General features: G+C 33.2%; 3 protein-coding genes across 52 annotated transcripts; all 3 read left to right on the forward strand.

The window, feature by feature from the left end:
* The first annotated feature begins 7,474 nt into the window (after window positions 1-7,474).
* Window positions 7,475-11,098, forward strand: LOC132627687 (E3 ubiquitin-protein ligase RSL1-like). The gene is made up of 2 exons (XM_060343168.1): window positions 7,475-7,889; window positions 10,105-11,098. The coding sequence occupies exons 1-2, from the start codon at window positions 7,601-7,603 to the stop codon at window positions 10,899-10,901; spliced, it is 1,086 nt and encodes a 361-aa protein (XP_060199151.1). The 5' UTR covers window positions 7,475-7,600; the 3' UTR covers window positions 10,902-11,098.
* A 22,842-nt stretch (window positions 11,099-33,940) lies between these two features.
* Window positions 33,941-37,782, forward strand: LOC132627688 (receptor protein-tyrosine kinase CEPR1-like). Its single transcript, XM_060343169.1, has 2 exons — window positions 33,941-36,608; window positions 37,091-37,782. Exons 1-2 carry the CDS (start codon window positions 34,130-34,132, stop codon window positions 37,489-37,491), a joined length of 2,880 nt encoding a protein of 959 aa, XP_060199152.1. The 5' UTR covers window positions 33,941-34,129; the 3' UTR covers window positions 37,492-37,782.
* Window positions 37,783-49,984: 12,202 nt separating this feature from the next.
* Window positions 49,985-58,077, forward strand: LOC132627689 (septin and tuftelin-interacting protein 1 homolog 1-like). Of its 50 annotated transcripts, none has more exons than XM_060343179.1 (7): window positions 49,985-50,263; window positions 51,230-53,832; window positions 53,892-54,006; window positions 54,356-56,399; window positions 56,475-56,568; window positions 56,661-56,753; window positions 57,739-58,077. In XM_060343179.1, exon 2 carries the CDS (start codon window positions 51,239-51,241, stop codon window positions 53,825-53,827), a length of 2,589 nt encoding a protein of 862 aa, XP_060199162.1. In that variant the 5' UTR covers window positions 49,985-50,263; window positions 51,230-51,238; the 3' UTR covers window positions 53,828-53,832; window positions 53,892-54,006; window positions 54,356-56,399; window positions 56,475-56,568; window positions 56,661-56,753; window positions 57,739-58,077. The 50 variants fall into 50 exon arrangements, with proteins under 50 accessions (XP_060199162.1, XP_060199178.1, XP_060199199.1 ...); XM_060343195.1 differs by having other exon boundaries at window positions 55,120-56,399; XM_060343216.1 differs by having other exon boundaries at window positions 56,192-56,399.
* The last annotated feature ends 10,465 nt before the right edge of the window (window positions 58,078-68,542 follow it).

Raw genomic sequence — 68,542 nt, forward strand, 5'->3', positions numbered from 1 at the left:
AGTATTGGATATTTACTATTTGAGAACGTCGTGAGGGTGAATATCACTTAATTTTAAAAAAAAAACACACATAGCGGAATTGTACATTTTCACTTGTCATTGGTCATGAGTCCTATGTATCAGAATTATGATATAATTTTATTTTTTGTTCATGAAGAAGTTATGTTTTAATTGTAATATTGATAAATTTTATTGATTATTTGCTTATAGGAAGATAAAATGAATAGTATGATAGTAATAGTGTTTTAAGAAACTGTGTTTTTTTTCGTGTTTGAAAGTTAAAATGTTAGAATTGTTTTGCATTTCATAAAAGCTTTTATTTCATTGTATTGTTTATACTTGTAAAATTATGTTATATATAATTACAAGTTATAAGCGGTGTATAATGGATTGCTTTGATCATTTTTTTGTGAGGATCAAGCGCGCGCGTGCGCTCATACACACACACACACACACACACATATATATATATATATATTTAATTTAATTACAGTTTTCTTTTATTTTTTTATGTAATTTTACCTATTTAAAAATATTTATTATAATTATATTATTTTAAGAAATACTAAAATTAAATACCCATGGGGCTTACGTCCCGTGACTCGAGACGTATGTAAAACGGCCCGCCTTTCACCTTCGCCTTTTAAAACACTGCTCCTCATTGATCGCTTGTCTGACTTTGGATTTGAAAGCACTGTAGTATTTTTTTTTCCCATAAATAAAGCAAGTGTACTTTTTCTTTGCAAGCAACTGCATTCTGTTTTTAATTATGAAAGCAACTGTATTCAATAGTACTACTTGTACCTCTTAATTGCTCCTTTTCTTGTCCAAATTTTTTCCTTTTCAACTAATTTATTAAAAAAAAGTCAAATTTTCAGATGCCTCTCTAGCCCGGCTCTTGTACTATGAATAAAATTGCACATTATTACCACCGCCATCGTGGCAAGTTTCAAAAGTTAATTCTTAGACCATTCACATATGTCATCACATTAAAAGTAAAATTAAAAAAAAATCTTATTAAATATAAAATGTGGGAGTTTTTTACGAAAAAAAAAGAATGTCACATAAATTAAGATAAATTACTATCCTGTTTAGCCAGGCTTATTTTTTTCCCTAAAATATTTATTTTTTCCAATAGGTGCTTCTTTTAAAAAAGTGAGATTTTTTACCAAGCTTTTACGAGAAAATAAGTAGAGTAGCAGAAGCTAAAGGTAGTTGTATTTGATCAATTAATTTTAAAAACACTTTTGAGAAAAATATACTTAGAAACACTTTTTAAAAGTTTGGTCAAATATTAATTGTTGCTCAAAAGTGTTTTTAAAATTAATTGGTCAGACATAACTATTTTTTGCCAAAAGTACTTTTCAAAATGAGCTGATTTTAGAAACTTGGCCAAAATAGACTATAATACTCCCTCCGTCCCTTTTTACTTGTCTTGTATACTAAAGATAGTTGTCTATATTTACTTGTTCATTTTGAAAAATCAAGAGATAATTTTCCATTTCATACTTATTTTACCCTCATTATTAATTATTGGATTGACAAGTTCAACAAATCCTTAAAGTATTATTGATTTCATTTGAGACTAATTAGGGGTAATATAGAAAAGGGAAAAGGGTAAAAAATGTCCCCCTGCTTTGTGAAAAAGGGTTAAAAATATCTTCCATTACAAATTTGGATCAAAAATACCCCTTTCAACATTAAAGTTTTCAAGTATACCCCGTCTTAATGGAAATTCCCAACATAACCCAATTTTATTTTTAAGCCCGTTTCATTTAAACCCGACCAAACTAAATAAAAAATTCATATGTGTTACCCGCTCCTGTGCCTGGTGGCTTCAAATGTAGGACTCGAAAACAAGTAGGTAGCATATGAGGTTTTTATATAATTGAGTCGATTTTAAATGGAGCGGGTTTAAAAATGAAATCGGGTTATATTGCGGATTTCATTAAGACAGGGGTATATTTAAAAACTTTAAGGACGAAAGGGGTATTTTTAAACTAAATTTGCAATGCAAGATATTTTTAGCCCTTTTCCCAAAGCATAGGAGCATTTTTCACCCAAACTGTCCTTCTATTTTTTGATCTTTAATAGGTATGTCAAAGTCAATACACATAAAAATGAACGAAAGAGTACAAAATATAGAAAAATTGTTATAAAATATTAAAGCAAGTAAGAACAATATTGTAGACAAAGAAGAGAGGAATTCTTTTATTTCTCTTGTTAGGGATGATATACAATGAAGAGAACATCTCTATTTATAGGAGTAAATTAACTTGGTGCCAAAGTCACAAACCCTAAAGTTTCTCCTAAAGATAGACATCCATAATTAATTAATATTTATAACACTCCCTCATGAATGTCTATTTGATAGATAATGTGTCTCGTTAAAACCTTACTAGAAAAACCTAATGAGAAAAATCTAGTGAAGGAAAAAGAGTACACGTTTTTAATAATACGCTATTTTGTTGCCTCGTTAAAAATCTTACAAGAAAAAACTCAGTGGGACAAAAATCTTGAAAGGGAAAAAGAGTACAACGCGTATTAACTCCCCCTGATGAGAACTTCAATCGAAAAACTTGAATGTTCACATCTTCACTCGAAAGTTGCAGTTGTTATAAACTTGGTGAATAAATCAACCATATTATCACTCGAACAATTTGTTGCACATTGATATCACCATTCTTTTGGAGCTCGTTTGTGAAGAACAACTTTGGTGAAATGAACTTTGTCCTTTTATGAATCCACTCTTTAGTTGGACTATGTATGTTGTTTCATCTTCAGTCTTTGGATAGAGTTGCATCAGCATATAATATTGTTGAAATCACTCCAAGTGCATTCCTGACTTGCTTTATAAACAAATTTTATCTTTATATGATTTGACTGTCATGTAAAAATAACATCGTATGACCATAATCCCTCATAGTCATAGCAAAATATATAAATGCATCAATTGCATAAAGATATGCACTTCAGGACCAAAAAATTCTGCAATTTTCTCATTTCAAGTTCTTTCAGCAGATAATATATTGCTTGTAGAAACTCTTCAAGAGTTCGAATAATATTCAAGCAATCAATTTACACTCATAAAGACATAAGGATAGTAGAGTCATGTCTACCCTTAGTAAGTGAATACTGATTATGATAAAACCGCATACACCTTGCATGATTTAATCCACATAAGAATTATAAACAGATTTTAGAACCTGTATATGCTTCGGACATTTAAAATTCTTCAAGAATTTTCATATGAATTTTGTCAAGTAATTCATATAGGTTGTGACAACATTCATTTCTATTTAAATGATATGACATCTTCTGGTGTCTGGACAGCAGGTCCAATAAGATTTACGCTTACCAATATGTGTCATTTCACTTGATAGTAATTTCTATGTTAGCATGTTTTAATAGACGTATAATTTAGATCCTCACAATCTTTTACAATATTGTGCGCTATATTGTACCAAAGATATCGTCGATAATATTTTATCTTGTACCGGTTTGCAATAGGACATAACTTATTGAGATCTCATCACTTCCATTATTTTTAGATACCTAAACCTCTCATGAGGTTTCATGAAGTGTTATGTCGAAGGCTCTTCAAGAGCACATTACCTCCTCATTATAACCATTTTGGTCATTTGCTCCTCTCCCTTTTCAAGGATTATTCTATTTGGAACTGATTGGTCTATCATGCTTCATGCATGTTGTATACTTTGTCCTTCAGGGACATTAATATTAATAGGAGCATTTTGCAGCTGAAATATAAAACCAGTTTTGGGTCAGCAAATGCCTCTAGCATTTGACTTGAATTACTTTTTTAATGAGGATCAGACTAATGATAATTCACAACATATTTCCTAGCTACGTATTCTCTCCCCCTTTTGTTAGAAAAACTAACATATATCCCATCCATTGTTGTGCATCATGGTAGATTAATTAATTATATACCACACATAAAAAACTGTTAGATGGAAATATCGGGTTCTTAACCCTGAACCGATTGTGAGGGGAGAATTTATCATAATTTATTGGTATAAAGCATACAAGTCTTGTTGTAGTAGTATATCATAATTCAGATAAAAACATGAAGCTTTGCTCTCATAAGCACATTAACAAGATAAATAATCTTGATTATATGATCTGAAAATTGTACTCTTAACTCAATTATTATGAGCAAGTAATTTGTAAATGTCAAACTGCAGAATGACAATAAACGAACATGTGACAATCTTATCGGTGCATCTATTTAAGACATCAGATAACAAGTGAACGAGCCTATATTCACCTTTTATTTTTACAAAACTAAGGGGATTCAATCCCAACATTAGCTAGTATAAAAAGAAAACTTATCATGAGAGCAAGCAACACAAAAATTATCGTGAAAACAAACAACACAAATAAATTCTTGAAGAATCTTCTAGTTCTTCAATATATGTTGAATACTTAATAAGCACATTTTCGGGATGGTAAAATTATTTATGTCAACTAATAAAATTATTTGTACTAGTAAACTTTAAGTTTACCATGCCATGTGCCATTTGTTTTAGTAAACATCTGATTTACTATGACATGAATTGTTTTTGTAATCATTAAACTTCTAGTTTACTGTGACATGTGATTTCATCATGCTTATATTTGTGTAGTGCAATTTGGAGAATAAAGAGGGTAACCTTTCACATACATATTTCCTAGCTATTATGATTTTGAAGAGATTTAATCCTTCAATCATTTATAGTTACAATATGACAGCCATTTACTTTAGTAAACTTCGGGTTTACTATAACTTGTGTTTCGATCATAACAACTTTGTATATTACAATCTAGAACGAATGACATAATAGCAGCTCTTCAGGAGCCTTTAATTTATTCTCCATAATCAAATATTGTTTAGACACTACTGGTGCCATGATCTTTTAGATAAATAATTAGCTCTTCTGGAGCCCTTAATTGATTATGTACTATCAAATATTACTCTGACATCGCTGGTGTCATGGCAAAAAAAAAAAAAATTGCTACTAAATGAATATCATTTTGCCTTAGTCATCATTGCATCATTAATATAGTGCGTAGGGACTTGAACCCAATGTCTTACCCATAAGAAGGAGTGTTAGGTCATAAATCGATGGGACTTGAACTCAATATCTTATATTGCCATCATAGTGCACCGGGACTCAAACTCAATATCTTACCCTCTTGGTGCGATGGAACTTGAATCCATCGTTTTACCTTTAACCAATGGCATAATAGGTCAAAATGTACCAGGACTCGCCCTCGAGCCTTTGAAATATTATCACTTTACAATTATATGCATATGTAAATTTATGCTTTGCATAAAAATTAAAGATTCTTCCAAACAAATAAATAAGTTTATGTGCTAAACATGGAAAGTCCTAAGGCCTCATTTATTCACTAGAAGATGATATATTAGATGAGGTCATGAACTTTTGATGCAACAAAGTAGACAGAGATTTCAGGAGTACTTAAAAATAAAACCGAATCAAGCCATATGATATATCTTACTTGGAGTGGCTATTATCTGAAAATTGACAAGAAATTTACGATATTCTAGCATCACGTTACATATACTTTCTACTAGAATTCTATCTTTCAATTTGCAATTCCATTTAATTGTGCAGGAAAAATTAATGAGTATCATGTATCTCATGAATTCCTATCAACCCACAATTAAAATAATTTTGATTTTAAAGGAAGAACTCTAATAAGAGGCACCACACATCAAATCGATCAAGATCGCAGCAATAAGAATTAAGAAATTACCCTGTTCTATATCAAAAATTAGAATGACTGTTTTTAATATATTTACGATTTACTAGTCAGAACTCAGAACCCAAGTACTTACCTTTGTGGGGGAAGTTGATATTCCCACAAAAAGATCAATATAGAAGACCGATTCATCTGGTCGTGGACCCAGAATCTCAACAGATCAAGAAATATATAAAATTCAACCTTAAGAGACCAGTGATGAAACATGTACATTCACAAATGTAAATTCATTTTCTAAGTATCATCAAAACAAAGGCACGTGTACTTTATGCTGGTTATACCATGAATCTCAAATCCTTCATCTATTACTTTGACAGAGAGTAAAAGTTAGTCAGTCAAAATCGCTAAGTAGAAATATAATCATAGTTTTAAAAACCGAGAGGGTGACATACCCCAACAGAGAAGGGAATAAAAATCAGCTCGCAAATGGTTAGACTAAATTTCGGGGTTCTACTACTTCGGGAGTAAATTTCAAAGTTAACCTCTTCGGGAATAATTTTCAAAGTTTATCTAGAATATTTCTTCTCAATTATTCTATCTCTTCCGGAGGTGAGTCGTGATAACTTCACAACCAAGTCCACATATGTATTTATAAGCTGTACTAAGTATTATCACATTCACTTCAGAAAATGAATCTGTATTTATAAAATATTATATTCACTTCAGGGAATAGAATAAATCAGTTGAACATGCTTCAACCACATCAAATTATAATAACTTATAACCTTTTTCAAGATGTTGCTAGTTCAGAGCTCTAATATATCTTCAATCATAATCATGGCAAACTTATGAAATTATTATCACTATAGGTGGATTTTTGTGACACGTGTCAAAACACAATAAAGAAATAATTTATTTACAATAACTAAAACACATGACTTGCAATACCAGATAAAACTCGTTTTGTTTTAAGAGGCTTTCCATTAGGTCATTTATTAAGAATGCTTCACAGAATAATTAGTAAGAAAACAACTAAGTAGAATCATGTCCAAATGGGGATAAGATACCACTTACCAGATGTATTTAGGCACAAAGTAGCAACAAATGAGACATGACTTTACCACCGGCCCATCAGCTTGACGTATTGTGATGCTTTTCATTCATTTCACTCGGAAATCGTAAGCGACGGGGTTTGATTTTTGTGAAGAGAAAAATTAAATTCTAAAACTTGCGCTGATAACGTGTTATAAATTAATAAAGCAAGTAAGAATAATATTATGAACAAAGAAGAGAGGAATTCTTTTACTCTTTCTGTTTCAATTTGTTTGAACATATTTGCTTTTTAGTCAATGTCAAAATGAATAACCTCTTTCCTAATTTGAAAACAAATTCACTTTACGAATGATTTACAACCACACAAATTTTTAAGGCTTATTTTGAACCACAAGTTTAAAAAATCTTCCCTCTTTCTTAAATGTCGTGCCTAGTCAAATGAGTTTATATAAATTGAAACAGAGGAGGTATTTCTCTTATTAGGGTAATATACACCAAACAGAACATCTCTATCTACAAGAGAAAATTAATTTGATGCTAAAATCAGAAACCCTAAAATTTCTCCTAAAAAAACATCCATAATTAAATAATATTTATAACAAAAATATCATTTTCCGTACTGGCCGAAAAGGAAAAAATATCGCGTAACTACTTTTTTAATCTTTTTTTGGAAGCTAATTTATTAAAAAAAGTCAATTTTTGAGATGCCCAACTCTACCCCGGTCCTTGTACTATGATTAAAATTGCACACTACCACCATTGAACATCCATCTTGAACGATCCTTGTTCCAATATAGGAGTAGTAACACTTCAAATCTTAATGGTTTCTTCTTTATTTTCCCATTTCAGTTTCATGGATTTACCGGCTAACAAATTCTCCGGTCTAATTCCAGCGACTTTGAGTGGCCTTGTTAACTCATCATCATGTCCTCTTTTAGACTTCATCGGACGACTTTCTCCGGTCACCGGTGCTGCATCCGCCGCCGCTATTTTAATCGTAACCGTTGCACTACCCGGGCTCTTTTACTTGAAAAAAAGTAAAAATAAGCGGCAGTTTAATGTCCGCCGTGAATCGAGAGAAACTCCGATGTTTGATCCTCTTCTGAACGGTAAAAAATATATTACTATTATGCTTTTATTCTTTAATTTCAGTCCTGATGTTATGGGTTTGCTTAAAAAGTATTTTCTGATCAGCGTGTGCACAAATTTCTTTGGAATTTTCACCATGCTTATACGATTTATAGATATATACTGTATATTCTTTTATAGTGATCACTGAAAAAAAAAGAAAAGGATCGCATTCTTTATTGATGCTGTTGTTTGATGTTACAACAAGAATTAGTTTGTGTTTTCTTTTCCACAAATTTGTTTGCTTGGAGTTGAATCGTGAGCTTGTTTTACCGGTTTCTTTGATCTTAATTTCAGCTTTTAGTCTATTGTCGATATGTTTTGAAACTACTTTTTCCTTGCTTTTTAGCTGTTCGTGTGAAAGTGATAAGCAAAAGTCCTGCACTTTTGCCTTAAAATACTTAGTAAGGGTTACTACCTCTCACACGGTGAAAACGAGCTACCTCAAAGAGGTAGGATAGCATTTCCCAGTGGCGAGGGTTCATCATCTGTTATATACTCCCTATGTCTCAATTAATGTGATATTTTTCGCTTCCCGAGATTCAAACGGCATGAATTTTGACTAATATTAAAATGGTTTTTCTCAACAAATTGATATGAGAAAAGTTGCTAACTGATAGTACTTTCATGTAATTTTCAAATATATAAATTTTAATTTTGAAATATTGAGTTAATCTGATCCAGTTTGGTTTCAAAGTTTAGTCAAATTGAATTTCGAAGATCAAAAAGTGTCACATAAATTGGGACTGAGGGAGTATATATTTTGAGAAAAATTGAGCTTGTATATATTATGTTATTTTCCCGCGACTCCCTTCCGCCCCTCTAGTTCTGCTACTGGTGCTTCCTGGGATTTGACCAAATTCTGCGGAACTCCCCATTGCATTCTATCCCAGTGAATTTCACATTTCAACTGTTTCGGGTAATGATTATAAGGAGGAGGGTAATTTGTGGTCTCTCTTGTTGATGTAAGGTTATTTACTTTGAATTGCAGTTTGATTTAGTGAAACCTTATCAAGTTTCCTCCTTAGTCTATCATAAGTCACTCTTATAGCCTATTTGACCAAGCTTCTGGGCAGTGGCGGACTCATGTGCAAATTTTGGGTGCTCCAGCACCCATTAAACTCAGTCACGGAGTGTATAGCTGTATAGAAAATATAAAGGAAACAGATATAAATAGTTAATAGAGCACCCCCTAACTCAAAATTCCTAGGTCCAGCACCCCCGAACTCAGAATCCTGGGTCCGCCACTGCTTCTGGGAAGGCAAAAATGTTTATTTTCTTTAAAAAGTGTTTATTTTAGAGAATTGAGGTGTTTGGCCAAGCTTTTAGGGAAAAAATAAGTGCTTTTGAGTAGTAGCATACTAGCATGACCTGTTTTTCAGAAGCTTAAAAAGTAGGTTTACCCTAGAAGCACTTTTAAAACCTTGTTCAAGCACAAATTCCTCCTCTAATATTAGCAAAAGTGCTTTTTCAGAAAACACTTATGACGAAAAACACTTTTCAAGATAAGTAGATTTTGGAAGCTTGGCCAAACAGGCTATTAGAACTTTGATACCCTGTTTTATGAGCTTGAACTATTTTCTTTTCTCATTAGGTAATTAATTGTGTTGATTCTAGGTCTTATCTTCTACTTAGGTAGGAGATCATGATACAACGATGGTAAGTTGCAGAGATGATCTTCAGTTTGTATTCATTGCTTTCTGCTATGTGTTATTCTCATACCATGTGATTAAAACAAATGATTTGGAAGAGGGGAAACCAAGAAAATGATGGGGTATGAATTGTCATTGCTTGAAAGCAAAGCACCAGAGCCCTACCAATTGAAGAAGTGGAAGTTAGATTATGAAGTCTTTTTTGACTTTTCACACAAGGCTCAATAAAATAAATAGGTCCGCTCCAGGTCATTCTTGATATTTTACTTCAATAAGTGATGTTTAGATAAATTAGATATATTTGCTATACCCTCGACGTCCTTAACCTATTTGCAATTTGAAATGAAATTTAGTTTTGTTCCCATCTAAGTTACTCGGACTCTTCGAAAGTGTTGTCACACCCGTGTCGGATCCTCCAAAAATATACTACTTTTGAAGGATCCGACACGCACCCGACGACATTTTAGGCGAGTCCGAGTAACTTAGGTTCCCATACCAAGTATTTCTTCTGTGATCCACATTTGTGCTTATAATTATGTTGCAGAATTTGTTGGAGGACTTGTCCATCAAGATGCTGAATATGCAGAAGAGTTACAGCTCCAAGAAGCTTTAGTAGCCTCACTTTACACTGGTCAAAGCAGTAACTATGCATCTCTATCTGGTCAAGGACTATTGTCGGAACCAGAAACGTTGAAGCTTGAAAACGAACGTGACGATCAACTCAACAGCTTCTGTGAGATTTGCTTGGATAACAAAGAAAGCTGGGAGATGTTTAAAAATGATGGTTGTTCTCATTCCTTCTGTTATGAATGCACAAGCAAGCATATTATGGCAAGGATTTCACAGAAATCAAAAGTGATTGGTTGCCCCGGAGTAAGCTGCTGTGCTGCACTTGATGTTAATGCTTGTCGGTTCATGATTCCTGAAGAGGCACTAATCCGGTGGGATGAATCAGTATGCCAGTCAATGATTCTCGACTCTCAAAAGCTGTACTGCCCTTTCCGTGATTGCTCAGCGATGTTGGTAAATGATTCTGAGGTGAGTATAGAAAGGATAGAATGCCCTTTGTGCAAGAGATCATTCTGTGCAGCATGTCGAGTTCCTTGGCATTCGGAATTTACATGCAAAGAATTCCAGAAACTGGATGCAAAAAAGAGCGGCAAAGGGGAAGACATGGTGAAGACACTTGCCAAGAAGAAAAACTGGCAGAAATGTCCTAATTGTAAAATATTTGTTGAGAAGACAGAGGGATGCATTCACATGACTTGCAGGTGTGAATATGAGTTCTGCTACAGATGTGGTGCTAAATGGACTGGTTCTCATAATTGCCGTAGAAAATGATCCTATGCTGGAAGCTCCATAAGATTTCTCCGGGAAATGACAATCGATGAAACTTCCTCTAGGGTAAGTTTAGCTAATAGTAAATGTAGGTATCAATTACTTGAATCTTTTTGAAGGAAGCAGAAATGTCAATTATGTACATAACAATCTGGATTTTTAGCTTTCCATGGTAAGTACTAATTTGCAGTGTTGGGTAACATTGTGGCTTTTGCTTATTTACAATGTTCTGAAGTTAAAAAGATGCATGTAGTACTCTTTCTTGTCTCACCATGGAGAACAGTGGACGTAGTTAGTACTAGTGTTTTCTCTTCTTAAAATTGGTAAGACAAATGGTAGTACAGTGTTTTCAGATTCGCTCTTTCTATTCAATTGTTTGAACCAATCTACAAATCATATTGTTATTCTATAGTAGTTTCACAACTATCAAATTTAAATTCATTTAAACTTCAAATGGAAGAATCATACACAAAAGGTTTTAGCTTCCCACTGTACTAATTAGCTATGTGTATACTTTTGAAGGGTCATTGGTAGGGACAACTTGCACGATTGTCCTTATTCGGGGTGGTCTTTAATTTTGGTCCTCAAATTGGTGTCTTTAATTTTTGTCCTTTGCTAAAATCTCTTGATTCCGGGTTTGAACTTCCGCTTAGTCAAAAATAAAAAATAAAAATTGTAAGGTAGAGTTTGGATTCGCAAGATAGAGTTTTGCTACCTTCAAGCAGAGTTTCAAATTCTACCTGATCAGGCAGAGTTTGACCGCAGACTCTACTTAAGGCAGAGTTTTGCCTTCAGTCTGCCTTAAGGTAGAGGTTTGCATTAAGATTAAAAAAAAAAAATTACTCAGTTGAAATTTTGTAAAATTCTGTCTTAAGGCATAACTTTTATTCGAATAGGCCTAATTTTGTTACGAAACTCTACCTTGCAATTTTTTTTCACTGAGCCGTGATTCGAATCCCAAACTTTATGGTATTAGGCGAAGGACAAAAATTAAAGACCAACAATTTGAGGTACAAAAATTAAAGACAAGTGCTTTTGAGGCATGGGCGGAGCCACCTTCGGCCAAGGGTGGTCAGGTGCACACCCTTCGTTGGAAAATTACGCGGTGTACGTAGGTTAAATGTTAGCTACTGCATATATATTTAATTTTGCACACACACAAGTGAGAAAAGAATTTGCACACCCTTCACCAAATTTCTGACTCCGCCACTGCCGAGTTTGAGGGACAATCCGCACAAAAAGGCATTGGTAGAGGTCTCAAAAATTGGCCCCAAGTGTTTGCATTGACTCCCTTTGGGCCTGACCCAAGTGATTAAGACCCAACTGATTTGCAGTCTTACTTATCTTCTACATAGGAACTATTCACTAAGAATGCTCTTCTTTAGGTTTGCAGAAGTATATCATTTATCAGGCATTGTGGCAAAATCTATCTAGGAAATCTGCCTTTCACCATTTCATATCGGTGAATATACCTAAGCTACTTGAACCAGTAGTCAGCAGTATTGACAGGTTTTGGGCTGCAGCCCGTTCCGAGATGAGTCCAATTCATGTGTATGGATGACAAATTGCAAAACCTGGGCTGTCTACACAACAAAGTGGCTGATACCAAGGTTAGAATTTAAGAGATAAGAAGTGGAGTTAAATTGGCTAAACGGTCGTCAATTGAATCTTTTTTGCCAAAAATTATACTACGCATGGTTGAATATTATATATATATATATATATATATATATATATATATATATATATATATATATATATGAAGATAAGCTTTGGAGTTAGCTCTGTGTAATCTATAGGTCACGGGTTCGAGCCGTGGAATTAACAACTACTAATGCTTGCTTCAGGGTAGAATGCTTACATAGCACCCCCTTGGGTGGAACCTTTCCGTGAAATGCTTTGTGCGCTGTGCTATCCAGATCATGGAGAAAGTGGAGCAAGTGTTCCATGGGACATGACAATGTTGGAGAAGATAAAACTTTGAGAAAATGGTTTCCGTTTCGGATCGACATTCTCACAAAGTATCTTCTCTCTTTTTTAAACCTTTGCTGTAAAGGAAGCTTTCTTTTCATGCTTTTGCAAGCGTGGTCTATTTTTGCAAGCATGGTCTATTTGTTTATCTCGTGTTATTAGTTATATATTGTAGGGAGTGTACGTACATATCTTGTAAAAGAAAAACATAGAGGTTTCAAAATAGAGGGAATACTTGGGTAATGAACCCATAATATTAGCTAGGTTTTTGCTAACGAGTATTATTAAATAATCTAGCATGGAATTTGAATAAATTGGAAAGTTAAATGTTCTCGCTTGTTATAATTGAAGAACTGAAAAACATAGTCCGATAAATGAGAGAAAGATTTCGTTCAAATTATAGGTGTTTTTACTGCTTTTGAGTTGCAACCATGTAACAAGGTGGCCGAACAAGATGCAACGATTCGAACTATAGTGTTACAAGTTTTAATTCAGTGGTTTGCTTATCACTTCTACCGACTAAAGGCCATTCTTCTCTTCCTCAATCAATTTTCAAAGAAAACAAAGTGAAAGATAGTTTTGTTGAAAGCTATTTAGTAAAAAGCAAAATATGGATAAGAATTTGTCTATAGTTTTGTTGAAAGCTACTCCCTTCGTTCCATAAGTGTCACCTTAATAAAAAACACACATATTAAGAAACTAATAATGTAATGTGAAGTTTATCAAATTATTCCTATATAATAAAAATAAATTAATTTTACCTTTTGATTAGATCATGCACAAAAGTAAACCTTTTGACATTAGAAATCTAATAATACCAAGTTATTATGTGACTTTTTCAATCATCATTTATATGTTACTTTATTGTCTAAGGGTAGAATTGGAAGAAACTAATTAATTTATCTTTTGGTTTCTTAAGGTGACACTTACTACGAGATAATTTTTTTTGATTAAGATGACACTTATTATGAGACGGAGGGATTAGTATTTAGTAAAAAGCAAAATATGGATAAGAATTTGTCTATCTGTCACCCCATTTGACAAGGGATCAATAAATTCGAATTCTTGAATCTTGATTGCTTTAGTTTATCGATAAAAAGAGGCAGAAAAACAGTTAGGTACTATAAAGGTCAGCTTTCTTTCTTTGTCTCATTCGTTGCTTTCTTAAAGCATAGATGATAGGTTTCCTAAAGAAAGACTTTGACCTCAGTAAGAACAAAATTCCAAGAACCACTTGGAAGGCAAGTCATTTTAGGAATAATTCAGAATTTAAATTTAATGAATTCAATATTTAAAATCTTTTGTTGAATTTATGGTTGTAAATCTAATAATAAGTAATAATATTTACTTTATATGAAAAATGTTTGAGTTCGGCTGAATTCGTGTAATATGCTACCTCCCTCTCAGTTTTTTACTGTAAATGAATTCAATATTTAAAATGAATATGCCATAACCCTCACAATCTTATTTAGTCCCAATTCTATCGCACTTTTGTCATAATCAAAGTTATAATCAATTGAAAGCGTTGAGTGTTCACCAATAGGAAACCACGATGACCTCAATTTGCCCTTTTGCTTTTCATCCACTTTTAATATTCAGTGCCCAATTTGGCTGGAATTCAAGATAATTAAAAGAAACAATTAAATAAACTAAGATCGTGCAATAATAAAGCATTAAGAGAGAGATGCTAACTCCATTATGGAATAACAAATGTTTTAATAGCATGGGGCATTATATTCCCAAAACTATCATTACAAATTGACTTGCTAAAGCTAATCCTATTCATCCCTTTACACAAAGAGAGGAAAAGAAATAAAAAAGAGATGAAAGGAATAGATGTGCTCTGGGATGCGGCCTACCGCAACATTAACTTGACATTAAAAGTAAAAAAGAATTCCTTGGACATCTTTTAGGGCCTTAATCACAACTTTAATTATTTATTATACAAAAGTGGAAATAGATAACTCTTATCGAATTTGGGGAGAATTTCGTACAGTGATGATATATTTCATTTTTTCCATACTTACATGCTAGTCGTTAACAATGAAAAAATAAAATAAACATAGATGGACTATCATTATGGGAAACACCACTTCTGAACTGTTGAAGCGTGTGAAGTTTTAGACGAGATTAATTGTAACATAATTTAACATGATATCAAAATAAATATGTGATTCTGAATTCTAGTCTTACCGCCTTACATTATTAATAAGTATTTTTTTGTGTTTGGACATGAAATAAGAATCAGACTCGCATGTGAGGGACGTGCTGACTAAGACAATCACACCTCAACCTGAACAACTTTGGAAAGAAAGAGTAGAAGACTCCCTGGTGGATATACGGTGACCACATAGTTGCTACATCAATTACCCAAAATCTTCCATATCATTGACCAAGAGTGGACATCTTTATTTGCACTTCCATTATATAGAGTACCTTATCCAATAGATATTCCCATTTACGTGCTCAACAGATACTCTTGCCTGATCTTTGATAATATATGGTGGTCGGGTGATATTCCTTGTGTTACTGATCGGTTAAATTACGAGAATAACAAAAAGTATCAACTATTCTTATGGTCAAGATCAAATTGAAAGATGTATACATTCTTTAGTAGTAGCAAATATATTCTGCGAGAAAGTTAAAACAACAGTCAACAGTATAGAAAGCAGCCCCAAGCATAAGCATTCCACGTTAGCAGAATCTTGGGAGAGAATGCACTCAAGAGGTGTGATGTAAACAAATAACTCAAAAGGAAAGAGGTGAAAAAGGCCAAAAGATTCTCTAGTGTCAAAACCAAAACGATATAAACTTACTTGCGTCAAATATTTACATTAAACCAATAGATGCATTACATGTATTTGAACATACATAACTATTGATCACTTGGTCAAAATTAATTGATGTGTACTTTTACTTCATTAGTTCACTTAACTATAATAATTTCAATTGATTTAACGTAAACACCCTATACGAATAAGTATTTACCAATGAAAAACAATTGGCTCTATTAATTTCGACAACACTTCTTCGAATATTCCAGGTGGTCCTTTCCAATGCATTATGAGATATCCTGATATAAATTTCATATACGCAGGACAGATTCAAGCTTATCCACCTTCATCTTCAGCTATTTGTTGTAAATTTACCACTTTCTCCTTTCTAAATTAACGGTCGTTTTAGCTTAAAAAAATTGTTCCCAAAATATTTGTTACTTTAGAAATTTAAGGTTAAAATTGACAATTATTTTCAATTATATCCTTAATATTAAAAAAGAATCATACTAGAATTTAAGAGGAAACAATCAATCTACTTTTATTAAAAGGGATAACTTAGTAACGAATATCTTATATCTATCATTTTATTCACGTGGAAACATCTAAAGTGACAATTAAAATGAAACAGAGAGTAACATTTTCTTTGTATGCATTTGGTATTCGAACCTGATGCTCAAATTAATGCAGATTCATATTACGTAAAGTCTATTAAACGAGAAAGCGCTCCTTATTGGGAGTTTCTTCATTTCCAAGCTCGACCTCAAGATCATTGAGTAAGGATGAATGAATCTTATCATATGTACTCTTCGGTGGTACCTTCATTGAATCATAAGAGCATTAGAATCAGGGCAGATACAACTTGTCCCAAATGATGTTATTATACACCGCTTCGTTAATTTTTTTATTTTTTTACTATTAGGTGTATATATAATATATACAAATAATATTCACAATAAAGATATTGAGTATAAATATAAAATTTGACACAGCCTATCACATTACTGATTTATTTATTTGTTCACTCCAAAATTATGCGTACGTGAAGACAAAATGTATTCCCGTACAGTTGTGCAATTTGTCCATCTTTTAGAAGTCAACATAGAATAAGTTTTATACAAATAAACAACCTTATTCTAAGTTCTAACAATGGTAATATCTAACCTATTTAAAATGAGAAATTAAATATCTTAAACATGTGTATTATTTTCCTTTTGTGGATTGTATTCCAAATGTGTAGAGCGCAAGGACAAGAGTGCGAATTGATATACGTGTTATTATATTCGGAGACGGATTCAAACATTTTATGAATTTTACATTTTAGAATTTTGAGTTCAAAATTTGAGTTTATAGATTCTACCTTTGAACCGAGGGTCTTTCGAAAACAGCCGCTTTATTGAAAGATAGGGATAAGGTCTACGTACATTCCCTCCCCATATGCCACTTGTGGGATTACACTGGGATGTTTTTGTTATTGTTGTATGAATTTTGCATTTTAAAATTTTGAGTTTATTGAGTTTTGAATAGATTATTTATACATATTAATTAAATTTCTTATCATGAATCCATAATTTTGATGAATATTATTAAATTCTACTGTAACTAAAACTCTTGCTCAGATTATAACATTCTTCACTCTTATACGAGTCCGGAACCAAAATGATTCCCAAAAAGTGCTTTTGAACCAAAATACCCCAATAAAAAAAATGTTACAAAACTGCCTTTAGCGCAGTAAATTACTGCGGTAAAGGGTATTCCGTCTCGCCTTTAGCGCAGTATTTTACTACGCTATATCAGTCCCTATTTTCCCAAAACTGCCTCTTATTACATTTTCACACTTTTTTACGTATTTTAGCCACATATTAATCATGCTTTGAGACTCCGGAATTTCAATATTTTATATAGAACCCTACTTATTTTTGTGTGATTAATAAGGTGGGCTCAATATATCAAGGATACACAAAAGTTCGGATTGTCGTTTTAGTAGTTGAGAAGTGCTCGAACTCTATTTTTGTTTGAAGGCTTGGTGTCATTAGCTTTAAGTTCTTTATGATTTAGGTTTTAGATTTAAGTGTACTATTTTTTAATCAAAATTGTAGCATTCATACCAATCTCAAAATAATTAAATTGCATCATTCATAACAATATGAAAATACTTAAACTTGTTCATTAATAACAAACCCAAACATTTTAAAATACAATCATCAAAGAAAGAAAAAAACTTAAAAAACATTCATCAATTAATGTCCTTGAGTTGATCTTCCGCCACCACCGTGAGATGTGCCACCACCATGAAAGTTTCCTCCACCACAAGAGGTACTTCCACCGCGAGATGTAGTTTGACCACCATGCCGTAAGGGACACTTGCGCTTATCATGACCAACATAATTGCAAAATGAGCATTTTCGAGTGTATCTCCCTGGTGGAACATCCATTTCATTATGAATACGGGAGTATGTTTTCTTTTTTAATTTACGGATAAATGCTTTATTTGCAACCATTGAAAATGGATCTGGTGGCCAATAACTCTCACTACCAAGTGGGTAGAACATTCCAGCATACGTTTTTGCATAATTTTCAACTGTATATTCCTCAGCCATGTACGGGAAGGCGTTCATTCCCATTGCGACAAAACCCTTGAAGGCATGAGAACATGGCATGTGATATGATTGCCACTTGTCGCATGTGCATGTTCTTGGAATATCACAAATTTTGTGGACGTTACCTCCTTTACCTTGGTGCACACTTGTTGTGAGTTCAAATATGTGCTCTGTAGAGTTGTACTCCATCCGGTCATGTTGCTGAGCCTTAAATTTGTGGTACTCGAGCAGTTTTGACGGTTTTGGTATCCATCTTAAACCTTCTGTCGCATGTGCTTTGGCCTCTTTTGATCTAATGACGAACCGCTCCACAATCTGCTTAAAAGTCATTCTCACCATGGCGGTGACGGGTAGTCCTCGTGCAAATTTCAACAAGCCATTGAATGACTCAGAGCTGTTTGTTGTCAGCATACCCCAGCGCCTACCTTCATTCTGGTGTAATGTCCATTTATTGCATTCAACCAGTGGAAGGCTTCCTCATCCGCCCGCCTAATAATGTCCATCTGCAAGTCAAACTTCTTCTCCTGATGCTCTGTTGCAGCCGCCCACATCCAATTGCAAAGTGCGGGGCTTCGATACGCCTTTGGAAGTTTGCCTTTAAATACCTTAAACAATAACGATGGTAGGCAAAGGGCGGCTGCCACCCCTGCAAATTAAACATATTGTGCAATATGCCAGCATTTCTGTCTGAGATCACACATATTCCCATGCGATCCTTAATAACGTGTTGCCTCAAGTAGTCCAAAAACATACCCCACGTACTAATGCTCTTATTAGCTGCAATTGCAAAAGTTAGAGGGAATATAGCTCCATTTGCATCCATTCCAACTGCAATTAGCAGCTTTATGTCGTATACCCCGTACACATGTGTTCCATCTATTGATATTACAGATTGACAATAAGCAAAACCATCAATGCATGGTTTGAATACCCAAAATACAAACTCAAAAAATATTACCGGGCACACCAGGCTTGGATTTGAGCTTCCATTCAACAACAGTACTATGATTGAAGTGTTGTAGAGCCGCCATGTATCTCGGCAACTTCTTGAAAGAGCCCTCCCAATTGCCGTAGACTATCTCATGTGCACGCCGACGCCCAAGATACGCCTTCGTCCTACTAACAGTTTTGCTATATACTTTCAGGACGGCTATAATACAATCTTTAACAGCCCTTTGCAATGATTTTTTCGAGTTGAAAATCATGCTTTTTTCAATACGAGCCTTTTGTTTTAAAAGATCCACAGGCTCTTTCCACAAACTTTACCGAATATGATCATCATCCCTAGTAAAGACAAAGGCATCTGGGCAATCTTGAAGATGATCAAGATAGGGGATCTCGTCGGAATGCCACTAAACCGGGGTCGACTCTTACTGTTGAAATTGGCTTTGTGGCTGAACGGGGGTAGACTCTTGCTGTTCAAATGGTTGTTGTGAATTCAGCTCCTCCTGGTGTGCCGGACTGTTCATCATGTCTTGCAACAGTTCTACTTGATATTGAGGATTAGTTCCAACCTTAACCTCATCCTCACTTTCTTCATCGTCACTTTCCTCTGCATTAGGTATTTCCTCACTATCGCTCGATGATATCACTATATAATTCGGATAATCCGGACCATCCATAGCAGTTCTTTGCCTATAATTTGGTGCAACCACCACATTCTCCCTACATAAGAAAGTAGAGTATTTAACTACTGCACATCAAATAATACTATTGATGTTAAAAAAAAATAGACGTATATATAGTAATCAACTGCACCTAAACAACAACAACAACAACAGAATAATAATAATAGTAATAATAGTAATAATAATAATAATAATAATAATAATAATAATAATAATAATAATAATAATAGTAATAGTAGTAATAATAGTAAATAATAATAATAATAATAATAATAATTGTAATAGTAGTAATAATAGTAGTAATAATAGTAATAATAGTAATAATAATAATAATAATAATAATAATAATAATAATAATAATAATAATAATAATACTAGTAGTAGTAGTAGTAGTAGTAGTAGAAATAATAGTAATAATAGTAATAATAATTTATTAGAAGATAATGAGCATAATAGTGTTCGTTCTAGTTTTCCTAGATCTATATCTTCTTGTCAATCTTATATATCTCCTGTTGATTATATTGTGCAGTCTCCATCAACAACATCTACTTCTCAAATTAGAGATATTGATTCTAATAGAACTAGGATAATATTGTAACTGGTATTAAAAACCCAGAATTAACTGAGTCAAATATGGATTTTCCAAGTATTTAATGGATCAAAAAATTAATTTTAGTCGGGGATCACCCGCAAGATTACAAATCAGCAAAGAGTTTTATACTCCCAAATGGAAACCATTTAGAAAAATGATTTTTTGAAAGTTTTAAATCTGAGGAAACAATAATTTTCCAAGAAGAATTTTATAAAGATCTTTCCAAAGCAAACAAGATTATATCTTTTGTGCCTTGGTTTATGGCAAAATATATTGCTAATTATATTTCTGTTCTTGAAAGAGATTATAAGCTATCCAGTGGAGAAATCGTTCATACTGTATTTCCTCCACAACAATCTTTTCAAATAGGCAAAGATGATAAAACTTTGCACTTCACAGCTTTTTCAAAATTGATTGAAAGCGATAATTTGTCTGTCATAACTAAACATATTAATAATATGGTAAGGCAAAAATTATTCCAATATTCATATGAATATTTTGGGTGAACAAATATTTTCACTTCATGAAAAAGTGGATAAACTTCTAGCTTGTCTTAATAAGATATCTACTTCTGATAAGGAGAAACAGAAGGAAGTTGTTGTTACTCCAAGTATACAACCTCCTCCTGAAATTCATGGTTTTAAATTAAAACCTTTATCAGATTTAGAAAAACTTTTAGATGAAAAATTTAAAGGTTTAAAACTCAGTCCTTTAATAGCAGAGGATAATGAATATTTGTCTGATATTGATTATAAGGCTCGCATAGCATCAGATATTAATAAAATTGATGAATATTATGTTGTTAAACCTACCCAGAGGATGTACTACTATCCTCGACCAACTCCTCAAGATGTTTTATTAGAGGAGCATGAACATGTTATTTCCAACAGTTATAGTGGTAAGCAAGAGCCTGGTCATGAAGCGCCTATAGCTAATGCAGTTTATACACTGGTTATTAATATTGTTCAATATTTTTCAGGAAGATGGTCAGATAATAGTGAATTTATCTGCACCATGCTTCAAAATCTTAGATGTAAGACCCTAACATCATTTAGGTGGTATAAAGATGATTTTCTTTGCAGGGTCATGGAATTACCAGAGAGTAATGACTCTTACTGGAAGTCCAAATTTATAAATGGACTCCCTCCTCTTTTTGCAGAAAGAGTTAGAAAAGCTCTTAGGAAAGGGGACAGAAGTATTAATTATGATTCTTATACTTATGGTAACTTAATTGGTACTTGTATGCAGGAAGGATTAGCCTTATGTAATGAAATTAGGCTCAATCAGCAAATCAAGCGCCATGGTCTTAATGAAAGACAACAATTAGGAGAATTTTGTGAACAGTTTGGTATGGACGTTCCACAATATTCTAAGAAGCCTCATAGGCATAAGAAAAAGCATAGAGACTTCCAACAATGGAAGGAGAAGCGCTCGTAGAAAAAAGCTAAGCGCAAAAAGACTTTCAAGGAAAGGAAGGATTTTATTAAATCCAAAAACCCAAAAGCCTGTTATAAGTGTGGCAGAGTAGGTCACTTTTATAAAAACTGTAAGGTTAAGGAGAAGATTAAAGCCCTTAACATAGATGATAAACTTAGATAATAATAATGTAAAAAATGAATATTTACCACTGCCCATCAAATTGCTGACTTAAACTATCCAGAGGCATTTGGCTCGTCAAAATGCCTTCATAAGTACTCGTGTTAGGGTAATTGTGTTCATAAGTAGGTTCCGCTTGAGTGACTTCGGCCTGAATTCTAGATGGGGCTTCCCGACGAGATCTATTTCGGGCTTCCCGAGGAGCCATAGCCATGAATTCAAGTCGATTAATTGGGACCTTCTCTATGTACATTTCAAGGACGTTTAAAGTTATGCATTCCCTATAATCATAAGGCGCCTTCAAATAATCCATCAAAGAACTATCGTCTTGAATGTACCACTGTCCATAACTAGTTACACCTTGCGGCGTAAATGACATTGGATATCTTCCAATTATATTTAAATCAAAATCACTCCTACTAACTTGTAGTCTATTATACAATGCTTGGAGTAGTTTTGAGAATTTTAAGTCAAGTGGAAGCTTAACATGGTATTTTGGGGGAGAATCATGGCGCAAATTATTTTCCTCGAATATAATTTGTCTGTCCCAGAATAAAGAAACTCTAATTTTTGGAACATCTTCCATTTTTTGACTGCGCTATACCACTGCACTATGTTGTCACCTCAACTGTCACACAGAAAAACGTCATAATTCGAATCAAACTTTGGGTTTCATGTAGCAAGGTTTATATAACGTAATTTGACGAATAGTTACCGACCACACAAAATTTCACACAAAATTGAGTTACTATGACATTTTTTGACCAGTTTAGAGATATTAGTCGTGTTATATCGTTCTCTCCAGAAAACATATTCGACGCAATGGGTAGAACATGGAAATTGGGTGAAGATTTTGAATACTCGAACAACCCAAATGAGAGATACAACCAACGTTACAATAATATGATGACAGAGGGAGTGGAACTGGCGTGTTAAGGAGGCTGCAGCACTGGAGCAAAAGTTAGCGTCAGTACGGCTTAAACGCCCAAAAAAACGTGCTATGTCAATGCCTCGTTGTCACGCCCCAAAACCCCCCCTAGACGTGACTGGCATCCGACGTCATGAACAACATCGGAATAACCTAAACAACACAATAATAATACTTGAACTCGCCAGGTTCAACATTCGCCTCTAACAGTTTATAAATTAAACGTAACAAATCGTGATTACATGAATTAAGTCAGCGGAAGTCTTTAATATCATAAGAGTTGATCAAAACGTGACAAACGCCCAAGAGTTAAACCAAGACTCAACAACTACCCACAAGAATGCATACTATGGAGCTTCTAGGATAAACAGGTAATAGCCTTGACTCATCGGGACGCAGCCCAAAGACTAATAACAAATGAACAAGATAATAGGGTGTCCCACGAATGAACATGTGGGCTCACCAACTCAGCAACAACAGCAAGTCCGTCCTAAGTGTCCGGAGTATCAAGAACCTGCTCTTCTCTGTTACCTAACATACCATCAAAAACAACAATGGTATGCATGAGTACTTCGTACTCAGTGAGTGCCTCGGGGACAACAAGTAATATGAAAATAGGATATGTAATACATAAAGAAATTAGTCTTGCCAGTCAGTTGAGAGTGATGTAAAAACAGTTATCTAGTTTATGTATCTCAATAATAAATATCAAAACCCATTTATAAAGCCTCTTGCCAAGATACAATTTCAAATATGCCCTTTTAATCAATTAAGATAGTCATCATCAACTCCATAAGAGAATAAGATTGTCACACATGCCAATACAGGCCCAAGAACCAATCACATCGAAGGGATGACCGTAGGGTTCCCTTGTTACAGCGCACCACACCGGATGGCTAGGCACAAATACACCGGAATATGAAATCCTCGGTGACCACTCATCCTCCCGAATGGCTAGGCATAAACACACCGGGATATGAAATCCTCGGTGACCACTCATCCTCCCGAATGGCTAGGCATAAACACACCGTAATATGAAACCCTCGGTGACCACTCATCCTCCCGAATGGCTAGGCATAAGCACACCGGAATATGAAATCCTCGGTGACCATTCATCCTCCCGAATGGCTAGGCATAAACACACCGGAATATGAAACCCTCGGTGACCACTCATCCTCCCGAATGGCTAGGCATAAACACACCGTAATATGAAACCCTCGGTGACCACTCATCCTCCCGAATGGCTAGGCGTAAGCACACCGGAATATGAAAACCCCGGTGACCACTCATCCTCTCGAATTGCTAGGCGTAAGCACATCGACAGAGTTCATAGCATAAAAGCTGAATTACAATTCATCCCAAGGTAATCACATCACCATTTACCATTAACATTATGCCATATCGTAAAGATAAATCATTTCAAAGAATGTTTTGAAAACGTATAACTTCTTTACGAAAGATTCCACGTCCTAATTCATCAATGAGAATATCATTAGCAACCCTTAACCATCATTATTAAGCATCTCCTATAGAGGAAAACATTCATAATATCACATACATATGTAGGGTTTGTTACAATCTAAGTTTAATGTGAGTTTGTCCCCTCACACACATTAACCATTAATCAAACCTATAATAGATTTCAAGAGCGTAAAACTAATTTATCATATCATTCAAAACATGCTTTTATAAAGAATCGATCTTTCAAGAGAGTTTGCAAAAGAGACATATAAATTACCTTTATATTCAAAAAGGATTTTATATATTTTTAGAGACATACATTAGGATTTTGTATGAGAAGTTCACCATTTTTTGTCACGACCCAACCCCGTGGGCCGCGACCAGTGCCCGAGCTGGGCACCTATACGTACCCGATACCCACATTAGCATATTATCAAAATAATATAATATAATAATAATATTAGTGGACGCTACAGAATTTAGCAGAAGAGCAGACTTGGCACGCATAGGCCGATAAGGCCATCATAGAACAAAATATCCCAAACATATGTACAGAACCCACACAGATATATCCACAGACCTCAACAGAACATAACAGAATCATAAGACGGGACAGGGCCCCGTCATACCCAGAACAATGTACATATCCAGATAGCAGTGACAGACTGTACCAAAAGATGGGCTCCGAAGAAGAGAGCGCCCCAAAATAGTAGAAATGGGATCCTAGACGTATGGATCAGCGAACCTGTCGTCTGTACCTGCGCGGCATGAAAACGCAGCCCCCGAAGAAAGGGGGTCAGTACGAAATATGTACTGAATATGTAAAGCGGAATCACAGAAGTCAAATCATAACGGTTACAGAAAATGAGTACAAAATCCAGAGTGTCAAATGCATGTTTCCAAAACAAACAGAATGTGTACAGAAACATATGTCATATCATATCCGGCCCCTGCCACGGGACTCGGCAGACAGAACGTGGCCACCCTCCCGACGCTGGTGCCACAATACAGAGGAATCAGAAAAAAAAAAAAAAAAAAAGGGTGTGGCCCCGTATCATAAAATGTCATATCAAAATGGCCACAACAGATCAGATCAGAATAGGCGGACATGGCACATCATACTCCACAGACCCATGTACGCGTATACCTGCCCCCTCACATCGGGGCGCGGCGAACAATGCAGAGAATCACGCTTGACAACATATCCTGGCCCGGGCTCAGTGTGGGAAACATTGGGGCATCCACGAATGGAGTAGTGAGAGACTAATGCAATTTAAAATTACCATAGATATTTTCAAAGACTCGATGAAGCGTATCAAAGCCAAACAAATCCAATGGAGTTGGACGGGATCATAATAGATGTATTTCGGATATCATAATAAATTACAGAAATATAACCTTCCCGAAGTCATTCCGGGTGTCAAAATAATTTGTAAGACTTAATAGAGTATTTAAAACAATATTCGTTAAGTAATTAAAAGGGTAGTCAAAACGTTTCTTTCAAAAATTGCTTAAAAAGAAAGCTTTAGTACATTAAGGGCAAAACCGGGAATAGTGGGCCCGCCTCGGGACAAACAAGGCGGCGGGCTCAAATTATTCCCTCCAAGCTTATGGAGTCACCTAAAAAGGTTCTACAAACATTCTGTGACCTTCCAAGTAATTTAGAACAAAATTGCATAATTTCAAGAAAAGCATACCAAAATGGTTCAATTCTACTGAAGGAAAAACTGAGAATTTCTCTTGCGGATTCCGAGGGCCAAGAAATCTTTCGAGGCCCGGATCCGACCCCAACACACTAAGGCATGCCAAGGGAAGAATTGGGGTTGCTTTACATACCTTTCAAGCTCTTTACGCCTTTCCAAACTCACTTCCCGTTTCGTCAAAAATCTGTAATTGGTCAAATTTACCAATTGGGAGTTATGAATACCAAAGTTTCAACTTAATGCATATTTGTCTACCGAAATTTCGGCAGCACTTCCCCTATACATATAGCACCCCGAGAATTCAACTCGGCTAGAAATCATCAACAACAACCCAAACGACAACATCAATATCAACAACGAACATTAAAAACACAAATATCCTTCAACTAGTCATCTTTCTAACAAGTTGACATAACCTTCATTTCAACCCAACTTTCAACTAATATCAATAATTTCACATTCATCAACAATCAAGATCATCACCATATAGTTCTAGAAACATTTCATATCGTTTTCCTCAAGTTATACACTCGATATACATAATATACAACTTTCCGTCAAAGTCATAACTTATGCAAAACATCAAATCTTTGGCATACAACTTCATAACATGTTTCCAACTTCCAAATTCATCAATGATCATCACAATTAACAACCAAACAACTTCATTTCCTTAATGTCGGAAAGTCATACTAAAACGACATAAGTTTCTACATTCTAATTCAATACAAACTTATATCATTCTAACTTCATTTACATTGCAACCATCACACTAACACACTAACACACTAAACAACTTAATTCATTTCCATCCCAACTTCAACATAGGTCACGGCCACAAGCCTTCTTTGACAAGTTCAACTAAATCATTCAACTTTCAATCCCAATATGCATTTCATCACAATCACAACTAGAATATAACATGAATTCAACACATTGTGGCTATACCACCTATATATACACACGGTTACACCTCATATTCCAAACCCACTTTGCAAACTTCCATTTTTTCATACAATCAACACATTTCTACATACTACAACACAAACAAAACTTAACAACACAATAAAAGGGTAGAAATTCTTACCTTTTCTTCAAGTTTTCTTCACTTGGAGATATGATCACTTTGGTGATTCTAATGCCTCTCCCTCCAAAACAACTATACCAAGTTACAAAGGAACCTTGACTTAGTAGGAAATCAACAAGAAATAAATTTTTAGAACAAGATTTTTGGGGGGTAAATTTCACCACCAAACCCGAGAGCTTCTTGCTCTTCTTCTATTTTTTTTTTGCTCTAGTTTGTTCTAGTTCATTCTTATCCCAAGTCTTGTAAGGTGCATATAATTGAAGTGCTTGGTCACATGACCAAGCACATGACCCATAAAATGGGCTTGGACCAAGCCAAAGTGGCCGGCCAAGGTCCCATAGTTGGGCCTCAATTCACTTCAATTTGTTGAGCCCAATAACTTACAGATCACATTTTGTAATTCCCGAAACTAATTTCCAAAATTCCAAAATTACCCTTAGCCTCGTCCCACATTTTCATGACTCTATTCTTTCATGCATAACTCCTAAATTCAACAAAATATCAAATTTGACCTTATATCTCAAGAATCCAATATAATTAAACTTTTTCCAAACGTGTGAAAACACGGGATATAACATTTTTATTCAATAAAGAACTTTCGAGAAAAAGACATATATCCATAATAAGGTTTTTAAAAGGGAGACATACCTTAATTTGTTAAACAAGGTTTAACAAATCACTTTTATAATGAAGAACACCCAAACCCTAGCTTGAATCACTTTGGGAAGAATTATGTTGCAAACCCTAGGTTTTGGTCACAAAAATCATGTTAAGAATCATGGGTTTGATGTTAGAAAGGGATTAGGAATTTGAATTCATCCTAGAATCATGATAAAACTTACCTTGTAGGGTTCTTGAGGCTTGAGACTTGTTCTTCCTGACTTTAGGGTGATTTTTCGTGACTAGGGGTGTTAGGGAAATAAACCCCAAGCTTAAATATAACTTAAAACGCGAAATCCCGATTTTTGACCCGAAACCGGCCCTGTTATGCGATGGGCGCGCGGCGCACATGAAGCGCACGACCATCTGCAGGTCATTAGTCAGAGAAGGGGTTTTTGTGCGATCAGCGTGCGACGCGGGGCCATCACACGCGCCCTCACAAGCGGCATGTGTAGGTTCTGCACAGTGTTCGGTAATATAGGCATAACTTCTTGTACGTAACTTTTCTTGGGCTGGACGACCTACCGTTGGAAACCTATTTCAAAGAGCTACAACTTTCATGCAGGAAGTTTTTCCAAATTCGCAACACATCTTCATGAAAATCGCCCAGAAGACAGACCTACCAAAACTTAGGCGAATTTAAAAGGCCTTAAGAACTTCACTAGTTGGTTTGACTTCAAAACGACCATCTTCCACCCGAATTCGTCAAGAATGGATTCATATAGATATAATATCATCTTAATACTATATTTTTACACATTCACACCTAGTTCAAGTTTACGAGGTGTTACACTCGTTGAACTCCACAAAATTTTAATTTTGCTCTTAACCGTTTTCGCGAAGAGAACAATCGGATGCAAATACGTTACCTTAGGGTAGAATATGGTGTACATGGTAGCATAAGATTTAGATCCAAGTGGGATTCAGACTGTGAGATGTCCGATGAAGATTAATATTTTTTTATATAAAGTAAGTAGGTAGGGTCATAAAGACCCCCCCCCCCCCCTCCCAACTAGGGGTACATGGGGGTTTGCAACTATATAAGTAGTACTTTCTTTTGTTATTAGACTACAACATATTCAATGTCGAGTAGTAGAAACTCAGCTTGGTCTTTACTCCTTCCAAAAGAGTCAAATAGCAGTGATGATGAGAGTTCAAATCATAGCAGTTTTTCGAGTGATACCAGTGATTTCAAACTAGATGAGCTAAATCCCCACCTTATTATAGAGCGTAATGATGATTTCTGTAGTATGAAATATTCAGATTGGCGAGAATATTATTGCGGTTTATGCCGAGAATGGTCACATCGGCTTGCTAAATCAGAAAGTCTTGTTCGTGACTTGGAAAATCTCAACGCTCCAATCCCAACAAGGTACTCCATAACCATGCCTTGAGTAGGTCCAGCAACTTGCGAGCTTGCGGTACAAAGGATTAGAAAAGAAAATAACAGAATGCTGGCAAGACAATGTAGATTTTACATGCTAAAGTTGGCCGAGGAACAAACATCATTAACCGGTAGAGAACTAATATCTACTGAAAAAAGATGTGTCTTAAAAAACCGCCAATATTTTTCTGAGGACGATATTGAGGACTTCTATTCTGATTATGATTAAGAATGTTGTGATTTTAGTTTTAAGTTTAATTTATGATGATGTTGTTATTTTGAAGAATATTAGTATGTTTAGTTTTTCATCAACTCAAGGGCATGAATTGATGAATGTATTTTAAGTTTTTTTTTTGTTTTTTTTTATGATTGTATTTTTACTACTTTTGGTTTATTATTCATGAATAAGTTTAAGTATTTTCATAGTACACTTAAAGCTAATGACACCAAGTTTACAAACAAAAATGAAGTTCAAACACTTTTCAACCACTAAAACGGCAATCCGAAGATTTTCTTATCCTTGATATATTGAGCCTACCTTATTAATCACACAAAAATAAGTAGGGTTCTATATAAAATATTGATGTTTCGGGGTCCCCATGCATGATTAATCTATGGTCAAAGTACGTTAAAAAGTGTAATGAAAGAGAGGTTAACCAAAAGAAAAAGAAAAGACCCTTTAGCGCAGTATTTTATTGCGCTAAAGCACTTAACAATGCTGTCACAGTTAAGTGCTTTAGCGCAGTAATTTACTGCGCTAAAAGCAGTTTTGTAGCTTTTTTTTTGTTAGAGTATTTTAGTTCAAAAGCACTTTTTTGGAGTCATTTTAGTTCCGGACTCCTCTTATACTAGGGTGGTACCACTTTTCAGTATTTTGTCATTGACTTTTTGTCTCATAGCCAAATATGAACCATTAAAGGATATCTTTTAGATATTCTACATATGGTATAATGGCACAACTTAGAGATGGGACCACATCAATCAGCACTACGATAAATAAGGTATAACCTAGGGTTTTTGTAATCCTCACAAAATTTTTCAATATAATCTTAAATTTTTTCATTAATTACTTTTAGGTCTTGACTTTATTTTCAAGTCAAACTTACATTTGTCCTTATTTTTTATGACAACCAAGCATTTAGATCAAAATAAAAGAACTCAAATTTACTTTTGTCCTTATGGTTTATTTTTTAAAAGCAACCCAATTTTTGTAGTCCTTATTAAAAAAAAAAAAAAAAAAAAACTTGTCCATTTTACCCCTATTTAAATTTTTAATGATCTTGCAAATTCTCACCCATTTTAACAAATTTGATTAGTTATATGGACTTCTTAAATGCTATAAGGAGTGATGATGCCACGGAAAATGTGATAGTGGCCCCACAAAAGACCTATTTATTCAATAAAATTTAAAATTGATCCAAAAGTTTGTTGTATTTCTTCTATGCGAAAATGGCTATTAAGCTTGTTTTAAATTATCTTTTTTTAAAAAGAAATTTATTATGGACAAGTAAAAAAGTTATTAAATAATTATTTTTATATATATAGCTAAAAATGTTTGAAAAAATAATTAAAAAATTAGAGTTTAACTCTCCAAATAAAAATAGTACTAAGTAATTGCAAATGAAAGTGATTTTTCACATTTTTGAATATTGCAATGTTATAGCAAAAGATAGGATAATCAATGTTCCATATAATTTAGGACAAAATGGTTAAGTTAAACATGAAATACTAATGTTCCATACATGTTTAAAAAATCACAACATAGATTTCCTAAAAAGGTATATTAAATTTTAAAAAAAAACTAAAGTACATCATTTCTTAATATGCATTTTTTAAGGAAAAAGAAATATTAAATTAAGAAAAACAAACGATTTCATTAAATTTTCAACTCTTTTAGTATGATTTAATTTGAAGGAACGAAAGTGTTTTGTTGTATCAAGACTTTTAATTACTTGATTTTAAATGATATCTTTATTTATAAGTTAACTTCACTGACGTTATCATAATAATTTGTAGCATCAAATATTTTTGATGTTACTTAGATATTGTAATCTTTTTTGCTAAAAATGGGTTAACTAATATATGTTTAATTGAGAAAAAAGATAATGAAGTTAATCCAGCATAAGGTACAAGATTTTACTATCAAAAACTTTCATTAAAATAAAGAAGAGAAGAGCCTCGGTGCATGCATTTGTTTGAAAATAAAAAGAAAATCTAAAATATACTATAAGAAAAATGTTGTTTTAAAACTTACAATTTTTTTTATATAATTTAATATTTTAAAAACATTGAGATATTATCGAACTACCTTTGCAACTAATATAATGTTACAAAAACAATGCAAAAATAAAGAATAACAAGAAAATAAAAAATAAAAAGTTGCGAAATATAAATTTAATGTAGTTTGGGTCCGGGCTTAACACGGGCCAAATACCACTAATTTCAATATAAACATCAATTATATGCAACATATGCAGATAATAAATTTATGGCCAAATACATGCTTAGACGGAGGCCGACAAAGCAATTTGCCCGATACACTTATCCAAGAAAGAAGAAAAGAACGAGATAATATAGTACAAACAAATACTACGTAGGTTTCCATCTCTAATCAAATAGTTCTACCATGTAGGAAGTACAAATGATCAATCGATGTAAGACCATTATTGGCTAAGCCACCTTTATACAAGAATTGTCGACCGACATCACTTCGCCAAAAATATTTAAAGGGCAGCCCGGTTTACTAAGCTCCCGCTATGCGCAGTGTCGGTGGAACGGCCGGACCACAAGGGTTTATTCAGTGGCGGAGCTAGAAATTTTGGTAGGGTTGTTCAAATGTCAACGAGTACATAATTTTTTTTCTGACAAATGAATGCAACAAAAAAAAAATTAACATCATTACTGCACCCCGCCTAAAAATTTATGGTCCATTTGATTTCGCACGTTATTCTTGATATATTTCATTGCTAGAAACTCTTACAGTGATTACAGTACCAAATGACAGCAACAACAAACAACAAAATAACCAGTGTACGAAATCCCACAAGTGGAGAACAACAAGGGGCATTCCGAGAATGTTACAAAGCGAGAGATAATGACTAATTAATTTTTTTTGAAAAAAGAAAGAAAAAAAGAAAACAAAGTTGGATAATTAAAATGTTCACAGAAGCAATTAAAAAAGAAAAGAGAACAAAATAAGTGGTCTCGTTGTCTTCTTTTTAACAACGCGTCTTCTTTTTAACAACGCGTCTTCTTCCTTTCTAGGAAATAGGAAGGAAAGAAGAAAGACTAAAGGAGCTTCAACAAATGAGTTCACCGTAACTCCAAACTAACATAGGAATAAACCAAATGCAAATCATAACTTAAATACAAATAAGTTTACTCAGAACATGGAAGAAAATAAGTGCAAATACAAATCAACCAAGTAGCTTCTGACATTGTTTGTATGTTTTCTTTTAAAGAAATAAGATGATCAGCGTTTGACGCAACCTTTAAACCGTGACTTTTAGGTAAAATTGAATACCTTTTACGTCTTAGCTATCTATCTCAATTATTTTAATAGTGTTCAAAATTTAATTTATATTCAGTTAACTATAATATCTAATCCATATACTAGTACCATTTTCCAGCCAAGGGTTTGCAGGTGTCCACCTTGGCCATGAGTGGCTCCGCCACTAAGTCTATAATACACAGCCGCATTTTTGCAAGAGTCTGTTTTCACTGCTCAAACCCGTTAAATGTATATTGAGGAGCACTTCAAAAAATAGACGGACCTTGCTTGAAAAAATTGCAAATTAAACATTAATTTGGTACTAGAATGAAAACCTTGCAATTTTTTTTTTACAAACCCTACCAACCGAGTTGAGATAATAGGAAAAAAAAATTGAGATAATAGGCCGACATTATTTGCACATATTGCAAAACCATTTTTTTGTGCGGAGTGCCCTTCAAATGCACTGGTCTCCTCAAATTGGTGGTCTTTAATTTTTATCTGTTTCGCCTAATACCATGACATTTGGGGTTCGAACCCGGGCTCAGTGGAAAAAAAAAAGATAATTTCTCAAGGCAGAGTTTTGTGACAAAGTTAGGCCGTTCGGGGCAAAGTTAGGTCTGTTCGGGCCAAAGTTAGGCAAAACTCTACCTTAAAGTCAAACTGTGCCTGAATCTGCCTTGAGAATTCAAACTCTACCTTGCAATTTTTTTTTTTTTTAATTTTTAACTGAGCGGGGGTTCGAACCCTAGATCAAAAAATTCTAGCAAAGGACAAAAATTAAAGACTACCAATTTAATGGACAAAAATTAAAGACCACCCCAAAATAGGGCATTCATGCGAAATGCCGTTGCACCATCAATTTCGTACTACAAGGAACGCCTAAATACAAATCAAGTAGAGATAATATGCCGACAGTCTTTGCACATATTGCAAATTAAACATCAATTTGGTAATAGAAGGAAAACCTTAAAACCCTTTACAGATGCAGATATAAACCGAGTTGAGATAATAAGTCGATACTGTTTACGCAAAATTCTTCATACGCCACTGATAAATAAATCCGTGCAGAAAATAAATAAATGAGATGCCCGCAGTATATTTCAACAGCTCTTGATGAGTATAAAGGGCTTTATATATGTAGATGTTATTCTCTTGAGGTTGCAAGTGGGGGTATAAACATAAAGCTACTTTCTTTCTATATCTCGCTTTCAATACATGAAATGCTTCTTCACACTGCACCAAAATGTTCCCATCAATCATCCCTTTTATATATTTCTTCTCCACAATCTCCACTGCAACAATCACAAAATAACCACTTTCTTTGCTCTCTAGGAAAAAAAACGAACTTTATTAAATGACTATTCAGAAAATTGTCACCCTTGTATTTTTTCTTACCTTGTCCAGCTTTGTTCAAGGAACCACAAAAAATGATCAATCTCAGTTCTTTGAACTCATGAAGAAGTCTTTCACAGGGAATTCTTTGTCTAATTGGGATATTGGAAAACCAGTTTGCCAATATAAAGGAGTTGGCTGTGATGAACAAGGGAATGTTACAAAAATTGACATCTCAGGTTGGTCTTTATCAGGCCAATTCCCTGATGATGTGTGCACTTATTTGCCAAAATTACAAATTCTTCATCTTGGTCACAACAATTTCCAAGGTGGTTTTCCTAAGAGCATCACAAATTGTTCTTTCTTGGAAGAATTAAACATGACTGCAACATCACTTACAGGACAAATTCCAGACTTGTCAAATTTACAATCTCTGGAGTTACTTGATCTTTCCAGTAATCAATTAACGGGGGATTTTCCTTTGTCAATTACCCATCTCACCAACTTAATCGTCCTCAATTTCAACGAAAATCGCCATTTCAATCCTTGGCAATTACCGGAACACATTTCCAGGTTGAAAAAACTCAAGTGGCTGATTTTAACAGCTTGCAAGTTGCATGGGCCAATTCCAGTATCAATAGGAAACATGACATCTCTTGTTGATCTTGAATTAAGCGGAAATCGCCTAGTTGGTAAGGTTCCAAAAGAACTCGGGCAGTTAAAGAATTTGAAACTCCTTGAGCTTTACTACAACCAACTCGAGGGTGAAATCCCCACGGAGCTAGGGAACTTAACGGAACTTGAAGACTTAGACATGTCCGCGAACAACTTGGCAGGAAAAGTTCCGGAATCTATAAGCCGCCTTCCTAATCTTTCAGTCTTGCAGCTTTACCACAACGCGCTTTCAGGAGAGTTTCCAGCAGCACTTGCAAATTCATCCACTTTAACAATTCTGTCCCTTTATGATAATCTCTTCACAGGAGAAGTTCCACAGAATTTCGGTCTTTCATCAGCTTTGACAGCATTGGACTTGTCAGAAAATCAATTTTCTGGAAAGCTACCGCCTTTTCTGTGTAATGGAGGTAAACTGAATTATATTCTTTTACTCCAAAACATGTTCTCAGGTGAACTGCCTGAAGGGTATGTGAAATGTGAGTCTGTTGTTCGCTTTCGCGTGAATTACAATCAGTTGGAGGGAAGAATACCAGAAGAGCTTTTTACTCTTCCACATGTTTCCATTATTGATATGAGCTATAACCATTTCAGTGGTCCAATTCCAACAACAATTGGAAGTGCTAAGAATTTATCCGAACTGTTTATGCAAAGTAACAGGTTTTCAGGTTTTCTTCCTTTTGAAATTTCGGGAGCTACTAATCTAGTGAAGCTTGATCTTAGCAATAACCTCTTGTATGGTCCAATTCCTCCTGAAATTGGTGATTTAAAAAGCCTCAATTTGTTGCTCTTGCAAGGTAACAAATTCAATTCTTCGATCCCCGAGTCACTTTCTTCGCTTAAATCTCTCAACTATCTTGACTTGTCGAGCAATCTTTTGATGGGAAATATCCCTGAAAGCCTTTGTGAACTGTTACCAAATTCCATGAACTTGTCAAACAACTTACTTTCTGGTCCTATACCTCTCTTGTTTGTAAAAGGAGGTGTTTTGGAAAGTTTTTCGGGTAATCCAGGACTATGTCTCCCTTCTCCTCTCAACTCATCAGATACAAGTTTTCAAACATGTTCACATAGTTATAACCATAAGAAGACAAACAACATTGTTTGGATTTTTGGGATATCGGTTGGAATTGTCGTCGTCGGGATAATCTTGTTTCTCAAACGATATTTTGGTAACAAAAAGGCGGTGATGGAACAGGATGATCATTCCATGTCATCCTCATTTTTCTCCTACGATGTTAAGAGCTTCCATCGATTGAGTTTTGATCAACGTGAAATCTTCGAAGCTATGGTTGAAAAAAACATTGTTGGATATGGAGGATCGGGAGCTGTATACAAGATCGAGTTGAGTAATGGAGGAATGGTCGCTGCAAAGAAACTGTGGAGTCACAAACACAAGCATTCTGTTTCTGAGGATCAATTGATTTTGGACAAAGAACTTAAGACAGAAGTTGAGACACTTGGTAACATAAGGCACAAGAACATAGTGAAATTGTACTGTTATTTCTCAAGTTTGGATTGCAGCTTGTTGGTTTATGAATACATGCCTAATGGAAACCTTTGGCATGCTCTTCATGGTGGGAAATTCGTGTTGGATTGGCCTATTCGTCATCAAGTTGCACTCGGTATAGCACAAGGATTGGCCTATCTTCACCATGATCTTAATCCACCAATTATTCACAGAGATATCAAGTCCACCAACATTCTCCTGGATATTGATTATCAGCCAAAAGTCGCCGACTTTGGCATAGCCAAAGTTTTGCAAGCCAGAAGTGGCAAAGATTCCAGTACCACAGTTATTGCTGGAACTTATGGTTACTTGGCACCAGGTATAATTTTCATGATTCATAATTATCACTTCAATGTTATATTATCATAGAATGATTCCAAAGTAGTGTAGTTTCTTGAAATTTTTAGAGCTTCATTATGGATTTTTATGTGCAAATAACATTCTCATATGCTTAAGTAATAGAATTCAATTTTCTAAGTTAGACCTTTTATGTTGAACTTTCATTTAACACAAGTTGAAGTGTTTTTATTGCCCTAATGTTACTCTAATTTGGTTCAATGTGTTGTAAAAGAATATGCATATTTTTCCAAGGCAACTAATTATAAAGTGGTGTAATTTCTTGAAAATTATACATATCACTATCTTGAGTGAGGTTATATGAGTGCATATATCAGTTACTTTCTTAATTATGGCTTTTTATGTGTAAATAACTTCCATATGCATTGAACTTTATTTAACACGAGTTGAAGTGTTCTTATTGGCCTAATGTCAATTCTATTTTGGTTCAAAATGTTGTAACAGAATATGCATATTCTTCAAAGGCAACTACAAAGTGTGATGTCTATAGTTTTGGAGTTGTCTTAATGGAATTAATCACTGGAAAGAAGCCAGTGGAGCCAGAATTTGGAGACAACAAGAACATTGTTTATTGGGTATCAACAAAAGTGGAGACTAAAGAAGGTGCATTTGAAGTCTTGGATAAAAAAGTCTCAGATTTTTTCAAGGAGGACATGATTAAGGTTCTACGTATAGCTATACGTTGTACGTATAGTACGCCAACTCAGCGTCCTACGATGAACGAAGTCGTTCAGCTCCTAATCGAGGCGGATCCTTGCAAATTCAATTGTTGCAACATGTCAAATAAGAAGAAGAGTGACACAGAAGAAGTGATCAATAAGCCAAAGAGCGTATATGACTTTTGAATTTAGTATATCAGATTAGTATATAAGGTATATAGAATATGAGAACTGTATGGTCTCAAAAGAATTAGTCTTTGTGTCTTTTGGTTTAATAAATGGTACTCTAGTAGTAAGTAAATTCTCTTTATCTTTTATTTCCTTTTAGTGTAACTTTGCTTTATAGTTTTGGCCTGTTGTAAGTATTTGGGAATTTATGAAATACAACAGCTTTATGGTAACGCATATAATATTTGTATTATGGAGTTCTCTCCCACAGACCAACAAAATGGAAATAATAGTCATTCCTTTAAGAAAGTTGTTGTTGTTGTTAGTTTTTCTTTCATGAGACTTGTTCAATAAAAGAGGTTACAATAAAAAAGGAAGGTGCTGATTCAAAGGGGTTTTCTTTTGTGCATGAAAGTGGGGTTTCTGATTCCAAACTTTATAATATATGAATGATTTTTGTTCATGGAGGGACCAATTCAGCTCATATATAAACATATATAATTCCATTCAAAAGGAAAATGGCATGATTGATTGATCAGCATCGTCTTTGTTTCCATTTTAGAAAGGCACACTCATGAAAAGCAAAAAGGGAAAAGAATAATATCTACCTCTCTTTTTTTAAGTTGAACTCTACTGTTTTTGTTGAAATATAAATGTAAGGACAAAGTTATGGAAAATAATTAAGCTGATGGTGTTCCAGGAATCTCCACTTGCAATATGTATATATTATTATTTGAGTGGGAAATAGGATTCTCTAAAATCACTTAACAAACTTTGATTACCCCTATACACTAGGAACAACTTACAACTTTTTTAGACAAGTACAAGTATATCAACTTGAGGTGTTAAAAATAGTTCCTCAGCATATCACGAGACAAGAACAATAATACATAAATTAATTAATACAGATTTAAGTTATATATATACTAACACTGTAAAAAAATTACATTATCAATATAATTTAACCTGTAATAATAGGTGCTTATCATTAGTATCAGGTTAATATTTATAATAAAAATATTTTTTATAATTTTCTTATAAGTGAATTGATTCTGTAAACATTCTTTTGCATGGTTACACGTGTGCAAGTTCTTTCAGTTGATTAAGTGGTAGATTGGGTCCTCAATAAAAAGAATATGTCTTTTAGGTGCTGAAAAAAATGCAAATTCGATCAAAAAGCTTTTCCTTTTAGCATGGTGGAGTGTGCATAAAACAAATTAAAAGGTTCAAATGATTCTTCAATGGAATACTTCTCTTCCATGGAACTTTACCTATAACAATTTCTGATGCAATAATTGATAACTTTACAATACCCATTGAGAAGAATTAAAATTTAAAAAAAAAAAAAAAAAAAAGGAACATAGTGTGGTGTGGCAATGATAATTTTCACTACTTTCCAATTTCACCTCCTTTTCTTGAATATCCAAAAGGGGGTGCACATACATACCGATGCCATTTTTTTAATTGCTTGACGTGACAAATAGCGGACTTAAAAAATAGCAATAATGGTATCAAACTCAAGATTGACAACAGCAAGCAAGTTTGGGGTGAAAAAAAAAAACACATGACCTAAAGAAATTCTTAGACCACATTTGTCCTTACACTAAATCTTCACTTACATTAAGGAAATTTAACAGTTTATATATAACTAAAAACAAAAAAACTTGATTTGCCCTATTAAATCTCCTTGGCTCTATATAGCACCACCCTGATTAAGCATAAATGGGTTGTGTTATAATTTATAATAAACAAACAAAAAAGATAATTTATAATTGATATAACTTATAAATACTCACAATTAAAAACTTATTACATTTTAAAGTGTAATTAAGTAGGTTTGAGAGTGATTTTTAACCTTGTGGTGATTTATTAAGAAAAGTTATAAAGGTCATTGTTTTATTAATTGGTTCTCCTTTTCTATGTTCACAATGTTTAATTTTCTTATTTTTATTTTTTCTCTTAATAATTTATGCTCGTATACAGGACATCAAGTGAATAAATAATAGCATTTCTTTGAATATTTTTTTTCAGCAGCATATCTTTGATTCGATAGCGTCCTTATTTCTCTAGCATACTTTATTAATAAGCAATTATTAATTGATTAGATTTAGAGAAAAATTATCAAATTTTTTAACTTTGAATCGGAACATCACCAGTTCAAATCTCAATGTTTTCCTAATGTAAATATCCACTTGGACCCTTCTCTTTAATATCCATAACTATACACACACAGAGCCTAAAGACACCAAAACAAATACAGAGTCACTATGAAATAATGGGCCGGCAAGTTCGAATGAGGTGGGCTGTCCTGGATAGCCTATCCACAATGAAAAAGACCCAAATGAGCTAGCCCGACTGAAAACGGGCAATTTGCACGACTGTCCTTATTCGGGAGTGGTCTTTAATTTTTGTCCCTCAAATTGCTGGTCTTTAATTTTTTCCTGGGCTTAGTAAAACAAAAAATCTCAAGGCAGAAATTCTTAGCAAAATTAAGCCTATTCGGGCAAAAGTTCGGCCTTCAAAGGCCCAACTTTTTGTAGAATTCTAGCAGAGCAAAAAAAAATTGCAAGGCAAACTTCTGCCTTAAGGTAGAGGTTTCGCGAAGCCTTGCCTTGCGATTTTTTTTTTTTTTTTTTTACTGAGCGGGGTTTGAACCTAAAACCTCGGGGTATTTTCGGTCACTTTTTTAAGCGAAGGATAAAAATTAAAGACCAGTGCCTTTGAAGGGCAATCTGTGCCAAAAAAAAATGACTGAAAACTAGCAACTTATCTGACGTGTGGAAAAAACGTGGTAATAGCGAGAGCTAGCCACTTTTCAGTTATGTAACTGCAAAATACTCTCTCCGTCCCTAATTAGTTGTCATGTTTCCCTTTTAGAAAGTCAATTTGACTCATTTTCAAAACTAAATTGGATTATATAAACTCAATATTTTACATTTAAAATTTTGAAATTCAAAAACTATGTGATATGTGTGATATGTAACACAAGTTGCGAGTTTTTTATATTAAAATGCTAGTCAAAGTCATATAGTTTAACTCTGGAGAAGCGAAACATGAAAATCAATATGGAACAGAAAAAGTAGTTACTAATCATGAAATTTAAAATTTTACTGTTAACACTCCGTGATAATAACTATTTTTCAATTATATACAAAAATATAAATATTTATAAATTTTATCCATGAAAAAATGGAAAACAAACAAGGCAACTAAAAACAGAATTTATGGCAATCAATGGGCACTAGGAAACATAAATGAGTCTAGAGATTCACAAGACATAAATATGTTAACGTGTCAAACTTGACAAACAACCTCACTAATCTCACTTTTGGGGAATTGCATTTGCATTCACCACTTCCTTCTGTATCTAATTCCACTACAGTCGACCTATCTATAACGGCATCCGCGTGTAACAACACCTTTTTATAACAGTTAAGATTTTTTAGAATCGATTTTTTATGTTATATTTTACTTCTCTATAACAGCATTTTATTTATAACGGCAACGGCCAACTTTATGACAGTACGCTCTTTGTAAAATTACCCCCCATATAACAGCTATCTGCTTTTTCGGGTAATATAGTAGTTAGTTATCTTTATAAAAAATAGAATATATATGGTTACCAATAATAAGTGTATAGATTTTGATCAAATAGTTAATTTGATACTTTAACATACTATATTTATGACAGAATATTACATATGAATACATATTTGTAATTTAAGAATATCATTGTCTTCTATAACTTTATTTAATATACATATGAATATCATTGTTTTATTACAATAAATAAAAGAGCTTCATGGAAAAATATTTAATTTGATATTTTAATAGACTATATTTCTATAGATTTAAAATGTCTGTCTTAGAGCTTAAAACTTTATACATTCAGTTATGAATTTATTGAAATTGTATTAACTTTCTTAAATGTTTAGTTAGTGAAGTATTCATATCTTTGAGATTTAAATTTTAAATAATTTGTTATTTTTTACAATATTAAAAATAAAAAGCATAGGTTTTATGCATCTTTTTGCCTATAACAGCTACATATTATTTTAATGGCAAATGTTGTTATAGGTGTATAACAACAACTCTCTATAACAACCAAAAAAATTCGGACCCAATGATGCTGTCATAGAGGGGTTTGATTGTAATTGAGAGGGTGTAATTACACTTTCCAATTCTCAAGGGAGGGTTGAGATTTGGGTGTAATTATAGGGTTACTTTTTATTTTTTTTTAAATTTATTTTTATTTCTATTATTGTAACTTCTTTTCTAGTTTTACTTTTTATTTATTTTTCTTTTTATATTATTTATCTTTTATTCCTTTTTTTTTCATTCCCAACCTTTACTTCTTGTGATTCCATATAATGACTCGTATTTTTTTTCTTTTTTAATTTTATTCATTTAGCATAACTGTGTTATTATTCTAATTTTTTTAACTACACCTCTCAGTATTAGAAAGAATGAGTCCTTAACAAACTTCGCATATAATGAGTGATCGTTACTAAAGTAGAATTTCGTTGTGAATGAGGTTATATATAGACTTATATTTTCCCTTGCTTTTAAATTATATTTACTTAAGTTACATTGAAACTTACTTACGTAATGTTGGAATTTGATATAAGAATATTATGTTAAACTTTTTTTTTTTTTTTTGGATTTTGAATTTAGGTTATATTTTTTATTTTAATTTATTTGCTTTAGTACTATTAACTTGTTATTTCACATTGTATGTTGTTTATTTTTCACTTACAGTTGATAGATCTTTTTTTTTTTTTTATCAAACATTTGAATAATGTTATGACATTATATTTATAATTTTTTTTTGGTCAAACATCCAATCTATGATGTTCTCACAAAAAGTGTGCTTTTAATTCTTATAATTAATTAAAATCAAATTATTAATTTGAAAATGATATATCAATTATTTTTTACAATATTAGTTACAAATATATAATTATTAATTAATATATTTTTCGAGAATTAATGTGTTGTTAAATACATAATTTAATATCATCTACAAAGGCACATATTTTCCAAAGATTACTTTTAAATTTTTTATAAGAAATTTTATTTTTAAATTAAACTAACTGCGTAATTACCCTTGTGCAATCAAACAGTACGCTTGTAATTCCACTGTAATTATGTGATGACAAACAAACAGGTCGTTATAATTATAATACTGTGTAATTACTAGGCTGTGTAATTACTACCCTAGTAATTACACCAATTCCAATTCCAATTAGTGGTGCACATATCAGAATTTCAAATTTCAATAATTTACTACTCTCTGTTAATATAGTTAGACTATTTTTTCATTCCCTAACTCTGCAAAAGAGCAATTTCCACTATGCCACCTCTCTTTTTCTATAACATTTCTTTTCCATCCCAAAGTGCTTTCTTTTTTTATTATTTTAATTTGAAATTTTCAAAATGAGCTATGGATTTCAACCCAAAATGCAGAATAATGATTAATCCAATTTCTTATCCCATGAGTTAGTTTTTTTTTTAAAAGAAGACAAGCTACAAACCCAGACATGCTTTTTCATTCGAGTAATTTAACTTCATATATAAAGAGCTTCGCTTAACCTGATTTTTCATGGTAGAAACTCAACATAGTTAAGCAAGTCCAGGAGTGGCTCAAGGGTGATTAGTAAAGCCTTTGCTTTAGGTTTAGGCCAAATTTTTGAGGCACCAAAAATATTTAAGAATGAATTTATGATTATTGTTTTAGACAATACTGAAGATTATTTTTGGATACTCTTCTAGTTCTTATTTTTGTGTCTCATTGCTTTGTTTCTTAATTTTTTTAATGCATATTCTTCTTTTTTATTTTTACCAATTGACTTTTTCTTTCACTACTTACTTTTTTTCTTCTTTTTTTCCCTTTCTAATTTGTCAAATTCATCGCAGCAAAAGGCCTAAAAAGAAAAAGAAGAAGAAGAAGAGAAAAATTATCACTTCCTAACCTGAATAGAGTAGTTTTTCTTTATGCTGGTTTTCCTTTTTGGACGACCGTCATTTATCGTTAAAGGCAAGCACTCAGGACCTTAAAATACTGGATCCGCCACTGCTTTAGGCCCCCAAATTTTTGAGGCACCAAAAATATTTAAGAATGAATTTATGATTATTGTTTTAGACAATATTGAAGATGGTAAAAGGAAGTAGAAAATTTATATAAAGAAAAAAAACTATCTACTTTTTAAGATAAATATTTTAGAACTTTGAACTAAACTACTCAAATCTTCATATTTTCAAATATAAATTTTACAAGAACCTCCAAGGTAATGTATTTAAAATACATGGCTAACATCTTATAAACTTGATTTAATCCTCATTATTATAAATATGAATGTTACTACGTCAAGTAAAAGGCAAAAATATGAAAGAAAAAAATGCAGCACTAAATTTTTTATGTATGTGTATATACGTAAGGCCTTGAATTAAACTTTAGCTTTAGGCCACTAATTTTATTGAGATGCCCTTGAACAAGCCTTAATGTACGTAAAGATAACACAGGCATTTAAAAGCTAAGCTGAAACCCAGTGTCAGGTCTAAAACAAGATAGTAGGAGCATCATTGTGCTTTAAAACATCCAAGAGTCAATCTTAGTCGCAGTCTGCAAAAATATATATAGATACAGTATGCTAGTAGACAACCAGATTAAAGATATTAAGCTTTAAGCACAAAGGAACAATCCCTAGATACTTTGAATACTATTGATCAGATCCATATGATTTACTAAGTAGTTTAAATATTTTGCTCCACATGTGGGAAAACGGAAATGAAATTTTAACCTAAGACGAGACTGTCCACACCATTTACTAGATGAGTAGTTACAGTGTTGAAAATCAAAGACCTGAATTTAGAAAGCAAAGAAACTTTCAGCTCATCACTCTTTCAAGAAGATTCAAAATATCTACAGAAGAATCCTATTAAAAAAAAAAATCGATCCACAAAAGAAACCTTCAAAATGACATTATACTTATTAATCTAAATATCTTGTGACACATAATCAGGACAGGTAGAATTGTTACCTTACTGAAACTATTATAAGCATTTAAAAGCAGTTGTAACTCTATACCAGATAGGCCCTTAATATCTCTTGTTCCAGTAATTCTGGAGGATCTCGCAACTCAGGCGAATTCATTTTCTCCTGTACCAATGTCCCAAACTTTACCCTTAATTTTAAACCATCTAAGTAAAGACCAAAACGCTATTATATCAACATCATTTTTCCGCGCAAACATGCCTTTGAGTTATAACAAGTTCTATATCTTTCATTACTCGCTCGAACAAAGCTTCCAAAATTTGTGCATTCTGTCCAGTTTTCGGGATAATGTTATGTTGTCTCGGCCGCCCAATTTTTGGAATATTTTGTTGTCCCAGACGCCCAATTTCTGAAATGTTTTGTCCACCCCCCCCCCCCCTCTCCCCCGGCCATTTACCAGTAGATTTTGTTGTACTCGCTGCCCTGTTCCAAATGAGTTAGGCTGTTCAGTCACTTGCTTGGGATTAACCGTCTAAATTTTCTCACATACTTGGAACAATTCCACTTCGAAAATGATTTTAGAACCATTTTCGCTCTCAACACTCTTTTTATATTTTTCCCTCAATCGTCTTACTTTCTCTCTTAATTGGACCAGCGTAGCTTGAAGAACAAGTGATTGAGGATAAATCGACGAAACTGCACCATATTTTATGAAGCATCACGACCTGTTTCTTCCTTGACCTTAATCATACCTCTGAGTATGGTAATTTCATCTTCATCCATGGTGATTTCATCTTCATCCCTCCACACTTTTGAAAAAGAGGAGGATTTTAAGAATTTCCATTTGCGTTGATCGAAGGCAATGTCTTCTAACTTTCCTTGAATGGAGTTTCATTGTAAAGTAACATTGTGCCTTTGTCCTCTTTCGACTCTTTTTCTTCAGTATCCTTATTTTTTCTTTCCTTAGATTTCTTCTTTTCTGGATGGCAACACCCTCTCACTTTTATCTTCATTGTCGGATGAAGTTTCATTATAAAGTAACATTGTGTCTTTATCCTCTTTCTCTTTAGGCGAATTTTTTCTTCAACATCCTTATTTTTTCTTTTCATAGATTTTTCTTTCTATCTTAAGAAGAAGCATCATCTCACTTTCCTCTTCATCGTCGGATGGAGTTTTATTATAAAGCATTGTTTTAAAAGGCAGTGTCAGAACTCGCCTCGGGGCAGGGCAATGGCAAAATGCCCTAGGGCTAACGTCCGGGGCTTAGTTCCTATGAGGCTTACGCCCTAAGCACTCAACCGTACGCCCTAAACACGCCTAACGCCCAGGGCTCGCCTAACAATTCTTACACAAATTATATTTTAAATTCCTTAATTAAAATCATTCACCCTCATAATTGTTTAACAAAATAATGATACTTAATAGTTTTTCATCTGTAGAAATAGAAGATTGGGTGTAACTCATATAACAAGTCATAGTATTGGATATTTACTATTTGAGAACGTCGTGAGGGTGAATATCACTTAATTTTTTTAACAAAAACACATACTATTTAAGTTCCAAGACCCTTCATCTCATTTTCAAAATCAAGTGCCTACGTTTTTCTTCTTCATCCTATAAAATCCATCATATTATTTTATTTCCCCTTCCTTGTCTCTCTCTCTAACTAAAAGCGTTGTACGCCTTTGTAGTTTGTGCCTGAAAACAAAACTCATACTTGGGAAATTCTAACTCCCACGTGGAGAAAGAGTGTGTTGAAGCCGAGAGAAGAAGCATTGGGGCTGAACGGAGCGGACAGAAAGAAAAAATCTAAGAAAAAAAAAGGATATTGAAGAAAAAAGACAACTATAGAGAAAGTCAATAATGATTAACTGGCTCTTGTATTCCACTGAATATGGTAATTTCATCTTCATCGCTCCACACTTTTGAAAAAGGGGAGGTTTTTCAGAATTTCCATTTGCTTTCACTGAAGGCAATACCCGCTCAATTTCCTCAAATGGAGTTTCATTTTAAAATAACCTTGTGCCTTTGTCATCTTTCGACTCTTTTTCTTCAATATTCTTGTTTTTTTCCTTATATTTCTTCTTTCTAGAAAGCAGTACCCTCTCACTTTTATCTTCATTGACGGATGGAGTTTCATTATAAAATAACATTGTGCCTTTATCCTCTTTCTCTGTAGGCGACTTTTTTTCTTCAACATCCTTATTTTTTCTTTTCTTAGATTTTTCGTTCTATCTAGAGAAGAAAGTATCTTCTCACTTTCCTCTTCATCGTCAGGTGGAGTTTCAATATAAAGTAATCTCGTGTCATTATCATCTTTCTCTGCAGTCGACTTTTTTCTTCAATATCCTTATTTTTTTTTTAAAGATTTTTCTTTCTGTTCGTTCCGTTCAGCTCTAATGTTTCTTCTCTTCGCTTCAACACACTTTTTTTCCATGTGGGAGTTAGAATTTTCCAAGCCTGAGATTGCATTTTCTGCCATTATTTTTAGACACAAACCACAAACGCCTACAACGCTTTTAGTTAGAGAGAAAACAAGGAAGGGGAAATTAAATAAGATGATGGATTTGATAGGATGAATAAGAAAAGTGTGTATGTGCAGATAAAGCGCCTGATTTTGTAGATGAAATGAAGGGTCTTGGAACTTAAAAGTCAATAATGATTAACTGACTCTTCCATTCCATTAAATTATCATACCTCTGAGTATGATAATTTCATCTTCATCGTTCCACACTTTTTAAAAGGGGGAGGTTTTTTAGAATTTCCATTTGCTTTGACCAAAGGCAATACCATCTCACTTTCTTTGAATGGGGTTTCATTCTAAAGTAGCCTTGTGCCTTTGTCCTCTTTCGACTCTTTTTCTTCAATATTTGTTTTTTATTTTTTTATTTTTATAATTCTTCTTTCTGGAAGGAAACGCCTTCTCACTTTTATCTTCATTGTCGGATGGAGTTTCATTATAAAGTAACATTGTGCCTTTATCCTCTTTCTCTGTAGGCGACTTGTTTTCTTCAACATCTTTATTATTTCTTTTCTTGGATTTTATCCAGAGAAAAAAATATCCTCTCACTTTCCTCTTCATCGTCGGATGAAGTTTTATTATAAAATAATCTTGTGTCATTGTCTTATTTCTCTATAGTAGGCTTTTTCTTCAATATCCTTGTTATTTCTTTTCTTAGATTTTTTCTTTCTGTTAATTTCGTTCAACCCCAGTGCTTATTTTCTTGGCTTCAACACACTTTTCTCTGCTTAGGAGTCAGAATTTCCCGAGCTTGAGTTTGCATTTCCTGCCTTTGTTTTCAGGCACAAATCACAAACGCCTACAACGCTTTTAGTTAGAGAGAGAAACAAGGAAGGGGAAATAAAAAAAGATGATGAATTTGATAGAATGAAGAAGAAAAGTGCGTCTGTGCAAATAAGGCACCTCATTTTGAAGATGAAGGATTTTGGAACTTAAAAGTCAATAATGATTAACTGGCTCTTCCCTTCCACTAAATATTGTAATTTCATCTTCATCGCTCCACACTGTTGAAAAAAGGGAGATTTTCTAGAATTTCTATTTGTTTTGACCGAAGGCAATGCCCTCTCACTTTCCTCAAATGGAGTTTTATTGTAAAGTAATCTTGTGCCTTTGTCCTCTTTCGACTCTTTTTCTTCAATATCCTTATTTTTTCTTTTCTTAGATTACTTCTTTTTGGAAGACAACACCTGCTCACTTTTATCTTCATTGTCGGATGGAATCTAATTATAAAGTAACATTGCGCCATTATCCTCTTTCTTTGTAGGCGATTTTTTTTTCTTCAACATCCTTATTTTTTCTTTTCTTAGGTTTTTCTTTCTATCCAGAAAAGGAAATATCCTCTCACTTTTCACTTCATTGTCGAATGGAGTTTCATTATAAAGTAATCATGTGTCATTCTCTTCTTTTTCTGTAGTCGGCTTTTTTCTTCGGTATCCTTGTTTTTTCTTTTCTTAGAATTTTCCTTTTTGTCCATTTCGTTCAGCCCCAATGCTTCTTCTCTTGGCTTCAACACTCTTTCTCCACGTGAGAGTTCGAATTTTCCGAACCTGATTTGCATTTTCTATCATTGTTTTCAGGCACAAACCACAAACTCATACAACAATTTTAGTTAGAGAGAGAAACAAGGAAGGGGAAATAAAAGAAGATGATGGATTTGATAGGATGAAGAAGAAAAGTGTGTATGTGCAGATAAGTAGCCTGATTTTGAAGATAAAGATGAAGGGTCTTGGAACTTGAAAGTCAATTTCCATTCCACTGCAGCACACAGCCTAAATTGTTTTTATTACCAATAGAAAAAGTAAAGTTAGTCTCCTAATTACCGGTTTAGTAGACTTTTTGTAGGGTTTCTTGGTATGGAGTATTTCCTTTTCCATGAGTTAAGGTCCAACATCAGTCGAGGATATGTGTTGTAGTTCCATGATACTCCATTTGTCCCAAAAATAAATGTCGGTTTTAGCAAAAAAGAAATATCCTGAATGAATGTCGCTTTAGGAATAATAAAAATGTATACTCACATTTTATTCCTTTTCTCTCGCTTTGCACCACTACCTTTATCGCCAATGACTCTTTCTTTTTCCTTTGACCCTATGCGGCTATACACCTATAATAAAATAGTATTCTATATTGGATGTTTAAATGGTGTCAGTGGTAGTGGGGTGATAGGAAGAGAAAGAGAAAGTGAATTGGAAAAGTAGATGGCGGTGGAGGTGATGATGACAATGGTAGAGTGGAGAGACAAGGAGGGAGAAAGGTGATTGATGGTAAAGATAATAGTGGAAAGAGAGAAAGGAGGAATCAAAAAAATTGAAAACTCTAAATTAGGGAAATGATCAAATTTGCACTTGAACAATGTGAAAGAGTTAAATTTGCCTCTGAACAATGCAAAAAGTTCAAATTTATCTTCTATTTAAATAAATTAATCGTTAATTGCGTGATACATTGCATCACCGGATATTAAACATCCACCATTTAAAAATTAGGCCATATTTATTCCATTTCACATAGTTCAAAGACAAATTTGACCCCATTAATAACCCACAAGAGCATATTTGAACCTAACTATTAATGAAGACAAAATCTATTTCATTTTGCACAGTTCACCACAAATTTATGGGCAATTTGCACGATTGCCTTTATTCGAGAATGGTCTTTAATTTTTGCCCCTCAAATTGTTGGTCTTTAATTTTTGTCCTTTGCTTAAAATTTCGAAGTTCTGGGTTCGAATTCTAGCTCAGTCAAAAAAAAAAATTACAAGGCAAAATTTTGTGGCAAAATTAGACCTATTCGGACAAAAGTTAAATCTTAAGGCGGAGATTTGACTTAAGGTAAACATTTGTCCAAAATTAGGCCTTAAGGTAAACTTCTGCCTTAAAGTCTAATTTTGGGCAAATGTTAAGCCTCAGGCAGAGGTTTCAAGTGTTCAAACTCATAATTTTAAGATATTTTCGATCACTTTTTTAAGCTAAAGAAATAGGTACGTTTGTCGTTTTGTTAAGAACGTGGCTCGTGGACAAAAGTTAAAAACGAGCAATTTGAGAGGCAAAAAATTAAAGACGCTGGTCTTTGAACTTTAATCCACGCAAAAGAACGTTAACCCTTTTCCCTGAATTTTTTTTCAAAACACTTCCATATTGAATTGGGTCTCTGTTTTAACGTCTTGGTAATCGGTTTAACTGAAATTTTTTTTCCCTCTAGCACTTAGCAGGCCTAATTTCGTTTTGGTACTTGTGAGACTCAGGCGGTGACCCGTGAATTTCATCCTCTCCTTTATCAAGGTATTTATTTCCTCTCTTTTCTCTTCACTTGGGTTGATTTCTGGTGTTTCTATTTATTTTTTCTGTTCGTCCTTGTTGCGTGCGATCCCGTAACGGCTCATAAATTTTTTTTTTTTTTTTATGAGCTCTTTATTTATTTTCTTCTTCTTCTTGGATGAGATTGGATAACTGCTAGGTATTGTGCTATTGTCATGTTCTTTGCTGTTGTATGTATATAGTTGTTGGGATATCTGTTCTTTGTTCCCCGGAAACATAAGTTTTTATGTGACTGAGACTGATGCTTGGGGCTAACAAGAAATTGCCCGTCTTTAAATTATTTCCCTTTAGCAATCGAACACTTATGCCTAGTGGCGCATAAGTTCTTTGAGGGCAAAAGTTACGCCGGGGACGTGACTTGTGGGATATTATCATGCAAAAATATTAACTTATGCCCCGCGAAAAAAGTTTTTTGTTATGAGGAGCAAAAATTAAAGACCAGCACAGAAAAACGGCATAAGTGCCAATGACCCAACTCTTTTATTTGGTTATGTTGGGCTATATATTTGGGGGAATATGTGCTGTTTGATCTTCCTTTTTTTGCGCTTAGTTTGTATTCATTTTATATGTTATTTTCTTTTTTGATAATATCATGTAAACGGTTAGTCCAGGGTTTTTGGAGCTTGGAATCACACACCATTGTTCAATTGCTTTGTTACGCACTTTTCTGAATAAATTCATAGTGTAGCTTTTCAAATTTTAGTTTCTGTAGTGATTGAGATGGATGCTTTGTGAATAACTCTTTTTTGGGTAGCATTGGTCAAAAATTTCCTGATGCATTGGTTATGTTACCAATTATCATTAATTAAATTTTAATGCTTTTGCCTTATTCAGTGTTTCCACAAAGATTTGCCTCTGATTTTGAATTTCCTGTAGCGAGATCATTTTTTTTCTATGTGATCTGACACTGTATAATCATGTTTTCCGCAGTTCAACAACATGGATGATGATCAGGAAATGGAAAGGTTTGGAATGGAGAATGATTATGAAGATGGTCAGTGGATCAGTGGTGAATTCTACTATCGGAAGCGCAAAGAAAAAAAGCACGTTCAAACCAAGGATGATGTCCTCTATGGTGTTTTTGCTTCTGGGGATAGCGACTCTGACTATGAGGGATCCTCCAAGAAGCGCAAGAAAGGACTTTCCACGAAGCCTGACCTCACTAAACCTGTTAATTTCGTCTCAAATGGAACTGTCATGCCTAACCAAGAAATTGATCAGAATACCAAAGAGGAAAACGACCAGCTAATATCAGAAGAGAGCAAAGGTTTGGGATTTGGGGCATCTGTTGGCCTTGGATTTGGTACTAGTTCCACCAATAATAATGCTGATGAGGAATATATCAAGACAGCAGCCCAGGTTGAAACTGATGGGGAAAACTTTCTGCCGTCTGCTTTTGGTAGGAAGATCAAAGAAGGTGCCCTAAGACGTGAGAAGGAAAAGGAAAAGGAGAAGTCTATGTTGGCCAAGAAATCTTCTGAATCAGGGAGAAGAGAACCTGGTGGTGATGTTGGTGGCTTTGAGAAGTATACCAAGGGGATTGGGAAGAAATTGCTTGAGAAGATGGGTTATAAGGGAGGTGGGTTGGGTAGAAATCAGCAAGGAATTTTGGCTCCGATCGAGGCAAAGCTAAGGCCCAAGAATATGGGAATGGGTTTCAATGACTATAAGGAGGCTAGTGCACCAGCTCTTCAAGAATCAGAAGGAAAGCCTGTTGCTTGTCCTCCTCAACCCGTGGAAGGCCGCTCAAAAGAGAAGCTTTGGTCAAAGCAAGCTAAAAAAGTGAAGAAGGCTTACATTACAGCTGAAGAGTTGTTAGCCAAAAAGCAGGAGCAGGGCCTGGAAATTATTCAGAAGGTCTTTGATATGAGGGGTCCACAGGTTCGAGTCTTGACGAATCTGGAGAATTTGAACGCTGAGGAAAAAGCAAGGGAAAATGATGTTCCAATGCCTGAACTTCAGCACAATATCATGTTGATTGTCGATTTGGCAGAACTTGACATACAAAAAATTGATAGTGATTTGAGAAATGAGAGGGAGGCAGTTGTTGCTTTGCAGAAGGAGAAGGAGAAGCTCCAAGCTGAGGCAGCTCGCCAAAAAAGGCAGTTTGATAATATGGAAGAGATTGTCAGTGTATTGGACCGGATAGGGGGAGAAAGCACATCTGGTACCCTGACCCTAGACTCCCTTGCAAAAGCATTTGCAGACTTGCAACAGCAGTATGCTGAGGAATACAAACTCTGCAACTTGTCAAGCATAGCGTGCTCATATGCTCTGCCTTTATTTATTCAAGTTTTTCAGGAATGGGATCCACTTCAAACTCCAACACATGGATTGGAGGTGGTTTCCCTGTGGAAGAACCTTTTGCAAGGGGATGACATTTTTACTATCTCTGATGCCGCATCTCCTTATACTCAACTATTTATGGAAGTTGTATTCCCCGCTGTTAGAATATCTGGCACCAATACCTGGCAGGCAAGGGACCCTGAACCAATGCTTCGTTTTTTGGATTCTTGGGAGAAGCTGTTGCCTCCTGCAGTCCTTCAGACAATACTGGAAAACATTGTTTTGCCCAAGTTATCAGCTGCTGTGAACTCCTGGGATCCACGTCGAGAAACAATTCCAATCCATTCCTGGGTTCATCCATGGTTGCCCTTGCTGGGTCAAAGATTGGAAAGCTGCTATCACACTATACGTAACAGATTGGAAAGTGTCTTGCATGCTTGGCACCCAAGTGATATGTCTGCATACTACATATTGTCTCCTTGGAAGACTGTGTTTGATGCAATTAACTGGGAAAAGCTGATGGTCCGGTTTATTGTTCCAAAGTTGTTAGCAGTGATGCATGAATTCCAAATAAATCCAGCAAATCAGAACCTTGATCAGTTCTATTGGGTCCGTACTTGGGCTACTGCTATTCCCATCCATCACATGCTTCCAATACTGGATATATTCTTCAACAAGTGGCAAGAGGTTTTGTACCACTGGTTATGCTCAAACCCGAACTTTGAAGAAGTGACGAAATGGTATTTGGGTTGGAAGGAACTTATTCCACCTGAACTTCAGGCAAATGAACACGTTCGCTATCGACTTAATCTTGTTCTAGAAATGATGAACCAGGCTGTTGAAGGCTTGGAGGTTGTTCAGCCTGGTTTGAGGGAGAACATTAGTTATCTTAGGGTTCTTGAACAAAGGCAGTTTGAGACTCAGAAAAAAGCTGCAGCACAAGCTCAATCCCGTCCTTTTGTGGGCTCGAACAGTGGTACCCAAATGGATGGTACAGGTGGTGGGGTTTACATGAGCGTGAAAGAAATTGTTGAAGTTCATGCTCAACAGAATGGTTTGCTGTTCAAGCCTAAGCCCGGCAGGATGCAAGATGGTCATCAGATATATGGTTTTGGTAACATCAGCATTATTATAGATTCTCTCAATCAGAAGGTGTTTGCGCAAGTTGAGGACAGGTGGTCTTTGGTATCACTTGAGCAGCTGTTGGATCTGCATAATCGATCTGGGTTAAAGCGCCGATAAATGCCGTAAGTTCTTGAATTTTATGTATGAAAGCAATTCCAAGCTTTCTAAAACTAATTTTTAGGCTTCACGGATATTTCTGCACTGGATCTCTCATTATGCTGCAGTAAGTCATGAGAAGATGAAGTACATTTCCCCCTAGTGGAATTATCTCCTCCTTTATTGACACTATTTAACTTGTAAGTTCTCATACTCCTCCTTTAATGACACTATTTAAAACTACTTAAAACCCAGAATTTGTTCTAATGTGTTTGCAATTTTTGGGTAGCGATTTTCCCCAATTTTTGCTTTTCATCTTTTGGTCGTATTCCTTCTCTAATGGTTTGATTATTTTATGTCTTGGGTCTATTTTTTGTCGTTTTTCTGTTCGATTGGAGTGATATTTGTTTTAGCTTTTGCTACTTTGTTAGCTAATTGGATTGTACTCATATTACATGCACTAAATTTTGACATTGCTGATTCTTGTCTCTGCTGGTACTTCTGGTTTATTCGCAATAATAACCTTAATATTAAGATATGGCTTGATAGGTAGTGTCGTAGTGGAATGCTAAAGCCGCTGAAGTTATTGGGATCGGCATCGACAATAAACAATTAGATACAGGTAGAACATTGTTCAATCTGTAGCTGCATTAGTAATCAGGGTATACAGTTCTCAGTGTGATTACAATGGTGTCAATTGTTGAATCTGACATTAGCTATTTGCCTATTTCTACCATTATAATACTTCCGTAATTATGAATCCTTGATGCATTATGGTAAAAATACGTTTACATTTTTTCTTTGCTAGGTTTTTTTTTGGGTACCGTTTTGGTTTTTGAAAGTGATGCTTAAACATTTTGATTCGATGGGATGTGCACTCTAATGCCATCCAGATTGTTTGTTGATATGTTGAAGCAGATGAATTCTTTTTATTGCGTCTTTTTCACATGAATTTTATAAATACACATCCATCACCCAGTAATTCAATAGTTACATTTGTTTACTTCTACTGGACTGTAGCGGTAAAACTTCATGCTTTATTTGTTGTTATGTTAAAGAAATACATTTGGAATGTATGTTGCTTGGATGTGTACTTCTATTCCAGTAGTACTACTGTTTGTGTGACTTTAGGTTGAGTAAAGTCATTAGATATAACTTATACATTTGAAAATTATACCAGCATATAAAGATTCACTACAAAAAGTTTACTATTTCAATAGGGAATATTTTTCTATCATAGGTTGTAACTAGATGATGCTTCCTCCACCACTATTCATTGGACTTTATTAAACTTACTTATTTTCGCCCAGAAGATTAATCAATATTTGAGAAGATCTATGGTGGACTTGAACTCGGGTTTAGCCTACAATAAGTGTTGTGACTAGGTAATTTTTTTTCCTCGTTATTTTCCTGCTGTTATTTGTACAAATCTTTTCGTTTTAAAAGATTATTGTTGATTAGCTTCCTTCTTGTTCTAATTGTCTCTTTGCTGCTGCTGATGAGGCAATATACCAACTTGTGTTGAGGTTTTTTACTGTGGGTTAGTGGAGATTTTCATGTTAAAGAATGTTGGTTATTTGTCTAACCACACAGAGAATGCATCAAGCTAAAATGTAACTATCACCTCTTTGTTGTCTTTACAAGCGACTGGGTAATGAAATTTTCCTGATTTAACTATAGTTGTTTCCAAGTACTATGATGTTATGGAGCTGATCACGGTAAAGCAAGATTCAAACTTTAAAGTGAGCGATGATTTAATTATTTACTTGATGTTAGTATCTTTTACTTCTCTTCTTTTGACTTGCCTTTTATTTTAGCAACGTTATGGCTAAATTTCCGTACCTTTTCTTTATTGTGTTGGGTACAAGCTTTTAGCTTTTACAGTCTGGTACCTATGCTTGCCGCTGAACCACTGTTTCTCCTTCAGCTTTCTTTTTTCATGCATCTGTGAAAGTTCATTGTTGTTCCCTACTTCTCTTGTGGAGATTTATTGTCTTTTGTAATCTGGTCCTGTATTTTTTCACTGAAGTTTGATACTGTTAGGATACATTTTCATGTATTGAACCAATGCAGTTTGCACCAAGGACAGTGGTCAAACAGAACCTTTATGTGTTTGTAGGACTACCATGAATACATATAAAGAAAGTAAACACGACATATAATGAGTGAATTGTCAATCCATCTTTTTGCCCTTTGTTGATCTATCCTAAAGAAAAATCAAGGCTTCACAAAACTTCCCTATTGACTTTGAGAAATTGTCATCCATGCCTAAAACTTTTGTGGACCGTTCTTTTAATGAAATCCTAATAGTAATGCCTTTTAATTTCCTTTGCTCAGTTTGTACGTTATAGTTGTATGTGAAACAATCTAACCTACTCATTTTAGTGAAGCCTTGGTTTTTCTTTAGGATTGATCAACATAGGGAAAAAAGATGGATTGACAATTCCCTTAGCAAAAAGTGGATGGAGTTCAGCCTTAATCTAGGGCGTATAGCTGATGATCCATTATTGAGTAAAGAAGATATCGTCAAGAAAGCGCCGAAAGGCATGCATGGGCATTGTTTGTTATTTATCGCTCGAAAGATGAAACAAAGGTACTTACTTCGAATATATTATTCTGGTTCTGCTTCTCCTCTTTCGAGCAGAAATTCACTTATTTTAACTCGTAGGCTCTTTGCAAGAGGAATGAACGGATTCGACAACAACAAACGATTCCTCATACTAGTGGTGCTAAGAGTTTGACTAGAATAAGGGCTGAGATTGGTACTTTACTGCAACGTGCTTAATGATACATTCTTTAGATAAAGTATGTTCTTGACTAATTAATGTAATATTTTACTTTTTGAAAATTTCAGAACTTGGGAAAAGAAGTTGATCGAGGTAAATTGTGGACTGAGACTCATAAGATGAAAGATGGGGTACGTGAATGATGAAGCTAGGGAGATTGGGTAAGTATTAGTTGACTGAATACCAATGTTCACAACACATGAGACTATAATAAAACATGATCGTAAATTGTTGTGATGTTCGACGTAATGACTAGAGGTTTATCTTATAGATTAAATGAGTAGGGCTTGTCAATGAATATCTTGAATGCTGATATTAGTCAAAAGGAGCTTAACAAACATGTATTCCAGGTCCGCTGAAGTCTGAGCTACTTAATTGTCAGTTCACATAATTCAGTGAAATGTCTCATTAGTACCTTGAATGTCGATGTTAGTCTCTTTCAATGTTTATGTTCCTCCAGAAATAAGCTTAACTGCGCATGGATTCTGCAGTTTCACTGAGCTGTTGATGTCCAGTTGCTGAGTTTTATCATCTTTCTAGTATAATCTGAAACTTCGTTGACACCCTTGGTATTTTTCATCTCTTTTATAGGTTTTCTTGTGATAAGATAAGAAACCTAGAAGCACCCAGAATTTGATTTTAGATTTGTATGATTTATGCCTAAAATACAATAAAAAAATTCCTCCATGGTTGACCTTTTACATCTGTGAGAAGCAGATTCATTTGTCCTCGTCTTCTAGTTCTTCTTCTTTCATGATGTGACTAATTTTGGTTTTACTTAGAGATTTTCTATGTAGCAATAAACTTATCAGTCTTTGATTGACGAGTACTTAAAAGATCGGGAGCAATTGGAGAATACTATGGACATTTCTGTTTTAACTAAAACAAATAATGCACTGAAGGACTTGTTGAGTAGTTTTGTTTTTAGAGGACAAACTTATTCATGGTTGTGATAACGCATTAGCTGCTGCCCCTGCCCAAATGATCTGTACAACTCTATTAGTAACTCACGCAAAGTTAGACAAGTCATTCTTCATAGAACATTAAGTCACATATACGAAGTTCCTGTTTTGCTATTATGATATACTAAGTACTGGTTTTGTTGAAAGTTTAAACTTATTCCCTAAAATTATTTTCTTGTTACAGGCACATGATTTAGGAAGTGGCGCTTCGTCACCAATTGGGCCAAGAAAGTCCTCCGACGGTAGTAACAAAGGAGATGGAGCAAGTGACAATCAGTAATCATTTTTAGGATTGGCTATCCTTTGGTATTGTAATTGAATAACTTTTTGAGGCTTTAACTTAGAGCCCGTTTGGATTGGCTTATAAGTTGCTTATAGCTTTTTTAAGCCAAAAAAAAATAAGTTAGACCATCCCAACTTATTTTTTTTAGCTTATAGGCATAAGCCCATCCAAACAGGCTCTTAGAATCTTTTTTTTTATGTAATTTGGGATACTTATTTATTATGATGAATATTTTGCTTATTTAATCCTCTGTATTTTGTGTTAACATTGTTGTGAAAGGGTGTTTGATTGCATTAGGGTGCGATGGGATGCAAATGTGGAATTAGAATTGGTAATAATTAAAAATATTGCAGTTGTGGCGATATAAACTGAAATTTTAGTAGCAAAAGGGGCGGTTAAAAACTACCAAAATAATATTGTTTTTTAAAAAAAAAAAAAAACCGCAATAACGGTGGTTAAAATTGCTGCAATAAGACAAAAGAAATCCGTATTAGACAACCCTTTAATGGTCATACAACCTGGTATAAAATTTTTTTGGGAAACTAACTGAAATACCCCCAAAAACATATTAATTACCCGCCCCGTGCCCCTTCTAAACTAATTACCCGCCGTACCTCCTCACCCAAAATTATTTACCTGACGTGCCCCTTCTCCCAAATCTCTTCCTCCATGATATCATCGCGGCATATTTATATATCATGATGGTATCATAGAGGACTAAGAGAACGACTGAAGTAGTCCTATATGATACCGTCTCAATATATTTATATATCATGATGGTATCATGGGCCTGAGGAGTGTCTCATTGAAGGATTGAAGATGTCCTCCATGATACCATCATAGTATATGTATATATGGCGATGGTATCAAGAGGAGTGTTTCATTGAAGGACTAGAGCAGTTCTTCATGATAACATCACGGTATATGAATATGATCATCCATAATATCATTTCAGTATATTTATATACCATGATGGTATCGTGGAGGACTAAGAGAAGGACTAAAGCATCTTTCATGATACCATCTCAGTATATTTATATACGATGTTGGTATCATAACTAGGGGTAACTGGGCATCTCGAGTAAATATTTTTAATTTTTTCTGGGGGTACAAAAATAATGGGGGTATGGGCGGGTAATTTTTTTATTTTTTTTGTTTGAGGGGGCATCCGTGATCTTTTCCTTTTGCACTTTTATAGATTACTATTATAGTATGAAAATTTATTTGTAAGTAGTTTATAAATTATTCAATTGTATAAATATTCTTTATGCAGAACTTATACTCTTTATTAATTAATACTGCCTTTCAAAATAACAACTCCCTCTATTATTGTTGTTTATCTTTCTTTCTTTTTCATTATTGATTCTCCTCACATTTGCAATCTTTTGTTGTGGAAAATAAACTCGGGCAAAGCTATTATTATATGCAATTCTATTTTTAAGGAATCTAGAGACTTCAGTATATATTATCATCCTTATCGAATGATCAAACGAACGGATAATGATTTTCTTTCCTAAGACAAAATGTTCAATTAATTTTTTTTTCATCATTATTGCTTCCTTCCTTCTAAACAAAATTTTCTCTTGTTTCATGTATGACAAAAATTTCAATCCAAGAATATAATTATGTCACATGATCTGTTTTCTAGATTTACATGTTTGGTGACGAGGACTTTGTCTGCGGGTTGTGTTCATAAGTATTTTTATAACTTAAAGAATCTTATGTTTTGTGACGGTGGCTTGAATTTTTGTAATTAAGTTTGAGGTTTATATGTTTAATAGTTTGATTTTAATATATCAACTACCAAGTTGCCACGTCTTGATCAGTACATTAAAAGAATTGATAAGGTTGGTGTTCACTGAAATGGAAGATACCAATCAAGCTTATAATAATCTTCAAATTAAACAACTCTTGTCGGGAAGATTATGATTAGGTTAAGTTCGATTGGACTAATCTAAAAATGTGCCTCTGTCGAATGTGAGCAATGAATAATTCACTATAATCCATCTTTTGCATTCAAATTATTGCCTAACTGTTGTTGCCACTATAGTTTGAGCATCAAATTAGTCTTGGGTTAGAGAAGAAGTTCGAATTTAGAGGAATGTAGGTTTTTTCTTTGTCAAAGAGTCGGTCGAATACTATATTTGTCTTCACTAATGAAAAATTGACAACCTTTAACACTTAGATTGTGTTTGGTAAGGATAACAAAAATATTTTATTGAAAGATACTTTTAAATTTTCTCATTATTTAATTGGCTAAAATATTTTTGATTTTTTTTTCTTATTCTTAAAAATTAGGAAAATAACTCCCATGGGAGTAATGAGCTGGTCTTTCACGTCTCGGGAAACTGGTCGAGATAGATGATATCATCTTTCCCTTTGGTCGTTCTTCTTAGCTGTCGTATTGAATATAGCTAAGTGGCACAATCCATTGTGCACATGTTCAATTTTCGTGGAGAAGTCATTTTTCATAGATAATATTCTACGCTAATTGCTTTTTAACCCACTGATGTGGAACTCAACACCTACTATCAGTGGCGGAGCCACATAGAGCTGAGGGTGTTCATCCGAGCCCTTTCGGCGGAAAAATATATTATTTTTACAAGGTTAAAATTATTTTTTATGTATATATAGTAGATGTTAGACCCCCTTAGGCTTCTTCGTATGTTTACTTTTTTATATTTTGAACTCCCTCGACGGAAATCTTGGCTCCGCCACTGCCTACTACACGTCCAGAACTAAACATTAAATACGTAAAGGATATAAAATGGAGGCCCAACATCATATTAAACAATGAATTAGGGTTGACCTATTCTAACATTCTTACTATAATTTCCACGCACGTTGCATTTAGCCATTACTTGGCCACTTGCAATGTGCAAATGAAATGGTGGTTTTCATGGCTTTCTTGAATAGGTGCAACAATTGAGAGATGGATTAGTGGAGGTAGTGGGGTGGATGACGTCAGAAAGCAGTGAAAATATTCAATTTCCATATAAACTTAATATCTGCTTTTGTCATAAATTTAATATCTGTTGACTTCAGTAATTAAAAGAACTATACGAGTATTTAATTATTTCATACACTTGAATGACTAAAAGGACTAAATTTAGTTGTTTCAAGTAAAATAAAGATTGAATAATATTAAATACCTTGTACATTAAGACATGACTATTTAACACTAAAATTAACTATTAAATGAGATCTAAATTAGAAATTTCCTGTGTTGCACGCGCGTGTTGAAAAACGAAAGTTCCCGTAATTTTTTTGTCTCACCAAAAAAATGGATCCAAATCTTACATTCTTGGATCCACACAATTTGGGTACACTTTTTTGTAAGACAAAAGAAGTCTCATACAACTAATGTCGTCAATCACGTGAATCACAAAATAATTTTTTTTCCACACAGAGTAATTAAGGATGAGATGACATCCTTAATTGTTTTTACAGTACTGGTTGATTAACCTACATAGCATGCATGCTAAGGAAGACATATGAGAAAAATATTTGGCCTCAATATATCAGACGTCAAACGAAAGGCAAAAATATTGACACAGATGAGCAATGACTAAAAACTCAGAGCAAGTAAACCAACACATCATATGACCACTGACCAGGCCAGTCTTGTTATGGGGCCATCATGAGCGAACAAGACAAGTGGCGAATTAGATATTTCGCTAGAAGCATTCAATATTTAATTATATCTATAATTTTTTTGAGCTATATGCATAAAATAAACTAATTTTGTATATACAGAAGATAAATTTTTTGATAGAAAATATTTAACTAACTACCCTTCCGTCCATGTGATTCTATAAAAATTTCCAGGGATGGAGTAACTATAATACATTTAGCGTATATAAGAATAGAAATAGTACCGAATAGAGTGTATTAGTAATGTTTGGGTTAGTTATGCTATTATTATTTTTATTATTGGCCGTTTGATTTATTATATAGATAAACATATTGCATAATTTCTAGAGTACTGAATAGGGTGTATGAGGATAGAAATAGTGCTGATATATATTGTTAATGTCATGATTTACTATTTATAAAGATAATACTGAATAGGGTGTATAACTAATAATAGTTTGAAAACACTATCAAACAAGAGATTAAATAATAACAGTATTTTTTCTCTAATACCCTCCTATCAAGCGACTCCTTATTGGCATTATGAATATGTACGCGGCACATACACTACAACATAATGCATATATAGCTACGAAATCTTAACTATGAATTCAAAAATCGTGGCTAATACCTAGTAATAGCCACAAAATTTTGAATTCCATGGCTATCTACAAATTAGTAAACTTTCTTAGCTACAAAAATTAAATTGACAAAGCTAATTCCTCATTTTTGCTATGATTGCTAATAATCGTGGCAATAATAAGTTTTTGCCACGTGATAGAAGTTTGTGTAGCAATAGTAACCTTTTAGCCATAGTAAGTTTTTTGAGACTAAATTTTGTAGCTAAATAAATATTTTAGCTTCAAATTATAGACAATTGTGGCAATAGCTAAATGATATAGCTACAACCCTTTTGCTATGACTAAATTTCGTAGCTAATCATTTGTTTTTGCCACAAGTGAAATTTATCGTAGCAATAGTAACCTTTTAGCCACAAAAAGTTATTTTATACGAAATATTGTTGCTATATATATATATAGATAGATAGATATGCTTCGAGTACTAACATCCATGGCAATAGTCTACTAACAGCTACAATAATTTGTCATGACGAAATATATAGCCACAGGTTCATTGTTGTGCTAAATTTCCGTAGCTAATCATTATTTTTATTATAGCAATATCTTTTAGCCACATTAAAATATTTTAAAAATTAAAATCCTGTGGCTAAATGAATTTTTTTTACCTTCAAGTTATATTTAAGATAAAAGTGAAAAATAGTTCGTTTAATAGTTACAATTATTTGTCATGACAAAATGAATAATTATAATGTAGAGCGACGACAATAAGATTCCATAATTAACCATAATTTTTTTTATATACACATGAGGTGACCGTTGAGATAGCAGTATTTTAACCTCAATGTCGTAACTACAAAAAAAAATAAAAAAAAATCTTGCATCGATTACAAAAATCATGATGAGATTTGGTCAACCAATTTAAGTTTGAAAAGAAATTAAATATAGTTTAGAATTTTCCTAAAAGGTAGAAAATTATTGTATATAAATTAGAGAATCAATTAACATTCACATAAAAAAAATAATGAAAAAGTAATCTTCAATAATAGATCATTTGTATATATACTTGTAACCTCAAAATTTACTTCAACCTCATAGTTTATTTTATTGCAACTTGTTATTTTGAATATAATTTTATATGTAAATTAAATTTTTATTGAAGATTATTGAAACATTTATGTCTTCTATTTTATTATTTTCAAATAGGAGCTTAGAGTAATTCCTTATGTTAATCACTTATTGTAGAAAAAAGGTTTTCATATTGAAGATTTTGATAGTTACAGAGAATTATGTATATGGTCCGTAATTATTTTTAATAAGTATTTATAGTAATTTCTTATATCTAAGAATATAATTTTAAATTAGTATTATTTGTAAGTTTCAATTATAATTTTGAAAAACAATAAATTATATCCAATTAATAACATAATCTTTTACCAATTACATTGCAATGGGCATGCACTATTTTATTAATTATCATAAGATAAATTATACACTGACGTCTAACAAATGAAAATTTAATATGATTTGTATGATGAACACTCTTGTACTTCTTGTGACTATTATGTGATACTTTCTAACACTTTTTCAATATTATAAATATTTATTTCTAAAAATTAAAGTAAATAATTTAATATTGTTAATATATGAGTGTATAAGAAAACTAACCAATTTATCATTAACTCTTAATAAATAGACTATTGTCTGTAAGTTTCAAATAAGATTTAAATAAACTTGCAATTATATTTAATTAAATTTTAATATTTGACTATAAAACAGACTTAAGCAACTATGTGCATGTATTTATCTACATTGACCGGCAATTATATTCATTTTAAATTAGTATAAAAGTAATTCAAGCTATGATCTAATGCTATTTTAATAATTATCATAAATTCAACTAAACACTATAAATTAATAATTTAATAAAATTAAAATAGGGGAGTATTTAACAAAATCAACATATCATAGAGGACGAAAAAAGTTATAATGGAATTCATATTATAGATTTCTATGGTTGATATCTAACTCATAGTAAAGCTAATTATATTATAAGTCTCATATATTAATAAGTACATATTAATTGTACGGTCCAATTATTACCAATTACAATTGTAATGGGCATGCATTATCTTATTAATTATAAATTAAATTATACACTAAATTTAACAGATGAAAATTTAATATGATTGTATAATGAATACTCTTGTATTTCTTGTGACTATTATTTGATAGTTTATAACACTTTTTCAATATTATTACAATTTTATTTCCAAAAATTAAAGTAAATAATTTAATATGGTTAATAAATGAGTGTATAAGAAAACTAACCAGTATATCATAATTCATATTGAATAAAGTATTGTTAGTAAGTTTTTCAAATATAATTTAGATAAAATTGTAATTATATGACTTGTACAACTACGTGCATGTATTTAATTATCTACAATGATCGGTAATTATATTCATTTTAAATCAGTATAAAAGTTATTAATGCTATGATCTAATGCTACTTGAAGATTAATTATCATAAATTTCACTAAACACTATAAATCAAGAATTTAATAAAATTAAAATAAGGCAATATATAACAAAATCAACAATATCATAGAGGACGAAAAAAGCTATAAAGGAATTCTTATTTTAGAATAATATTTATGTCATAGGAAGACTAATTATCTTATCATCCATAGGAAGACTAATTATACTATAGTCTTTTACCAATTACATTATAATGGTCATTTACTATCTTATTAATTTCATAAATTAAATCTAACAAAAGAAAATTTGAGTTTTATACAGTTTTATTGATATTATTAAAATATTTAAAAAATAATAATTTAATATGGTTAATATATATTAGTGTATAAGAAAACTAACTAGTATATCATAATTCATATTAAATAAAGTATCGTTTGTAAGTTTCAAATACAATTTAGATAAACTTGTTATAATATTTAATTAAATTTGAATACCCGATTATAAAAAAGTCTTAAAGGAATACATAATTTAGAATAATATTTATTCCATAAATAGTTGACTTTTTTCCATTTACTTAAAGTGAAGTGCATATTTATTATCTATTATTTTGCGGTAGGTAATTTTATTTTTGTTATATTGTACGTCCGTTAAATGTTTTATATATAAGGAAGTAAAAGAAAGCAAAAGAATATACAAATAATAATAGGCAAAGAAAACACAAATTAAAGGCCAATTGGACGAAGAGATAATAAATATGCACTTCACTTTAAGTAAATGGAAAAAAGTCAACTATTTATGGAATAAATATTATTCTAAATTATGTATTCCTTTAAGACTTTTTTATAATCGGGTATTCAAATTTAATTAAATATTATAACAAGTTTATCTAAATTGTATTTGAAACTTACAAACGATACTTTATTTAATATGAATTATGATATACTAGTTAGTTTTCTTATACACTAATATATATTAACCATATTAAATTATTATTTTTTAAATATTTTAATAATATCAATAAAACTGTTATAAAACTCAAATTTTCTTCACCAGTTCCCCACTTTCCAACACCCATCTTCAACAATTAGTTTCTTGTTTTCCACTAACTCAAAAGCAAATAAATCGAAGCCCTAGATCGCTAAGTCGTGAGAATTTATAGAACAACAAAAAAGATACAGAGGAAGCTAGAGAGAACCCATCGCTTTTATATTCAAGGTATGTTCAGTATATATATATACACACACCTATTTGACTTAGTTTTTTGAGTTCAATCCTTATTTCAACAATTTTATTAATTTCATGTCTTTTTTTTTTTTTTTTGTGTGTTAGTATTGAGTGGAATTTTGAAGATTTTAAAGTTGTAATAATGTTGGAAGGAGTCATAGTTCGTCAGTTGCAACAACAATGCGACATTACAATATTGGGGAGAAGATCCTTTTAAGAAGTTTAAAAAGTCTACAGGTTTGTTTACTTATTTTGTTGCTTTGCATTTGCTCTATTTAATCTGTTAAAAATTTAAGCAATAGAATTATCTAAGACTTTTTTTTTTTTTTGGTTTGAAATTCTATGTACACTGACAGAAAATTAGTTGCTTCTACTTCTTAGTGTTAAAGTACTTTACCATTATTAACAGGTACCTTTGTGGAATTGAAGCATATAAGTGACAAACTAAGACAGATGTTGATCAAGATAAGGTGCATTTGAAGACCGTAGAAGGAGAGAAAGAGGAAGACTATGCAGCTTGGACTCAAGCAAGATGGTGTCATAGAATAATTGTGTACTAGGACTATTTTGAAATTAAAAAAAAAATCAATTATCTGTAACTTGGAACTTATTTTGGAATCTAAAAACTGAATTCCTAGCTATATTATAAAATTCGTGTTACTAACAATGCTTCTGGAAAATTCTATAATTTGTAGTAATTGAATTGTTGAATGTGCAACTAATTATATATAAATTCCCTATAAATTTTCACTTTCTGTCGCAAATGAAGAAACAATTTAGCTATAATTCTATATATTTCATGGCTAAAGGTATAGAGTTTTAGCTACAATATAAAAATGTTTTTGGCAAATACTTCAAATCATGGTTATGAAGTTTTTTATTCGTAGCTAAATATGAATACTATTGCCACGAGACTAGACTATAAAAATAGCCACAAAATTTGAGTTTGTGTGGCAAACAAATTAAATATTTTGCTACAATACAATACCCCGTGGCTCCAATATGAGGATAGATACAAATTTTACTTGTCGTGGCAAAAGAATAAATCACTTGCTATAAGTATATTTTTCGTGGCAAAAGTTTTTTTATTACTACAGCTACAACACAAAATTATTGTAGCAATAAGTACTAGCTTTTAGTCACGGACCATGTAAAGTTTGTAACTAACTTTTAGCTACGCTACATTTTGCTACGGAACAAAAAGTTGTGGCTAAAGTATTTAGCCACGGAAATTTTCATAATTAGCTACAATGTATTTTGTAGCTATAGATACATCATGTTGTAGTGATAGCCAGTGTAGTTCTCATAAGTAGGGTCTATCAGCAAAATTCGTTCTACCTTCACAAGATAAGGATAAGACTGCGTACACATCATTCTTTCCGGATCCCAATAAAATTATATTTGGTATGTTGTTGTTCCTGTTGTACCTACTTTATGTTTGTAAAAGATAAAGAAGATACGAAAAGATTCACAAACAGAAGTGATTTAATTTCCATTTATTTGTGCATGGTAACCTTTCAAATCATGGAAATCATCGTACGTGTATTGATGAAAAGTTTTATGACGGGTGAGATATGCCATGTCATAGTTGTGTGAATTTTTATAGATTAACATGTGTTCATTGTGGGTCCCATTTCTTATAACTCCTCTTGCTCTCTTCACCCACCACCCCTTCTTCTAGTCATCCTCCCTATAACCCACTCTTCAACACTCCTTAATTACTCATTTCCATTTGGCTAAATCTTGACAAAACATACTTTTTACTATTTTTTTTGGTTTGTTTACACATGTCATTTAATTGCACAAATTTTATATAACACACCAAGACAATGTGAAATAATTACTAATTTCCTGAAATTTGTATTTCGCAATGAATTAATAAAATTCATTTAAAAGGGAGATGGATAATTATAATAAGAATAAAAATGTTGAATTAATTTTAAGTTTAAATTACATTTGAGCGAGAATAGATATCAAATAAAGTAACCTTCTATCATTATGCCAACGTAGTGCACCGAAGTACCACTCTATGCAGAGGCGGAGGTAGCCTTCTTGTATCAAAATCCTTTTAACTAAGTATTTTTCACGCAAAGTATAAATTTATATGTAAGAATAAACTAAAAAATCACAACAAATATTAAATATAAACTCATAACTTTAAATATATAATGAGTTCAATGCTAAGAACCTCAAAAAATGAACGCATAAAACTTAAATCTTATATCCGTCTCTAACTATGCCAAGCATCATATGGAGAAGACAAATATATGCAAGTATATAAAAAATTGGTGAAAGAAAAAATCCATGACCAAAATTGATCTAGATGGAATATCTTTCACTTACTTGTCTCAATTTATGTTAAAATTTCCGTTTATCGAAAGTTAATTTAATTAATTTTTTTAAACTAAATTAAATTAGACCAATTCAATATTTTAAGATTAAAATTCAGATATTCAAAAGTTTTACGAAAAATACTACTCCATAAGTTACAATGTTTTCATGTTAATATGATGAAAAAATACGTTCTAAATATTGCTCAAAATTCACATAATTTAAACTTGAAAAACAAAAAAAAATATCACATAAATTGAGGCGGAATATGTTTTATTATATAGGTGTTTATGACTTCTTTTCGCTTCAGGGTTGCATGAATAGAGTACCAACACTTATGTAATTATTTGTCAGGATTAGTAGTGCGCTTTTTTCCTTAATGTTTTTTTATGGAGATTATTTGATGGATTTAAGTACATTTGAAAAATGATGGAATTACTAAGAGAACGAACTAATAT

This window comes from Lycium barbarum, chromosome 2 (genome assembly GCF_019175385.1).
Source record: "Lycium barbarum isolate Lr01 chromosome 2, ASM1917538v2, whole genome shotgun sequence".
Lineage (NCBI taxonomy): Eukaryota > Viridiplantae > Streptophyta > Magnoliopsida > Solanales > Solanaceae > Lycium > Lycium barbarum.

Excerpts from the sequence above, each read along its gene's own strand:
- LOC132627687 (XM_060343168.1), top strand. The coding sequence starts at position 7,601 with ATGGTTTCTTCTTTATTTTCCCATTTCAGTTTCATGGATTTACCGGCT. Across the intron at positions 7,890-10,104 it reads GTTTGATCCTCTTCTGAACG|AATTTGTTGGAGGACTTGTC; the intron begins GTAAAAAATATA and ends ATTATGTTGCAG.
- LOC132627688 (XM_060343169.1), top strand. The coding sequence starts at position 34,130 with ATGACTATTCAGAAAATTGTCACCCTTGTATTTTTTCTTACCTTGTCC. Across the intron at positions 36,609-37,090 it reads TTATGGTTACTTGGCACCAG|AATATGCATATTCTTCAAAG; the intron begins GTATAATTTTCA and ends ATGTTGTAACAG.
- LOC132627689 (XM_060343174.1), top strand. The coding sequence starts at position 51,239 with ATGGATGATGATCAGGAAATGGAAAGGTTTGGAATGGAGAATGATTAT.